Source organism: Glycine soja, chromosome 11, assembly GCF_004193775.1.
Source record: "Glycine soja cultivar W05 chromosome 11, ASM419377v2, whole genome shotgun sequence".
Taxonomy (NCBI): domain Eukaryota; kingdom Viridiplantae; phylum Streptophyta; class Magnoliopsida; order Fabales; family Fabaceae; genus Glycine; species Glycine soja.
Genome location: NC_041012.1, coordinates 14,488,833 through 14,560,921, shown reverse-complemented (window position 1 = coordinate 14,560,921; position 72,089 = coordinate 14,488,833). Strand labels below are relative to the sequence as shown.

Sequence of the window (72,089 nt, the reverse complement as noted above, 5' to 3'; positions counted from 1 at the left end):
ATTCAAAACGTCAGAAACGCAGCCATTCGCGATTTCTTCTCCGCGACGAACCCTTTTCTCCCAAATTTCAAAATCACATAACTTCCTTATTTCTCAACCAAATCACATCCCACAAAGCCCAAAATTCATCATTTTTCATTCTCTTTCATCTCCACCGATCAAAACTTCCAAAAAAATCCTTCAAATGGCAAAACCATCAAAGAAGCGAAAGGGCGTTTCGACTTCATCCGCAATCATCGGAACTCGAAGTCACGGATCATCCGAGGTGCAGACAACCCAAATTCCTCCCTCCATATCATCTCCTACGTTGTTTTCCTCGAAAGAACAACTTATCCGATACAATTCCCTTTTCTCTTCTCGTTCCATTATCGACCCTAAGTTTGTAGACTTATCTTTCTTTGATGATGAAGTGTTTGATTGTTTTTAAGCATTTCAAAATTCTGGTTTAATTCAATTTATCTCCATGAAACTTCCTTTTTATCTTGAATTAGTTAGAGCTTTTTATTCTAACTTGGAAATTCAAGAAGATTCCTTGATTTCCGAAGTATATGGGATTAAGATGGTCATAGACCAGTCCTTTCTCTTTGAACTCACTCAATTATCCAATGACGATATACCGTTTGAGGGTACACTTGATGATGAGTGGAAGTTCGATTTTTTTGTTTCTAATGCCCGCCGGATGGTTTGCACCAACCAAGCGGATATGACCGGAAGGCTTCTTGCCGGTTCATTGGCATTCAAATGCCGCATCATGCACTACTTGATTGTGCGCATCCTACTCCCTAGATCATCCAACCTTGCACATGTTTCTAAGGAAGATTTAATAATTATGTGGGTTTTCTTAACCGGTCGTCAAATCGACTGGGCCCATCTTGTGAGATATCGCATGCATAAGGCATTGCGATAAAATGCTCCACTTCCATATCCTCATTTGATCACCTTGTTCTTACAACATTTTAATGTCCCTCTTGACTCTGAACCTTTTGTTAAAGTCAAGAGATCTTTCTCTATCGGTGCGAATGTGGTCTCCTCTTTTGGATACCGCAAAGAGAGAGATGGTTCTTGGGTGAAGAAAGATGCTCCAGTACAGGCCGTTGAAGACCATTCTCCATCACCGCCTCCTCAGAGAGATGATTCTTCATCTCTTATGCACAACATTCTTGACAGGTTGGATGGACTCCACACCTTCGTCAGTGAACGCTTTGACTCATTGGACAGTCGTATTGATGCTATGGATGCACAGTTTGCAGGAATGGATACACGCATCACCAAGCTTGAGGAGGATGTGAGTTATGTTCGTCGGTGCTTCGACCTTCCACCTCCATCCTCATAGATCTAGTTTATTATTATTATATTTTAATCTTAAGCCTTGTATTTGGCTATGTTTTTATGACATTATTCTATAAACATTTGGGATTGTTTTTAGTATTTACTACTTAGTTAATTATGACTGAACATGGTGATTATTTATTTTCTCTTAGATGTTTATGATTATGTGTTTTAAACTTAGTTATTTTGATGATATATGTCTAGTTGTATGTACTTACATTTGGTATTATGCTTTGTGTATGTTTTAAAATTATTTATGTATGATTTTATTTTATGAACTTTGGCTTTTTGATGTTGCCAAAGGGGGAGAGAAAATGGGTATTTTAGAAATCAAGATATTATATTTTCAAAGCTTTAAAATTAAGCATAAATTCAAAAAGAAATGGGGAGAAAGAGATGAGTGAACGGTAGAACAAAACTTGTATGTATCCTCTTGATTTCAGGATTGTCATCATCAAAAAGGGGGAGATTGTGGAAGCAATGTCTTTCAAGATTATTTTGATGGTGCCAAAGAATCAAGAGTCAAGCAAGTTCCATAGAATCAAGATCAAGATTCAAGTTTTAAGAATCAAGATCAAGATTCAAGAATAATCAAGATCAAGATTCAAGATTCAAGAATCAAGAGAAGACTCAATCAAGATAAGTATTAAAATAGTTTTTCAAAAACTATTGAATAACACAATTTTGTTCAAAAGAATTTTTCAAAAGAAAAATTTTACCAAAGAGTTTTACTCTCTGGTAATCGATTACCAGTAGCCAACATTGTTTTCAAATTGATTTACAAAGCTGTAATTGATTACCATAATCATATAATCGATTACCAATGTTTTAAAATGTTAGATTCCAAATTTCAGGAGTCACAACTTGTGATAAAACATTTTCAAATCATTTCAAACTTGTGTAATCGATTACACAATACTTGTAATCGATTACCAGTATTTCTAAATGTTTTGATTTTCAAATTTAAACATGAACTGTCACATCTGTTGATGTGTAATCGATTACATATGATGATAATCAATTACCAGTGACTTATTTTGAAAATTAAATTACCAAAAGTCACAATTCTTAAAGTGACTAGTTTCTGAATATTTTTTAAAAGTCACAACCTTTAAAGTGACTAGTTTTCAAAAGAGTCACAACTTTTAAAGTGACTAATTTTCAAAAGAGCCACAACTTTTAAAAAGTGACTAGTTTTAAAGAAATTGCCAAGAGTCATAAACTTTTAACTTGAGTCATCAAATGACTATAAATATATGACCATGGCACGAATTTTAAAGACAACTTTTAGATTTCTTTCATTCATTCAAAGCATTCTTCTAAGAGTTTTTGTTCAAAACTTTCTTTATTCAAGAAAAGTTCATTGGTCAAAAACTTGTGCTATTCTTCTTCTTCATTTCTTCTCTCTTGTCAAAAGATTCAAAGGACTAACCGCCTGAGAATTATTTTGTTTCTTCCATTCTCCCTCTTGACAAAAGATTTCAAAGGACTAACTGCCTGAGATATCTTCTGTTTCTTACAAAAGATTTCAAAGGACTAACCGTCTGAGATATCTTTTATTTTCCCTTACAAAGATTCAAGGGACTAACCGCCTAAGAATTCTTTGTCTTAACACACTGGAGCGTACATCCTTTGTGGTACAAGTAGAGGGTACATCTACTTGGGTTGTTATACTGAGAACAAGAGAGGGTACATCTCTTGTGGATCAGTTCAAGTGGAACGTACATCCACTTGGTTATTCAAAGAGAACAAAGGAGGGTACACTCCTTGTGGATCTTTGCTTATAAAGGATTTTACAAGATTATTGGAAATCTCAAGAACTGATGGTTGCTTGGGGACTGGATGTAGGCACGGGTTGTGGCCAAACCAGTATAAATCTTGTGTTTGCCTTCTTCTTCCCTACACTCTTTGTTTTTCCGTTGTGTACTTTTTATTTCTGCTTTACTTTTGTCTAAGTTATTGTTTTTGTTCTTTACTTCCTCATAACTTAATAGTAAAGCTTAATTGAATCTAGTAACATTAAGAAAGATAATTTTTTAATTAGTCAAGACACGTTTATAATTAATTCAACCACCCCTTCTTAATTATTCCAATGTCACTTGATCCAACAAGATTATGTCAAAAAAATTTAACAACTCACGCATTTTGTTCAACCAATTCAATTAGACCCCCTTAACCTACAACTACCATCTACTATACTATATAAGATTATGTTTGATTCTATTAGATGATGATATTGATTTCCTCCCAATAATTCAACTAATTAATGCGGATTTTATATTTATTCTATTTTATTATATTAAATTAATTTAATCATTGAATCAAATCTTAAATTATTAATTGATATGATTAATAAATATATATATGTGTGTGGGGGGGGGGAGAGGGAGAGTGAGTTAGTGGATGGAAATTTTTTATTATTATATATTTTCACTTTTTTTTAACATATCTTCTTTCCTATTGTTCTAATTTCTTATTTGATCATAATTTTTCTCATTTTATTATCTCCTAACATTCTTTGTGTTTCTCTAAGTTTTGATTTGTGTTTTTCCTATAAAATTAGTTTTTTCTCCTAGAATTAATTCTTCTACATATAATCATTATGATCATGTAGTTGACATTCTTTTCTATTTTTATTTTCATCTTTTTGTCCTTTGTTATGGAGGTCATGTTGTTGATTGATATATATATATATATATATATATATATATATATATATTGGTAGGTATGTGATTGTGGATAATTTTCAAGGTATGATAAGAAAGACATTGTCAAAGTCTCTAACATGTTAAACTTATTTTAGTCTGTCCAAATTGATATTTTTATATTTTTACCTTTATTATTTTTGGGCATTTATCATAATTACAATAATAAAGTTTTTAATAAAAAGGGAAAATTAAATATAAAAATTGAGTGGGAAATATTTATTTATTAATTTTAATAAATTTTAATTTCTTATGACATTTATTCACTTAAAAATATTCAATGAATTATTATAAAAAATTACACAAAATTATTTATTAACATTTTTTTTACCGTACTAAAATTTAAACCTTGCAAATGAAATTATACAATATTTTATCATTGATGAAAGTATATTTCTCTATGGATATTTATTTATTTAAATAAATTTTCATTTCTTATGACATTTATTCACTAATTTTTTCAATGAACAAGTTATTTTTGGAACTAATTTAATTTAAAATAAAATTAACCATAATAAAATTAAAAACAAAATTGATGTAGGTAAATGACTTAATTTTTGGAATAATTCAAATTAAAAGGAAAGATATAATAATGCATATATATTTAAAATTAAAATTTTAAAATAATATAACTTGAAATTAATCAAATTTTCAAGTATCAATTCAAATAATTAACATTAATATAATTTATTTTATCCTTCAATTCTAACCAAAATGAGATGATGTTTTTTAATCACAATTTTTTTTAGCATTTAAACATTTTTAGATGAAATTTAAAGCTTAAAAAAGTAATCATATTGTAATTAAAAAACATTCTCAAATTTTTTTATCCCAAAACAAGCTTGCAAACCATAAAATAAATAAACAAATAAAAAAATTAAATTAACCATTTTTAAAAGAAAATCAAAGGAGAGCATGCATACACCACCAAAGTGAAATAAATCATACCTAGGACAACACCCAAATAATAATATTTTTCTAGAGGATGTGTATATAAAAATATATTTAAATATTTATTGACATATTTACTTACATATATTTATTAAAATTTAAACTAAATAATTAATACTTAAAATTTCAAAATAATATAAAAATTACTTTTATAGATTATAAAAGAGGAGGAAGCAAATTATATTAATGTAACTTAAGTAACTATTATAGTATTTTATAATTTGATATAGAATATGATTTTTATCGATCCATCAATTGAATTATATCTATATATTATCAATATTTTTTATGTGAAATTTTTTTAAAATTAAATAATAATAATAATAAGAAAAAAGTAATCAAACGATTCATATTTTAGTATATATTAAAAAATTTATATCATGTCAATTTTAATTTGTATGAATGAGGTAGTAAATAATTTTGTATTAATATAAAAAAATTATATATGATTTAAATGAAAGAAACTTTTAATCTAACAATAGATTTTAAGAAAATATTATCTAATTGAAAGTTATTAAACAATATAATAATTGATTAAAATTATATCAATATAACTTAATCTCTCTCATTATAAAATATGAGTTTAATACCGCATGCAAAACTAGTTTTTAAAATAAAAGTAGGTTGACTCATGACTCCTTTCATAAGAATTTAATTCTTTATTATTTTTTAGAGTCTTACTTACCTGTATGTTTAAAATATTAGTTAATGAACACAATGTTATTTATTCTAATATTTTTTTTTCTATTTTTAATTTTTTAACCGTGCCTACAAACACTAACATTTGTAATTCTTTGAATTTATTAAAAAAACAAAAAGCTATCAAGAAATCGACCAACACTATCCTCTAAAAGGTTAACATGAATTGAATGGAACTTTATTTCCAAGAACTTCCTTGGGGTGTGTTTGGTTTGCATTTTCATTTTCTGTTTTCATTTCCTGAAAACTGTTTTCATTTTCAAAATATTTGAATTCTAAAACATGTTGGATTTGACTTTTTGCTTAAAATTATTTTTCTGAGGTTTTTGTTTTCAACTGAAAAATATTTTCACTGAAAACGTGATTTTATTGTTTCCTTTTTCTGGTTCGATTGGAAAAATATTTTCACTGAAAATGTTTTCAAAAATCCAATCAAATATATTTCCATCACCATTTTCTGTTTTCAGTGAGAATGAAAACAAGAAACAACCAAACCAAACACATCCTTATTGATGGAACCTTATTTTTTTATCGGGGTTATCAAGTGTTTTTAAAAAACAAAAAATATTTTGACTTTCACTACTAGATCACCAAACCATTTTTTTTTGTAAAATCTTTTTGCTTTTTTTAAGCAAAATTCGTTAGATTAAAATTCAAATCTAAAACAAAAATGGTATGAAGATTATCCTAGGTAAGGCTAACATAGATTGAAATCTTACTCGTAAAAGAACATTAATAGTAGTATTTAATATTGTTAAATCTATCTCTTCTAAAATAAAAATGATGTACTTTTAAAAAATAACAATTAATTAAAAAGTCGATCACTAAAATAATATATATATAATTAATTATAAAAATTTGTATATTTCAATCATTATTTTATAATTAATAAAAATAACTGCACTTTATCTTTAAAACTAACACTTTTTTTTTTATTAATATGGTATAATTTACTTTTAGAATTATTAAACATTTTTTAAACAAATTACTAATATGAAATAAATCATATTTTCTATATACACGAATAATTTTGTAACAATATGTATCAACAAGTTCTAAGAATTATAAATGTTTTTTTTTTGCCACAATAACATTTATACAAAGTATTCATTAAACTTTTTGATAACTAATACTTACGTGGAACTCTCCTTACAATCATAATTTTTCATCCATTAAACTCAAATTTGAGACATTGCTTAAGAGAATCTAGTCTAGTTTTACTTGGACCAATAATTTATTTGTAGGATAATAAATATAAAAATTGCAATTGTAAAATATAGAGTAAATAATATATACTAATAATATAATTTTTTAATATCATTATCCTCTGTTCAACAAAACTAGCTGAAAAGTTAGCTAGTAGCTAGTAGTTGAAAATTGAAAAAACTAGTTTATTAAATTAGGAGTGTTCAATAAAACTAGTTAGTGTAGTTAAAAAGTATAAAATTAAATAAAAATAATAAAATATGATTTATTAAAAAAAGATAATAAGGAAAATCAATAAATATATTGAGGATAAAAGTGAAAGAAAATATAAAAAAAACTAAAAGTTAGAAACTAATGTTTTACAAATTATACTCCAATTAGTGTTTCAAACAACATTAGAAGCTATTAAAAAAATTGTTTACTGAACAAACAAATGAACATTTCAACTAATAAAAAAAGTTAAAAATTAACTAAAATATCATATCGAATATAGTTTATATATAAAAAAAATGTTTTGTTCTTTTTATTTGTTTTATTTTTTTTATTAAATGCAATCAATTTTCTTTTTATTTGTTTTATTTTTTTATTAAATATTCGTTTTAATTATTTATTATTCTTCATTAAATGCAATCAATTTGAACATTTGTTCGTATTATTTTATTCTTCTATATTAAAATCAAAATCGTGCATAACAATTACTGAATTGTCTAAAAAGACTGACTGAATTAAAAAAATTATGATTTGAATATTGAACCTAATAATGCAAGCATATATTTTGATTCAAACTAATTTATAGTAGTAAAAATGAGCGAGAGGAAATGAACGAGTTTTGTTTGACAACTTACAAATCAAGACTAATTATTCATTACCAGTAATATATTCCTTTAAGAAACTTGAGCTATGCTTACTTTATCTGGAAACATAAGTGATCAAATCAAAATCAAAGCAGAGGAAATGAACAAGTTTCCCGCAGGTTCTTTTAAAAATAAAAAAATGACTAAAATCAAATTAGAGAAAGTCAGCTATAAACTACATCAGTGTCATTCCTAACCCAGAAAGTCTTGCTACTATTCATGGAAGTTATAATGCTTTTCATGATTTAAGGTAGATAAAGTCAATCATTCACAATAGTATCAATTATATAAAAGCAAAAGGTAGTAAGCCGCAGTTGCATCGCACTAAAGTAACACGAATATGCTGGAAATGAGAAATGGTAACCGAAGTTTATTTTTGTACAGCTTCTGTATAAAAGAAAAGAGACATGAGAAGAAAAGAAAGAAAAGTTTGTGATGAGTGATGCAATAAAGATAAAAGAAAGAGAGGAAAATAAATGTTTTTAACAGTATTGTATGAATAATATAAATTGTGAAAAAATATTCAGCTGAAATTGTGTTAAGTGTGTATTCGAGACAAGAAATAGTTACTTATCTAACCAATATAAGAATAATTAAAACAATCCACAAATAACACAACGTGTTAAGTACATTATTAAGTATGTTCCTTGCTCACAGTGCAGTATAAAAGTATAACTTCTAGTTTTTTTTTTTTTAAAGGAAAAGTATAACCTCTTGAGTTTTTTTTAAAGGAAAAATATACTTTGTTTAAGTTATGAGTGGAGTAATTTATATAGAACAAAAATGAAAAGAAAAAGATTGTTGGATGGATAATTAATGAAAAACAGTCATCGAGTGAAACAATGAAATAGTAATGATACAGTTATTTTGTGCTAAAAGAAAAAGTTATTACATAGCCTTATTGTATAATACATCAAAATCACAAAAATGTTATTATTACAAAATTCCTATAAAGATTAATAGTCTCAAATTCTTCATTCATTACCAGACAACAATTGTATTTTTAGGAAAACTTGTAATTTCCCTGAAAAATGAAAACAATAAAATTTCTAATTAAAGGCAAACAAATTTTTTATTCAATAATATGAAAAATGCTATTAAATTGAAATACTTGTACGATATTTCTCAATTCTTTATTCTTTATAAAACTCATCATCTATATTTTGTCGGCGATTGAAGAACTCCATAAAAATGCATGAAATCATGAGTGACATTAACTCCTTAAACCTCTAATTCAATGGCAAAAAAATATAATAACTAATTACAACTTCAAAAATGCATACTCTATGATGGTGGTCACTTCACACTTCATCATTGATTTTCTTTCTTACCACTTAAAAAAAATAGTTAGAATTATATTAGATACGGAGAAATAATTTTAAAAAAATATTCCGTAGATGATTTATGAAAAAATGAATATTGTTATATTACCTATGCATTTTTTGAGTCAATAGTTTTTTTTTACCATATTCTAGAGTTGAGTACTGTCTCTCACTATAATTAAACATCCAATTGAATATAGTTGTAGATGATGAATTTATAATGATAAAATTTATAAAATTGATAACGTGGGACATGATATAATACCATTTTTTTTAGAATAAACAGGTAAATAATTTTGTTGTCAATTATAATTATTGTTGTGAGATCGTACTCTTCCTTTTAATCACTCGGTCACTCCATAACTTTTGGATTTTTTTCTCTTTTTTTGTTTGAGATAAACTTCTTTCTCTACATTGTGTAAACTAAAATCACCTAAAATATCTCATTAAATTATTTATGAAAAAATCTCCACGTGCATGAATTAAATGGTATGGAATTGTTATTCTAGCTCAATCAAATGTCTCGAGAAATACAACTACATTAAATACTAAAAAGAAAATTTTTATCACTCATAATTATCTTATATTTTCTCAAACATTATTATCTCCAGTGAAAGATTCCTATGTCTAGAAGAAAAAAATACTTATGAAAATTATTGTTACAAATTCATTTTTTACAATGGTTAATTATTTGTTTGCATTAAAAAAATTATCTCTTTAAACTTATGAGTGCATAATACATAATTTTTTCCTTCCGTCTTTTTTTCTCCCATCTCATACCAATTTTCTATATCTTTAATCTTTAATATTTGTGTGAAAAAAATCTATATTTATATTAAAAATTTGATGAGAATTAAATTAAGAGTAAAAAAATATTTATTATTTATTATTATAGTGAAAAATCAAAATTTAAGATTTATTGAAAAAGTAAATCAATGATTAAATGTGTATTTATTATTTATTAATTTTATTTTAATTAATTAACTAATTAACTAGAATTTATTTAATTTCATTTAATTCGAGGATGAGTCGTCAAAGAGTGTCACGTGATAACTTCTAATTGTATAAAATTATTATTTTATATAATATATAGATATTGAGAGTGAGGACATCATTTTACCGTGTGACATATGTGTTCACAAACACATTCAGTAATTATGTTTTATATAATATATAAATAAACATTTATATAATATAATAATAAATTAGATAAGAATGTATATAAAATAATAATAATGAATTATATAATTAAAAATTTGATGTTTGGTTTTTTATACATAATTATCATAAATGCACATTTAAAAGTTTTCTTAACTATTGTTAATTAAATAGATGTTAGTTATTGTAATTTTAAAATTTTAAAAGAAAGTGGGATATCCTTTTATCAAAGCCTGACATATGAGTTGAAGTTAATAATTGTGTTTTATATAATATATAAATAAACACTTGTATAATATCATGATAATATTAATGATATATTAAATTATATAAAATAATAGTAATAAATATAAATTAAATAATTAAATGTAATTAAAAATTTAGTATTTGGTTTCTTTATACATAATTATCATAAATACATATTTAAATCTTGTTACTATTTTTAATTAAATAAATGATATATTAATATAATTTACATGGATTGAAAATATTCTCCTTTCTTATTTATTGTAATTTTAAACTTTGAAAAAAATGTGAAGCATCCTTTCATCATATGTATTGACAAGCACACTCACTTGTCAACCAATTATAAATTATTATTGTCATGATTTTTGAAGAAATTATTATAAAAGTCAATAAAATTATCATAAAATTATGACTTGAGATCATGGACGGATCCAAGATTTAGTAAGGGAGACATGTTTAAAAGTTAAAATTTATTATATAAATATACTAACTATCCTTAAAATTTACATAAAGTATTTATGATTATGTATTTTTCCTAATAATCTAATATTACATAATAGAGAATATATTTGCGTATAATTTAAATTAAACATTTTTTAAAAGATCCAAAATTACAATGAAAATCACTTTCACATGCCATTGATAACCATAATAGATTTATAATAAAATTGATATCTATGCTAAACATTTTTTTTTACGAAAACTCTTATCACGTTCAAAAAGCCTACTCAATTAAAATAAATTATGTTCACAAAAAAATTAGAATAAATTATGGTATTTACTAAATTATATTTGCCTAAGATATTCAAATAAAAAACAAAAATAGTTTCATATTGTAACAGTTATTCAAACCCAACAAAAATTACTAATTTGCAATCCTATTGTGTGTTGTTAAATATCATATTTGTTACCTCTAAATGTATAACAAATACAAATATAATTAATTTTATTCATGTTAACATTATTGAAATTTTATACACACACCAAACACAACTCATTTTTGCCTTCGATTTTCTTAATTAATTTTATCTTATTTGCTGACATTCAAATAGTCACAATATATTACTTAAAATAGTATAGATAACAATTGTTCAAGAATAATCAATTTATTCAGTAAAAAAAGAATAGTCAATTTATTGATCAGTTTTACTTGTTATGTCTCTTCCACATTTGTCTACTCCTTATCCAATGCTTGCATGTCCATATAGACTCCATAACAAATAATAAAATATAACAAATCGTATTCCACCTAATTAATGCATTATTGGCACATGCATAGGTCACTAATCATTAATCTATGTAATTTAGATGATTAGTGGAAATGTTTTACGTTACTCTAAAGAGAAATAGGGAGATAGGTAACTCAAATTAGGTGAATGTTTGGGTGAAGTTGCATGCAAAAGAAGCGGAAAAGATTTTTTTGCAAAACTTCTTCTCTTTAATAATAAATGATAAGGTTTTGATATAGTCTAATATTTTTTATTGGAATGTTATTTTTTCCTCTATACTTTCAATTTTTAAAATAAATCAAAGGCTATTAATATCATAATGCTCACTAAAACTTTTTAAGATTAAGACAATATTTTTGTAATCCATCATCATTTAAAATTTACATATTCAAATAAAAAAAATAGTTTCATATTGTAAAAGTTATTCAAGTCCAACAAAAATTTCAAAATTCCAATCCTATTATAATTTATTAAATATCATATTTGTTACCTCTAAATGTCTAACAAATGCAATTAGTTTTATCCATGTTAACTTTATTGCAATTTTATAGGCACACCAAAATAACTCATTTTGGCTTTGGATTTTCTTAATTAATTTTATCTTAATTTGTTGACATTCAAATAGTCTCAATACATTACTTAAAATAGTATAGATAACAATTCAGTAAAAAAAAATCAATTTATTGATCAATTTTACTTATTATATCCCTTTCACGTATAAATTGATTTTTTTTACTAAATTGTTAATAAGATCTACATTAATTACATAAAATTAATCTAATCTAAGTAATAATGAATAAATCCTTAATTGGGATGTTACATTAGTGGTATCAAAGGAATTCGTCATATCAAGATTGAGATATGGACTTGTTAGTTATTTGTGATGCGTGCTCTTATTCTTGTGAAAACAAGGATACAAGATGAATGATTGTTTGTGTGACTTACTTGGTATTCTAAGTAGTGATTTGCATGAATTGATTGTTTGTGTTGTGTGTAATGATTGTTTGGACACCTCAAATGGTGAGTAGTTTAAGGCTATTTAAGGATTAGTTTGATCAACATCATTGAGAGAAATGTCAAGATCTTGAGATCTGTTAGGGCACAATTGAGTTGCAAATAGCAGGGTGAAATAGCTAGATATTGCCAAGCTGAGAGATAAAGCCATTTCCTTAAACTCTACCTTATCCTGAGAATTTCTCATGATCTTACTATATGTAGAGGGGTAATAGGTTGATTGTGATAAAGGGGTATATGACAGGTGATAGGCTTATTCTTTATTGATCCAAATTTGTCTGAATCTCTTGCTCCCCTTCTTAAATTGTATGGTAAATTGAGGTCTTCCCTATTGATATTTGCCTTGTGAACACGAGTCATTTAAACACATTTCAATAACCTACTTTTGAGTAGCCTACTATTCTTGTGAAAGAAGTGTCTTAGTCCTCATGAGCATCAATAAATTGGCATGAATGAGTAACTTACTTATGATGTCTCCTTTAAAATCATGTGATGATATGGACTTCTTCATGCGCCTATAAACCTAAAGAGAGTAAATTGTTTGAACTTGATTGAGTAGTTGTCGCTATGATGATTCGTTTGATCCCTGTGGATATGTTGTTTCCAATTCTTATGTTAATCATTGATCCATGGGGAAGAGTTGTAATGACCCGCCTCGTCGCTACGATATCACCACTCTAATAACTCAAGAAATTAAATTCTTTTTCTTTTTTTTATGAAAACTCCATTATTTTTGCTTATGAAAATCATAGTAAATTTGAATTTCACACACACACACGCACACACACACACACACACACACACACACACACACACACACACACACACACACACACACACACACACACACACACACACACACACACACACACACACACACACACACACACACACATATATATATATATATATATATATATATGTTCCCAAACGCGCACCAATGTTTAACCGAATACATGAATATTAATATAGTAGTTCGGTACACATCATACACATAATGAACATTAAACCAGTTCGTAGATATAATTAAATCTGTGATTTACATCCTTAATCCAACAAAAGAAATCATGAACCACTATGGAGGAGTTGATTAACAAAACACAACTATCTCTCCAAAATAATCCCAATGTCATCACGTCGGCTTGGCGGATTCTTAACAAAATCTCATCCCTGCACCCTATTGTTGTCATGTTGCTCCCGCGAACAAGGTTTGCGATCATCACAGGTATCAACCACACGATACAAAATTGCAAGGGTGAGTTTATAATAAAAAGAACCAATGTTAAATCCAAATAATCACAATTAGCAAGAAAACATAAGCAAACATCATGAGCTTACACAACATTCATTAATCAACACTCACATCCAACAATTGTTCATTGTCCAAATTCAACAATTACTCATCATCCATATTCAACAATTACTCATCATCCATCCATGGATCCAATCAAGACTGCATATAATGATGCATGCACCTGACCTCAACTCTCAGATGCAATGCGACACGTACCGTATCCAATACCAAGGAAATAGCCCTAAGCGTGTCTACACGACACCTCACTTAGGAAACCATGCAATATTTGTCGAGGCCACCCAGTCGTGCACCGTAACTCCCTCCCTAGGTGAACAACCTGGGGTCATAAGGAATTCCCTACCAAGTGACACACCCCCTAATACAAGGTACATACTGCCATAATTTATACTATTTCCCGTGTCATATGAGGTATGAAACATGGGCACCCCCTCCATGAACATACACTACATATGACGTATGGACGTGGCCAAAAGCAAGTGCCAAAGACCATGGACCAATTAAAGCGCCTAAGCATCCCTTCATAAATGCTTAGATTCTTTAACCATGCTTGTTCCCCACAAATGGGCCATTCGACAAGGTCAGTGCACTCCGCCCCCCACGAACATACACAACATGCACTTGTCAATGCATTTCCAACATCATCAACATTCCATTTCAATGACATCACCAATAACCACAACAACCTCATTCCATATTGACATAACCATCAATAATAACATCAGTTCATGTTGACATGATCACCATTAACAACATCATCTCGAATCAATATCATCGTAAATATCAACATCACCACATATCAATTAAAGTCACCAATAGCAACATCAACAATGGGTCGCATTCCGCATATAAATATATTTTTCATGCCCGAGGTTCACACTCCCCAGGTCTTCAAACAACACAAGTTTAATAAACAATAATGCTATTCATCAACAATAGATATATCGCATCCCATTCGTTAAAAACATAGTTTTCTTGAAATAAAATCAACATGCAACAGGGACAGACAGATATTCTCATAGCTAGGTTCCCTGACCCTAACTATGGTGTCAAAACGGTAAATTTTATAATAACTCCCCTCACCTATCGTGAGCTCTCTGTCAGTTCTTCTTTGCGTTACTTAGAGGTCTCTCTCTCGTTTGCAGTTGTTGGTCCCCCGCAAGTCTCTATTACGCCAAAACGAAAGGAATTTAGTATGGATTTCAAAAACAAGGTCAAAGGTAACATTTAGGGGTCAAATACCCGTGTCAAAACATAAAGGTCTAAGGGGTGTTTCGGATTCTACAAATGGAAACATCATTTTGGAATTCCGATCACGCCAATGTGACTGGGGTTCAGTGAATGCCGCAAAAACAACCTCAAGGTTATAAAAAGATAACTTTTACAATGTCTCATTCTCTAGGGTTTTTCAAAGGAAGAGTAAAAGCACCCTATTACAGTACCCAACACATGAGAGACACTAAGAGGAACTCAAACTAGTTAGGAGAAGGCTTAGAAGTCAAGGTTACCTCAGAGAAACTTTGAAATGGAGGATTGAGGAATTTTCTCCATCAAATCTTCGAGGAGGATTCTGAGGATTCCGCTTTGATTAAAGTGTTCCTCTTGGTGTAGGGGTCCAACGGCAAGTAACGGCAGCTCACGGCGGCCACCGATGGTCTTGGGTGGTGTAAAATAAGGTTTTAGGGTTTGGGAGACGTTTTTGGGAGAAGATGAGAGTGAAAATCATGTTTTTTACGCTGAGGACGTATTTATAACCTTCAATTTTCGCTTAGCGGGCCTGTCGCGCTAAGTCGAAGTTCACTTCTTGCACGTAGCGCAAGAATTTAGGCTTAGTGCAGCCCCCTCTGCACTAGGGCTCTCTTAGGACACCTTTGGGTCGCTCAGTGCAAGTCCCCTCGGTTGGAATTGGGCTTAACGCAGCTTTGGGCCATCCAGCGCAATTCCCCTCTATTGGAATTGCACTTAGCGTGCCTTTCTCGTTTAGCAGGAGACCAAAAGTTATTGTTTTCAAGATCCAGTGGTCAGACTGTAGATGCTAGACAAGTGGCCTCAGATATCTTAAGAAGGGAGGTTGAATTAAGATATTACAAACTATTTCCCCAATTAAAATTCTATTTTAATTTCAATGCAAGTTACAAGTTCCCTTAAAAATGAACTCTTAAATAATGATTCAAATAAAACAATCTGAATATAAATGCAAAACAATAATAAATAAAAGAGTTTAAGGGAAGAGAAAGTGCAAACTCAGATTTATGCTGGTTCGGCCACACCTTTGTGCCTACGTCCAGTCCCCAAGCAACTCGCTTGAGAGTTTCACTATCTTGTAAAATCCCTTTACAAGTTCTGAACACATAAGGACAATCCTTCCTTTGTGTTCAGATTTCTTTACAACAAGAGACCCTCGGTCTCTCAATCCTTTTTGAGAATTTAGAAAGAAGAGAAGAATAAATCTCTCTTGAAAGAGATAGATTGTACAATCTGAGCACTCAATTAATTCCTTATTGAATTCCTTAATAGCTATTGTAAACCATTTTTGGCCACTGGTAATCGATTACCAGAGAGTAAATCTTTTGAAAAAAACTTTTTAACTTAAATTTCTTAGCCAAACCTTTTGCTATTTCAATTAGGAATTCCCTTCCTAAAATACTAGTGATCTTCTTGATGTTGTATCTTGTATTCTTGAATCATTGTCTTGAATTAAACTTGAGAAGCGCATTTTCATCAAATCATCACGATTATCATCAAAACATCAAAGACAAAGGCTTTGCTTCTACAATAGAAATATACCTTAGGGATATCCATACAAAATTTGAATATGATCCAACGGTTAACGAATCCGGTATAGCTATTTTAATGAACTAGGTTTTGTTAAAATCTAAAATCTCATACTTTCAACTTAGCTCAACAAAACTCCACATAATTCAACATCCATATCAAGATATTCACACATGACTAGTTCAAGGCATACTTCAACTCATTCAAGTCTATCATATAGTCAAACAATACAATAAATACTATTAAACATCGATTTATAATTAATAACATTTCAGGGTGTTACAAAAGTTGTTTCTTTTATTTTACTTGCATTCATGCAAGGAAAAAGTTAAGGAAGAAAGAAAATCTGGATAGAGTTGTGAGATGAGCACTCAGGACTCCATCTAGATGATTTTCCCTCCTAACGCTAAATCTTATGAAGCAATGTCTAAAATGCGTTGGCCTTTATTGTTTTCAAATTTGGGGTTTGTGCCTATATCCTTGAGGAAGTTTCAAAGAATAAGGTTCAAAAAGTTGAGTGGCAGTCTGGTGTCGAATGAAGAGGAGAGAGATAAGAAGGATTGAAATTGCCTGATGTTGGGTAAGATATAGAATTAAAGAATAGTAAAGCAGGGATTGGATAGAAAAAAAAGGGAAGGGAAGGGAAGATTTGGAGTATCCTGATCCATGAGGTGTAATAGAGTATTGAGAGCGCAAACATTACCTTATAGTGTTAGTAAATGTTACTTTGTATTTTGGAAATTGGGATGGTGTGTTGTAGTTTAAAATTTTGTGAGGCATCCTGAGTATTTTGACATAGCGAGTAGACTTGTGTTGGATGCCACAATGTGCAAAAAGTGAACACAATGAATCTTGAAGTATAGATTATGAATTGTTAAGTGGAGTAGTGTAAGGACGATAAGGCGAGTTGCCATGATCTTAAGAACCTAATAGATGGAGAATCATTGGTTGGTTGATAAGCTTAGAAGTATGGTTAGATACTAGAAGTTGAAATTCAAGAAGTGAATGACTTGTAGATAGTGGTTTGAAAGAGGTCAATACAATGTAAGAGCTATATTGATAGGAGACTAGTTGAAGTATGGTACTTAATGTGAGTGTAAGTTAGAGTCTTAGATTATGTGGACATACTTTTATGTGATAAAGAGGAGGTAAGAAGTTAGTAAAAAAGTAATAGATTGATTTAAGGATAGACAAAGTAGAGTGTACTGTTGGAACACTTTATGCTAAGTGAATTTCGGGGACACAATTCCTAAAAGGTTGGGATAATTGTAACATTCTAATTTTTCATGTGTGTGTGGTAGACAATGTTATTACTTTGTTGTGTGATTGAGTAATGTTTTATACTATTAAAATGGTAGAAAATGAGATGTTACCATAGGATAGCTAAGCACGATTAAGCTTTTAAGTTTTTAAGCTAAAGTCTATAAAAAATAAGGATAATTCAGAGAAAATTCTCTAGTCAAATAATGGTTGAGTTCATTAATGACCTATATGTTAATAATTGAATTTTGGTCTAGAAATATAAATTAGAAGCTTGAAAGAAGAAAATTAGTAATTAATGTAAGGTTACAAAATAAGTAGGGATAATTAAGGTTGATTAATGACGATCTAGATTTCATGGAATTAGAAAATGGGTAATTAAGTCACAAGAGTTTAAAATGGAGGGCATTTTTGTAAATGACTATACAACAAGTTTAAAAATAGAAATTTAGTTTAATTAGTTGGTGACAAATTAAAGTGCCTGATTATACAATGTAGAATAATTAAAATAAGTTAGAGTTGTAACACCCTGAAAAATTACAATTCAGATTGACAGAGAAAACTCTGTGTTGTGTCATCTGTGCATGTATGAATTTAATTTAAGTATTTATATGCTTTTAATCATAGAATTTTGTGTTATGTATATATGTGTGTGTGTGTGTGTGTGTGGTTAGTTGGTTTAATAAACTTGACAGAGAAATAGAAATTATTTGAGCTAGATTTTCATTTGTGAAAGAATTGCACTGTGCATTGAGTCGCAGTATAATTTGTCTATGTGTGAGTGAAATTTGTGCAAGGTTAACTCTAGGTACACATATCTTAAGGGAGGTTAACAGATTAATATAGGAAGTTAGCATACTAATCTAGATGATTAGAATAAGATTTACCTGTTTTCGCAAACACAATTTTTACCATTTTTGCTTAAGTCTACTTTAGCCATTTCTGTTTAAAAATTCAAAAGGAAAAAATACCCATATATAGTAGCATTTGGCAAGTCCACCATGGCTATCAAATGATCATTCATGTTGTCAATTTGATCTTGTCAACATTAAGCCTAACCAAGTTTCATTTGGACTAAGCTTTAAGCCTTATTTCTTCACTTCTCCAAAAAAATCAAACTTGGAACCTTCGTTCTCCATTGTTATGCATAAGTTCTTCAAGGGAGGGAGAGGAATCTGTTTTCTTCTTATTCTTCCAACATTCATACAAGTGTTCTTGAGGCTTCTTCCCTCAAAGCTTTGGTAAGAGGCCCTTAATCTTCACTCTTTTTTTGTTTCCTCACCATTTTCGTGCAAAACTCTCATTCTTGGTTCCAAATTTCTTTTTTCATCCTTTGAAGCTTGGGAACATCTAGATATGGGTTCTTGGTTCATTTGAGCATTTTCGTGCAAGCTTCATCAAGGTAAGGGGGGTCTTTCCCATTCTTGAACCTTGATCTTGTTATCTTTGGAAGCTAGACTTCATTGCATGTTGTGTTGATGTTCAAAATTTCATAGCTACTGCCCTAGATGGAATTGTGTGATATGTTGTTTTTATTGAATTTTTAAGGTTAAAAATGAGTTCTTTGGGTGTCAAAACTTAGTATGAGCCTTAAATTTCACTTAAATTAGAGTTTTCTAGCAAAAGTTATGAACAAATCCAGTTTAAGAATATTTTGTAGGATTAAATCTGTCACGAATTTAAAGTGGTGGTTATGATTGTATAAACTAATTTTATTAAGGTTTTGACTTCAAAAATGAGTTTGTTAGGTGTGAAAAATATAGGGCAGAATGTAAAATTTATGAAAAATCTATTTCTGGAACACTTAAAAATTTGAAGACAAGTTTAAGAGTGAAATTTGTGAAATAGGGCAACAACGTGATACTAGACATTAGATGATTTAATTTGGTAATTATAAGACTAAAAATGGATTTAGAATGAAGAAAACCATAGGGAAAGTGCAGGGAACCCTAAGGACCACTCTAGGATCCATTGTGAACTTGTAAGTAAGACAAACAAAATTACTAAACCCATGAAGACCAACTTGTATTAATTCTCTATTTTGTAATTTGATGTTGTATGTAATGTCTGCCGATTGTATGATCAAGTTGAAATTAATTACAATTTTTCTCTGATGGTGATTGTTATGCCTCAAAATGTTATGGATATCATTAGTGTGATTATTGAGATATAAGAAGAATGTCATGTTCAATGCTGAGATTGATTGTATGCATGTCCGATGACTATTTTTATGCTTTAAGTGAATATATTGTCTGCTAGTGTGAATGCTAAGATAAGAATGGACGATGAAGTTTTATTATTGCTTATGAATGCCTATGATCGAGAGAGTATGAACTCTGGCACTTGTATCTGTGGCGTGTAATTTATGTTTTTGCAATATATTGATATTCACCTGTACACACTTTGGTCTGAGTCTGGGGGTATCCAACCCTTGACAAATTGCTTGTTATAACTTTTAGGATGTTGTAAATATAGTAATTATGTTGTTGAATTTTGGTAGATTTGGGTGAAAAGTGATTTCTATCACTTGAGGGGCCTAGAATGGTTCCCTGAGAGTAGCACATAGGCTTGAGCCTCGTCTTTATGTGCTCGTGTGTGTGTATAAATGTTTGTTTTGTGTGCTATACCCAGTATGAGGGATACACACGCAATGTGGCGGAAAGATGCAAAAAGATTGAAGGAAGAGTAAGGAATCGTTAGTTATGTTCCATCTGTGAGATGACATGTTTTGTTATTAGGATTCGCCTGCGAAATGGTGTGGTTATGGTTAGATTTCTTCTATGAGATTGTGAGGTATGTGATTATGATATATCTGTGAGACGGTGAGGTATGTGATTATGGTCTATTTGTGAGATGGTGAGGTATGTGATTACGTTCCATCTGTGAGATGATGAGGCTTATGTTGAGAAATGAATGATTTATAGGGTACACTGGGGTATAGTGGGTAGAGAGGTTTGAAGAACCTAAGGGAATTAGCGAGTGGTGACTATCCGAAATTTGGTGCACTCATTTGGCGTGGGGAACTCACAGGCGTGAATTTTCTACTTTTGACGAGCTCTGAGACTATCTTTTTGGATTTGGGAGCTTGGGGATTGGTATACGTTGTACCCATATGTGGTGATCACTCTCAATTGTCATCCATGTGGTTGTGTAAGACCATTAATACTTGGGAGGCTTGGTGGCATTGTTAGGCCCTATTATGTGTCGAGTGTAATAGTAAGTTTTATCTAATGTGATTATCAATGTGGTGACTACCAGACATTCGATGCACTCATTTGGCGTGGGGAACTCACAGGCCTGACTTTGCTACTTTTGACGAGCTCTGAGACTATACTTTTTGGATTTGGGAGCTTGGGATCGGTATACGTTGTACTCGTATTTGGCAATCACTCTCAATTGTCATCCATGTGGTTGTGTAAGACCATCAATACTTGGGAGGCTTGGTGGCATTGTTAGGCCCTATTATGTGTCGAGTGTAATAGTTAGTTGTATCCAAAGTGATTATCAATGATGTCAAGTGTAGTATTTGATCGTGTCAAGAGTGATAATCAATGGTGTTAAGTACTATAGTTGTTTATGTCAAGTGTGATAGTTATGCGCTCTAGGGCATCAAGTGTTGTTTGCCTAGGAAAACGATACACCATGGTTATGTAAGTTGTATGCTTTGTGTGTTGTTTGTGACATTTGAGGAGCAGAGAACTCACCCCTACAACTAATAACTTTTAGGTATCAACGTCCGAGGAGACCATGATGATCTCATGCCTACGAAGATAAAAAAAAGTACATATAGTTGTTGTGGCAGTTAGAGCCTTCATTTAAGGAGGATGAGGATGATTCTTTCGCGGATTCGTCTTAGATACAATTTGATACCTTGGGTTGGATATTTGTCTGCTCAAAGACCTAGGTTTTCTTTTGAATGTATCCATTTTAGAGTTGGGTGTACCTAGGTTCAGATAGTCATATTTGTTACAGATTTACGTGTTACACTTACTTTAAGACATCTACGGGTTGTAATTACATTTTATTTTCTTGTGACATGGTACTTTTTATTATTATGTATGAAGACTATGTTATTTCTCCCTTGTATTTAATTATTCTATTTCAAGGTTCATATCTTTTCGAAGGTTGTGATTAATGTAAATCTGTTACATAAAATTTTTAATTGTATTCGCTTTCAAGAAATGATGTTATTGTCCTTTTATACTTTTTAATGAGATTTATTTACACGAGTTTTACAATGAAGTTTATCCGCATATGTTTTCAAAAAAAAAATATTACTCGAGTTTTGAATAAGGTATTAATTTATTGACACGTATTTCAAGAACAAAAAAATTAACAATAATTTTTCAAACAATATTTTGAACTAGAATCTGGGGTGCTATAATGTGTCTTGGATGACCACACAACCTTTATTTATAATGAGCAAATAGGATCTACATTAATTACATAAAATCAATGTAATCTAAGTAATAATGAGCAAATCCCAAATTACACTCTAATGAAAATTAAGATAATAATATATAATTCTAATAGTGTGTGTATGTTTGTGTGTGTGTATATATATAATACAACTCTTCTAAGAACACTTTTTTTATGTGAAAACATGAAATTAATTAATAATAACCATTAGATCATGATTAAAAATAACAGACGACCAAGATTAAAATATTTAAAAATTAAATTTAAAATAAATATAACCATTAAATCTCTAAAAGATTCACCAAACAAATCACATCCTAAAATATCTCAACTATTGTTAACCTACCACCATTGATATGACTGTCACCACCTCTGCCATCATAATCGTCCTTGTCGTCGCTGCCGTCACCACCACCATCGTTGGCAGAGCTTCTACTTGGGTCTAAAAAGCATAGTCTTCATCCATCATTTTCCTCCCTTGTAAGCATTATTCAGGTGGGGTGATTAACTTCCTCCTTTTTGCTCGGAGTTTAGGTCTCATTGTTTTCTTGGTTGGTGAAACTTGTTTGGCTTGTGATTGTGATGGTGCAGCTTGTTGGGGTTGGGATTGGGTTGGTGTAGGTGGTTGGGTTTGGGTTGATGTAGGTGCTTCAGACTGGTTTGGTACAAGAGGTTGGAATTGGGGTGGTTTAAGTGGTTGGAATTGGGGTGGTGTAGGTGGTTGGGACTGGTTTGGTTTAAAGGGTTTGGGTTGATGTAGGGTCATCCTTACTAACTCTTTTGTTGTGGCCAGTTATTCCACATTTTGATCATTTTTGATTGATTCCTCTCTTGGACACTTTGTTAATTATGGATGTAGTTTCTCCAGTCTCCTTCCTCCTATTTTTCTTGGGTTTACCAAACATTTTCTTCATTGGAGGTGCTTGCACATTTATGTATGGAGGTTTTTTCCACTACTTCTGACCTAATGCTGAGTAGATTATTGGTTAGTTTACTGCTTCATAGTGTTATTTTCTAAAATAATTTTGGATGAACTTTTCAGGGTTAATGTTCATGTGTTTCATAAATGTAATGACATGTACACATGGAATGCATGTAAACATCCATTTCGTCTAGTTCAATGTATATACCATTGCATGTATTATGAATTATCATGCAAAAGACCTTGGTCTATTTTCCCGTGAAAAATATAATCATTCCAATGATTTAATTTGGCAATCTAGTGACGATGATGGTGAGGCCAAAAAAATATTTGTTCTCCCTCTCATATCTATGTCATGGAGTTGATCTAGGTTTGATGGGTCATCTGAAATGATTTGTCGCAGTCCAAATTGTCTTATGACCCTGTCTGTTGGATTCATTCCACAATTGCAAAACATATGAGAGGGACTTTTGCCTGAACAATCATTGATACCTCAACATTATTAATTAATGGCCTTATTTTTTGTGTGTCATAAGGATTCCACAAGAACTGCAAGACATACATTATTATTGTCACATATTTAAGTTTGATTAGGAAACAAAAAAGTACTTAACATGAAAATTAAGAATTGAACCTCATTCATATGTAGTCTATCAAATATGACGCATATCAATATGGTTGAATTAGTAAGAATGTTTCTTTCGGTTGTCGGACAACACCACCTTCGTGCAAGAGGAAATTCAAGTCCTTCTTGTACTTCTTCCACAGATAGGTGATGTATCTTTGTGACAATATATTTAATGCGGTCCCATGCTCATGACTGTAGCAGCAACAAACATCCACCGATTTCCGTTTATTTAGGCTTCACAGCCTAATCTAGAGCTCAAAAAAAGGGATGCTAATACTATTGCACTCCAACTGTAATGACCTGCCTCAGTCAAATTTGATAATAAAAGGAGATACATAAAATGAACTCTTGCACTTGATGTATCTAGCATCAAACAACCGCCTATCAGTATCATGATATGAGCTCTAGTATGTTGTGCAATGACAACATCATCAACATCAATTGGAAGTTGTTGAAAATTTTGCTGCAACTAGCTTAGACAAACCTTTTTACCCTTTATATACTTATCAGATGGAGTGTCCCCTAGTAATGTCTGACAAGCAACACGTACATCATCGGTGATGATATCAATTACTGATAATCCATCAATCTTCAGGTTCAACTGTAGGGTCATATCTTGTAAAGTTATGGTTGGCTCTCCATGTGGAAAATGAAATGTGTGAGTTTTGGTTCTCCAACGTTCAACCAATGCACTAACCAAATGTTGGTTAATATCAATTTTTCCGACATTGATAACATGACAAAAACCAGCTAAAGTGATTAGGTTTTTGACATGATTATCTATCTGATCCAAGTGTGTAAAAGCCCAAACAGAATTATACGTCAAACGAATCATTCTCTTTTTGTCTTCCCACACTTGATTTGAAATATGGTTGTCTTGTAAGCGCAACAACGAGCCATCAATATGTCTAGGTTGTGCATGTGTCATTGGTTCACAGTGAAGGAAAGAACAAATGGATGAAAGGATGAAAAAAGTGGGGATGTAGACAAACAAAAAGAAGCTTCGTGAGGAAACTTAGTTTGGATGAAAATAAGATTGGAGAAGAATTAAAGTGCAAGTGAATAAATGCACACTATATTTATATAAGTTGGTTTCATGTGGAATGCATCACACATTTAATGAGTATTACTTTTTTACCAAAGTATAGGCTTCAAATAACTTAACTTGTATAAAGCCTATATGCATCACGTGAAATGCAGTATACACAACACCAAGGCTGGCTTAAGGCCCAATCAAGGACTTTAGGCCCAAAAAAAAGGCCCCGATTTTTTTTATAGTACTAATATACCTCAAAAAAATTATTGTAAAACTATATTTGAAAATAAATTTTAATTAAAATATTATAAGTAACTATTAATCTTTTTATTGGTACCATAAGTAATAATTAATGAACAATAATGTCTCAACAAAGATTGAACGGATTGACATTATTGTCTATTGAAAAGGAAATGTTAAATGAAATTAATTACGATAATTTAATCGATAATTTTGCAACACAAAAAGCCCAAAAAATTAATTTTAAATAAAACAATGATAATTTTAATAAACTATTTTATGAGTAAATAAAAGTCTTCATTCTTAAATTTGTTTTAGGCCTCTCAAGTCCTTGTGTCGTCCCTGCACAACATGATACTATTCATGGGTTTGATGTTTCGAGAGGCATGCAATAACCTCACACACTTAATGGTTTTAGTTTGCGTGAAGACAAAGTGACATGCATTTGAGTTAATATTGAACTTAGTACAACCATCAAAACTTTAAACCAACTAAGATTTGGAACACGTAGTCTTAGTGTCTTCAACTTATTCACCAGCTGTAAAACATGCATCAAAACTTTCAACCAATTATTTTTCTGCCATGCTTCACGAGTATGATACTTCCTTTAATGTAAGCTACCCTTTGCAATATTCAACAGCCTAATGTTTACTAGCATGATGCATTGAATGACCATCCATCCATCCATTAATGAGATAACTTTACTATTATACTATTCATGCATGTGCCATGCTTCACGAGACAATTGAATTGCTGCATTTTTTTTTGCACTTTGATTCAACAATTCACTGCATGAAAATGGCCAAAATGGTGTAGTTTTTCTGCATTTTTCCTACACTTTGACTCACCTATTCATTGCGTGCAAATGACCAAAGTGGTGCAATATTTTTCTGTATTTTTCTTGCACTTTGATTCACCAGCAAATGGCCAAAACGATGCAATCTTTTTGCATTTTTCCTACAATTTGCTTCACGAATTCACGGTCAAAATGGTACAGTTTGGAAGTCGTTTACTTGGCCACGACTTCAAAGTGGTGAAGGATGACATGACTTCATTATTTCAAAGGACGGTTTGGATTCGGTTTCATGCAAAATGGATGGTGGGATGGAGGGCTGGTCCAATGATTTCAAAGTCATGAAACATGTCATGACTTCACTATTTGCTTTTTAAATATTATATTGTAATTTAAAAATATTATATGTTATTATATATTATAATATTATAACTGTTAACTCTTTTTTAATAATTATAAGTGTTAAAGCTAATATTATTTTAGGATTTTAGAAATTTAAATAAGTTATTAGATAATAATATTTTAGAGTTTAGTCTTTTAATAAGTTATAAAATTTAAGTTATTATTATTATAGGGTTTAGTCTTTTAATAAATTATAAGTGTTAAGTTAATATTATTTTAGGGTTTTAGATATTTAAATAAGTTATTAGATAATAATATTTTAGAGTTGTGTCTTTTAATAAGTTATAAGATTTAAGTTATTATTATTTTAGGGTTTAGTATTTTAATAAGTTTTGAGTTATTATTATTTTAGGGTTTAACTTTTAATAAATTATAAGTGTTAAGTTAATATTATTTTAGTTTTTTAGAAATTTAAATAAGTTATTAGATAATAATATTTTAGAGTTGTGTCTTTTAATAAGTTATAAGATTTAAGTTATTATTATTTTAGGGTTTAATATTTTAATAAGTTTTAAGATATTATTATTTTAGGATTTAGTCTTTCAATAAATTATAAGTGTTAAGTTAATATTATTTTAAAGTTTTAGAAATTTAAATAAGTTATTATATAATAATATTTTAGAGTTGTTACTATTATTTATACAAAAATGTTATTTTTATACAAAAATGTTATTAGTTGATTATATGCACATTATACATGAAATGAAAAGTCTAACTGCGAAAATAATTTTCATTGATACAAATGTATGATGCACTATTCACTATTCATTGTTCATGTTTATTATAAAAGGGAGGTCTAATTCACACTTCATTTCATGAAGTAACAATCTTGTAATATTTTTCAGAATACAAAAGAGTATTTCATTTTCACATTTTTCTTATCATCTTCTCGGTATATTTTTTATTTAACAATAGATACACTAAATTAGGGAGTTTTACCAGAATGGTGTATTTTTTTTTTCAATTTTCTCGGCATAGGGTTTTTTTATTTAGCGTTAAATAAACTAAATTATTTTCATTTTCACTGATCAGTTACATTTGTATTTTTTTACATATGGCTAGTGAAGAACCCATAATATGAGATAATGTTAGCAACTTTAGTGATGACGAGCAACAACACGATGTTCACAAACATGGAGAACCAAGTAATCAAAGTGAAGTCATCTTCATATTTTGAAACTATTAGTAGCCAACTTCTAGAGAATCAATAGTACTCAAATCCTTATAAGAACAAAGGGAGTTCTAGTACAAATGACCTTTATGAAGGCTTGATATTTGAATCAAAACAAGGAGTTATGGATGTCATTAAGCAATTTTATTTTGTGCATTCATTTAATTTTTATGTGGTAGAGAACAAGAGTGACAAGTATGTTCTCATGTGTAATCAATATGATAATGGATGTTACTGGAGGGCGAGAGTATCGTTCAACAAATACACAAGAGATGAGAGTTGAAGAAAATAAATGGTATTCACACTTGCACAACTTTTGTCATATCACAAGATCATGCTAAGTTAGACTTATCAGTAATTGCTCATAATATTGTTCATTTAGTGATAACAAACCCTGATATCAAAATCAAAACATTGATTGCAGACATGCTACAATAGTTTAGTTGTACTGTTTCATACAAAAAAGCATGGACAACTAAACAAAAAGTCCTTGAAATGACATTTGGAAGTTAGGAACAATCATACAATTATCTGCCTGTATGGATGACAACTGCTCAATACTTTGTACCAGGTACAATAGTAAGATACAAAACTTCCTCTTCAATGGAGGATGGTGAAGATGAGTCTCCTAGGGTGATTCTTGATCATGTATTTTGGGCTTTTAAGTCATGTATTGAAGGCTTTCAATATTGCAAGTCAATTGTGCAAGTAGATGAGACATTTTTAACTGAAAAATATCATGGTACTTTATTGACTGCCATTGAACAAGATGGTAGTAGGAACAATTTTTCACTTGCTTTTACAATTGTTGAAAGCGAGACCAAAGAAGTTTGGATGTGGTTCTTGCATTATTTGAAGAGATATGTTACACCTCAACCAAATTTGTGTATTATATCAAAAGGGGAACCAGTTTGCTAGCAGTTTTGCAATCAAAACGAGTTGGATGAACTGGACCAGATGTTTTATCTGTGTATTGCATTTGCCACATTGCATCAAATTTCAACAAACAGTTTTAAAATGTTAACTTAAAAAAACAAGTCATTAGTATGGGTATGCTTCTAACCATTTCATACATCAAATTCTTGCTTTATTACGTCTTCACTATATTAATTACTCATTGTTTTATCTTTTGCCATATGATTTGAGGCAAAGTTGCTCACAATGTGAGCAGAGTTTTCACATGTAGCAGATTGGTTGGACCAAATTCCCAAGAGTAAATGGACTCAGGCCTACGATGAAGGAAAACAATATGACCATATGACTACCAACCTTGTTGAATGTATGAATTATGTTTTGAAAGGAGCTCGAGCATTACCTATTATTGCCTTAGTTAATGAAACATTTAATAAAATAAATGATTCATTTGTTACTAATGACATGAAAATCATGAATATGATAAAGGCAAGACATAGGTACCCTGAATGTATGTCATGATGCAAGAAAATCAACACATTGCTACCTCGCATTATGTTCGCATGTATGTTCGAGAAACAAGGGAGTTTGAGGTTCAAAAAATTGCAAATATGTGGCTTAGTCAACAAGCAATGGCATGCACTGTCAAATTGAACGAATAGTGATGCAATTGTGGACAATCTCAAGCAATTCAAATTCCTTACTCGTATGCAATTGTAATGTGTGCTTTTTGCAATTTAAGTTACGGTGACTTTGTTGACCCTATATACAAGTTGGAAAATATTTTCAAAGTTTATCAACATCATTTTCATTCCCTTGGAAGTGAAGACAAATGACCTCAATATTTAGGTCCATATTTTATGTCTGATCCTTCAAAACAACGACATGCATCAGTAAGGTCAACCACTACTTGTATACATAATGAGATGGATGGACCAAATTCAAATAGGCCTAAGAAATTCTCATTGTGTAGAAGTAAAGGACATAATCGTAGTAGCTATCCATATAAACAAGTAGATGACTAATATAGTTTCTACTTTTTTTGTTTCTCTTTAATTTGTATTGTTCATTTATATTAATGAATTATGTTCCTTTTAATTTGACAACTACTTTTATTACTAAATTGTTAGATGTTGTTAATAGTAAATTCCTTTACACAAAATAAACAATATTACAAATACACGGATTGGTCAATAAGCAATGGCATGCACTGTCAAATTGAATGAATAGTCATATGATTGTGGACAATTTCAAGCAATTTGAATTTCTTGCTCGCATGCAATTGTAACTTATGATGACTTTGTTGACCCTATATACAAGTTGGAAAATATTTTTAAAGTTTATTAGCATCATTTTCATTCCCTTGGAAGTGAAGACAAATGATCTCAATATTTAGGTCCATATTTTATGTTTGATGCTTCGAAATGATGACAAACATCAGTAAGGTCAACCACTACTTGTATGCATAATGAGATCGATGAACCAATTTCAAATAGGCCTAAGAAATGTTCATCGTATAGAAGTAAATGACATAATTTTAGTAACTGTCCATACAAACAAGTAGATGACTAATATAATTTTTACTTTTTATGTTTCTTTTTAATTTGTATTGTTAATTTTATATTAATGTATCATGTTCTTTTTAATTTAACAACTATTTTTATTACTAAATTTTTAGATGTTGTTAATAGTAAATTCCTTTACACAAAATAAATAATATTATTTCATAAATTATAAGTTAATATTAGTAACAAAATATTTTAATATTTGGTTTCAAATTTAAGTTTTTAAAATTTAAGTATTTGAAATAAAATAAATATTTAAAAAATATATATTAAATATCATTAAGTTTATTTTTTATTTCATTTAAAAAAATTCAAATTCAATAACATTATTAAAATATTATCTAAATTTTAAATATACAAAATATATTAAATAAAATAATATTAAAAAATATAAAATACTTTAAATAAAAAACATTAAAAAATATATAACATATTAAATAAAACCATAAAAAATATACAACATATTAAATAAAACTAATAACAAGTAAAATTAAAATATTTATTTAATAATTGAATAAATAAAATTATTTATACTTTTTAGAAAATTGAAAATAAAATACATTAAAGTGTGAAAAAAACATTACGACTTCATAGTCATAAAATGTATATAAAAAATTACTTACGACTTTAAAGTTGTAAAATAAAAAAAAAAACTAACGACTTTGAAGTCATAAATAAAAAACTGAAGTCATAAAACTATTTATGAGTTGAGTTAAAAAAAAATATAACTCATAATAGATATTACAACTTTTAACTTAGTTGTTATGACTTATCCCCTTTTCGAAAATAATTTGAAAACGACTCCCATTTGAAAAAATCGAAAAAATACCCCTAACTGGTAAAACTCCCGGGCGAGGGCAAGGGCAGGGGAAATGGGGAGTCAGGAGCGAGGGTGGGGTAAACAAAAATCAACCTTGATTCGCACCCGTTACCATGCATACAATCAAATAACCCAAAGTATAGAGAGAACGGAGAACAACACAACACAATGAACTCAAAAAGGCCAAAACAAAAATCTTGTTTTGCATTACATACCCAATGAACTCAAAAAGGTGTAAATGAAAATATACAAAAACACACACAAAATAACAGTAACACCATGAACAACATACCTCTAATGACAGTGCTGATATCGACAAAAGACAACATCGACAACAATCTAATGACAATCATGTGCCCTAGGTCTTGCTCTTGCTCGTAAGAACTCTTGGTTTCCCTCTACTTTTCCATCACATTAGAATGTCACTTCTCTTTCTAATGATTTCTTATTTGGAAAAATTGCAAAATTGGTCCCCCACTTTATTTCCAATTACATATTTGGCCTCCCTATAATTTAATTCACAAATTTGATCCCCCAGTTTTATAAATTCCTGCAAAATTGGTCCTGGAAGTCCGATTTGGACGTTGACCGTTAACCTCAGATGTGTGACTGCCACATGTCAATGCCACGTGTGACTGCCACATGTCAATGACACATGTCAACATCTGAGTGGTTCCTTGTAAATGCTTCATTTTTTTAGGTAAAATTACACTTTTGATCCCTCAATTTTACTCCAATTTCGATTTTGGTCCCCTTATAGTTTAATTCACACATTTAGTCCCCCAGTTTTATAAATTCCTTTATAAATTGTTCCTGCAAAATTGGTCTTTTGAATGGTTTTGCTACTGGTGCTAGAGACATAATAGGTCTTGATAAATTTCACACTTCTTTTTCATCGCAAGTTTTACACTCACATGAAACCCAGAGAAAAATCACTCTTTATCTCTCTCCCACTTCCGGGGTTGTTCAACTTGGAAAAGTGGTGCATGAATTCCAACCTGGGTCAGAAATTTTCAGATCTCTTACTTTAACAGGTTTTGTAATAATCCCCTATTTTTTTTTTCTTTTTTTGCTCCCCCATGCAATATTATGTATATGCTTAAGTGGCCTATGTATGACAATAGTATTTTTGTTTGAAATTTGAAATACAACTTCTCTAGTAATAAAATTTGGCTGAATTTATAAAGGGAATTATAAAACTGATGGACCAAATGTGTGAATTAAATTATAAGGAGGCCAAAATCGAAATTGGAGTAAAACTGGGGGACCAAAAGTACAACTTTACCTACAAAAAATGAAGCCTTTACAGGAAACCACTCAGACATTGACACGTGACAGTCAATGTTTGAGGTTAACAGTCAATGTCCAAATCGGGTTTCCTGGACCAATTTTGCAGGGATTTATAAAATCGGGGGATCAAATTTGTGAATTAAATTATAGGGGATCAAATCCGAAATTGAAGATAAATTGAGGAAACAAAAATGTAATTTTACCTTCTTATTTTGTCAACAAAAAAACATTGTTTAAAATGATGTGGTTTTGAAAATCTCACTGTATCGACATCTTACTCAACAACCAACAGATACATCATACAACTCTATTAATTTTTTAGATGTTTCTCATCAGAAGGATTAAATTGAGACATTTTAAAAATTTAATGTAACAAAGTGAAAATTTTTAAACTTAATATACATGAGTAAAACAATTGAGAGATATAATAAAACAAAAATTATATTAAACTAATTTATTATTATTTGCACAAAACCCATCAAAGATAATCTAAAGGGCCTTAGAGTGTAACATCCCTGTGGTCATCATTTGAGAACCAAAAAAATGGTTAGCTCTTAGTGGACTCAAAGAAAGAAAAAAAGAAAAAAAACATTTTGAAAGAGAAAAAAAAGTTAAAAAAACTCAGAAAAGGAAACTCTGGCATTTCCTAGAGCTTGCCTCGAAGGATCTAGAACAAAATTAAACGTCAACCCACACATCCAACGGTCCACGCATCCAACCTAAACACGCGAACAAAAATTCTAGACCCTTCTCCCGTGGGACCTACTTGACGAGCCTCCATCGCAACCGTCCATTATTAAACCCTCTCTCAATGTCCACCCTCCAAAAATAAAAGAACAAAAACAAAAAACACAGTAAATAGTAAATATAAATACCAACGCTGGAGTGATGGTAGTTTAGGGCGGTGTTACTCCTTCTCTCGTTGATTCGGATCTAGAGTCTTTTTTCACTCTTCAGTTCTCGTTGTTGTTCTTCGCTTTCCTGAAACTAGGGTTTTCAATTTCGATTCATTCGTTAATAATTAAAGATGTTTGGGAGGGCACCGAAGAAGAGCGATAATACGAGGTACTACGAAATCCTCGGCGTCTCGAAGAACGCTTCGCAGGATGATCTGAAGAAGGCTTACAAGAAAGCCGCCATCAAGAATCACCCTGACAAGGGCGGTGATCCCGAGAAGGTAATTTTTGTTGTGCTAATTCTTATTCACTCAATTCGCGATTCAATTAGGAGTTTCATTCAGTTAAATTAGGGTTCAATTAAGAATTTATTGATAGAATTAGGGTTAACGTAACGTTGATTGTATTGTGGTGGTGAAATTGTTGCAAGCATGTTTGTTTGGTGAGGCTTATAGTGTGTGTTTTTTGTTTGTTTGTTTGGTGTAGTTTAAAGAGCTGGCACAAGCATATGAGGTTCTGAGTGACCCTGAGAAGCGTGAGATATATGATCAGTATGGTGAAGATGCGCTTAAGGAAGGAATGGGTGGTGGCGGTGGCCATGATCCGTTTGATATCTTTTCATCTTTCTTTGGAGGTGGGAGTCCCTTTGGATCAGGTTGATTATTTTTATGATTGATTACTTTGATTCGTATCTTTGATGATTAATGATAGTTTGTTTGTGCTAAATGGGTTATGGCTTTGTGAACAGGTGGAAGTAGTCGAGGTAGGAGGCAGAGGCGCGGAGAAGATGTGGTTCACCCTCTCAAGGTCTCTCTGGAGGACCTTTATCTCGGGACTTCTAAGAAGCTCTCCCTCTCCAGAAATGTCATATGCTCCAAGTGCACTGGGTGAGTGAATTCAGAGTTTGCTTGGTGATTAGATTTTAGGAAAAAATTACTTTTTGTTTGGTTTAAAATTATGATGTTTATTAATACGACGTAGCATGGTCTTAAATTGTGGTTGCGGGCAATCCTTGATTATTATTGGGAATTGCAGACAAATGCCGCGTGTTTAAATTGTGGTTGTGGTCGCGGACCACAATTTTGAACCATAGAACATATACGGATTTTTATTGTTTGTGGGTATTTCGAGTGTTTGGTTTTCGACAATAATTAATCTTTAGGGAATTTTTTTTTGGGGCTTAAATGTATGAATTTGATTATATATGATATGTCTTTTGTCTATGTAGATTGGGCATTGTTCATTTTTAGTCTCTCAAGTAAATTTTCTCCTTTATGAAAATGTGTCAAATATAATCAAAAGAAGGCAATTCAAGGGCTACATCTGACATATTTTTATCAAGGAGGCAATTATTTTGAGATATTAATAACTGTTTATATTTGTAGATATATTTAACCCATTTCATTAATTCAAACATTGACTAGATTTTATTGTTCACGTAATTGTTGCTTGTTTCACAAATGGGATTTCCATTGATTGTTGTCTGTGAATTCTCAGTAAGGGTTCTAAGTCTGGTGCTTCGATGAAGTGTGCTGGTTGTCAAGGAACTGGTATGAAGGTTTCTATAAGACATCTTGGCCCGTCCATGATTCAGCAGATGCAGCATGCTTGCAATGAATGCAAGGGTACTGGAGAAACCATCAACGACAGAGATCGCTGCCCACAGTGCAAGGGAGAAAAGGTTGTGCAGGAGAAAAAAGTCCTTGAAGTTATTGTGGAAAAGGGAATGCAGAACGGGCAGAAGATTACATTCCCTGGCGAAGCTGATGAAGCGGTATGCTGATATGAGAATTGTAATGTCATTTGCATTGTGTCTCATGGATCACAGAATTTATAATGATCTGAGTTGTTTGTATTTTGCAGCCAGACACAATTACTGGGGATATTGTCTTTGTCCTTCAGCAGAAGGAACATCCCAAATTCAAAAGAAAGGCTGAAGATCTTTTTGTAGAGCACATTTTGTCCCTTACTGAAGCCTTATGTGGCTTCCAATTTGTGCTGACTCACTTGGATGGCCGTCAGCTTCTTATTAAATCAAATCCTGGGGAAGTTGTCAAGCCTGGTATGTAAATGATTCACACCTGCCCCAATTTTGCTGTGATTAAATTGGTTATTTTATTATGTGCCAAGAAAATTCTAACTTTGCTGGTTATACATGCAGATTCATACAAGGCTATAAATGATGAGGGAATGCCCATGTATCAGAGGTCATTCATGAAGGGGAAGCTTTACATTCACTTCACTGTGGAGTTCCCAGATTCCCTAAACCCTGACCAGGTTAAGGCCTTGGAAGCTGTTCTGCCACCAAAGCCTTCTTCACAATTGACAGACATGGAGCTGGATGAATGTGAGGAAACAACACTCCATGATGTCAACATGGAGGAGGAGACTAGGAGGAAGCAACAACAAGCTCAGGAGGCATATGATGAGGATGATGACATGCCTGGTGGTGCACAGAGGGTACAGTGTGCCCAGCAGTAATGACTTGTGTGGAAGCTAGAATCAGAATTGATGAAAATGATGATGATACTGTTGATGTTTCCGTAACCGTAGTGTGTGTGGACTAAAGATAAGTAGTGTTTGATCAAATGATTGTGAGAAAGTGAACAGTGTATTGCTTGCTTTCTTATGATTGTCGAAGGGATAATTTCCGATCTGACGTCCTAAATAGTAGTACTTTACTATATTTGTTTGTTCTTTTTAAACTCTACGATTTGGTTTATCTCATTCCGTTGTTTGTGTGCATCGCGTTTGCTACTGAGTGAAAAACTTCTCAGAAACTTGTAAGGCAAAAAATGGGAAATATCCGAGTATTCTCCCTCAAAAAATGTCTTGGTTTTTCATGGAAAAGCCAAGGCGGATATAACTGTAACCTGTAGGGGTATATTTTCCCAAGAAATTGGATAGCTTTTAATAAAAGCAGAACATGCAACTAGCTGGAGGAATACAATAAATGGTTTCTAATGCATGCAATTATTAGATTTTCAAGCTCTTCACCTCCTAACGAGTAAAGAGTAATTTTTTCTAATGTAATTGGAATTAGTTTGAATTTGTTACATGATATACAGATTAGACTATCTAGGTATTCATTTTCAGGATACAAAATCCTCCTAAACATATTGGCCTAACTGAAAAAATAGTTGACCTTAGTTTAGTTATTAAACTTGATTTGGTCTGTATGATATATATGGCTAGTTTTACTTCAATTATTAGGTCATTCGAATACCATTCGTGAAATTTATAATGAGTTTCCTCTATCTAGTTGGAATTGAGCTGGTTCAATTTGAATTTTTAGAGAGACGAGGGGGATATTTACAAGTTTTGATTTTTAAAAAGAACATATAAAAATAAGCTGAAACTAGATAAATTTATAAATCATTGTTACGAGTATTTTTTATCTCAATATAATTTATTTTATTTAATTTATATTCAATGGTTAATTAAAATTTAAATTTGAACTATTCAATTATTAAATATAAGTTGTTATTATTTGTGCCAATAATTATTATTGGTCATCTAAATATAGTATTTAGTTAGCTGAACTGGGCCCAAATTCTAAACGTGAAATTTATGTAGTTGGACCCTTTTGTATTTATTAAAAAATTAGTGGATGCACGGGTTGGTATTTTAAAGTATTTTACTATAAATGAAATAAATACTATTTGTCAAGGTGTTGTTTGTATTATTCGCCTGTAAGTGACATAAATAATATTTGTCATTGCTGTTTGTATAATTTTAATGTAAGTGAAATAAATATTATTTGTCAGGGTGTTGTTTGTATATAACATAAGGATAATTTGTATAGAGTTGATTGTGTTAAAACATTTTAAAATTAATTTAAATTATATAAAAGAAACATAGGAAATAAATTAAAAAATATTGTGGTTTTGCAAGAAAATTTTTATTTTAGATGTATTTTATTGTGAAGAGAAACTAAATTTTCATAATTAATGGACATATGAAAGTAATATTTTCATTATAAAAGATAATTGACACTTAAAAAAAATAAGTTTTTTTGTAAAATAATTTTGTAGTGTTTGTTTTAAAAAATGTTTAGTGGGCATATGAAAGTAATATTTTTATTATAAAAGATAATTTACACTTATAAAAAAATAATGTTTTAGTCTTTGTTTTAAAAAATGTTTCTGTCTATAAAAATAATTTTTTGTTATGTTAAATAATTTTGTAATCTCTATAAATAATATTATTTAAAAATAACCTTTTCTTATCCTAAATAAATTTTAATCTAATTCAGCAAAAAAAAAATATAATCATGTATAAAAGATAATGTTTTAGAACAATTTTAGTTATGTATATGATTACGGGACACAAAGTTAATGCTCTTTGTAATTTAAAGTTAAAAAACTATTCTAGCAATTTGAATGTAAAAAAATATGCAGCTTAAATTAATTTAAACATATAGCATTTTAATAGTTAAAAATTGCTAAACTTAAATGCAATTTTGTTTTTTTAATTTTATTTAATTTACAATTTGATCTCTTTATTTTATAATTAAAACATTTGATTATTCTATTTTTAAAAATTCACAACTATGATCTCTTTATTGGAAAATATAAATATTTGGTTTTTATATCTTTAAAAATCCACAATTTTTGTTTAATCTTTAATTTTTTGTATATTTTATTTCTTTTTTTTTTACTTTGTGCTGTTGTTTTCCAAATGCAGGACGAGAATGAGAAAATTCATTACTTATGTTATTGGCTTTCTTATTTAGTGAAGAAGGGTAATTTTGTGGGAAACGAAAATGCAAAACACAAAGGATAGGAAAAAACAAAAAACTTTTCCACGTAACTTTAAAAAACTAAAATGTTCAATAATTAGAAGCAAAAATATCGAAAGGTCACAGCATGGTGGGATAAGTTTTTTTACTGATCAAGTAAATCTGAAAACAGAACATGGATATTACATGGTCTATAAAACATAAGCACTGGAATAAGCAGCAAATAAATATGAGATGAGCATAGCAGGGAATGTGTAAGATGAGCATAGTAGACAACAATATCCCTCCATCAACAATGTTCAGTTTACTAAACAATAAATTTGTAGTACAACAGTTATAAATTACTAATATAGCAAATTAAATAAAACAGACTCATTTCATTCAAATTCAAACCATGAAAACTCAAAACTCACTGGTACATTCCTTAACAATGTCATATGACAAAACAAAATTTGAAAGCCAAAATTTATGTGGAATACATCTCAACTGCATCAGAAATATACTCCATGCGTAGGATGTTTAACTTTGGCAGAAAACAAAATAAAAATGTTTTTACGAACCAATACTGATGTGTAAAAGAGAAATAAAATTTAAGCTAATGTGCAAAATAAAAAAAGATTAAAAATTTATAATATATCTGATGTTCAAAGTCAAATAGGTAAATAAGAAAGAGACCATGTAATTGACAAAATGTTCATAAAAGACAAAAAGATAGAAAAATCAAAGTACATAAGCTAACTCTAATACTCCCAATTCTTTCTTCGACGGATGACAATTTCCCATATTTTATCAATGATTCTATAATAGAAGGAGACTTCATCATCGTGGGAGAAATCATTATCTGCAAGGAATTGATACCATGGTTGGACAACATATCTGCGCCTAACTCCACCATCAACCACCACACACATTCCGCCAGTTCTGATTTCGATTTTGATGAGCATACGCAGTATCAGTTATCAACTAACAAACATATCAAAGCTGAGTAATTAGGACTTTCACAATCCTGTGGCTTCAGCTTCTATGTTTTGTTTAACATCAATTTGATTGTATTGAATCTGCTCACTGAGTAGATATGACAATATATTTTGTGCGGTGCACCATCATTTCATAGCAAATGATGTATAAACAATCGAATATCAAATATGTATGATATATGATAATATTTGATTAAACTTTAACTTTTCATTGGTATTCATCCGTCTCATACTCTTTACTATCGTGAATACCATTACAATTATTAATTAAATGAATAACATACAACCATATCAATTAACTATTCAAATTGCAATACGATAACATATAAATCGATTGGGTTTGCTTTGTTTGCATGTTACTAAGTCAAGTTTGACTGTATGACGAACAGAATACTTGGTTTCATGCAATAAACTGTTGTTGTATTTTATCAATTAGCTTTAAATCATCTATGAGGAGCAATCAACTTTAAATTCTTACAATCAATTAATTTTCAGATTTTAAAGATGAAACAAAAAATTTTAACTTATGTCATTTAATGGTTTAATTTATTTATTCTTATATTCATATTTATTTATGTTTCTATATAAAATTATATATAACAAACAAGGGATAACACATAACAGTGTTTCGTTCCTTTTTCAAGTATATAACATGATTTGTTTTTTTGCTTTCAAATATGTTGGCTTATTACACTGGAATCAGTATTATTATATATTTATATATGGTTTTAAATTTGAATTCAATTAGTATTAGTATTACTATTAATATTATTATTATTACTATTTTAATAATTATAATAAATAATACTAATTATATTATAATAATAATAATAATTTTTTAAAACATAGAACAATCATACCATATATTTTTATAGCTGCACACATTAAATGCATTTGCAGATAATGAGGTCAGTAACAAAATAATAATAATTGTAAAGTATTCAAAAAATCAGTATATTGAATATTGTATATATGAATAATAATAAATTATGGAAGTCTGGGATACGTTAAGCATGTGTTAATTTTTAAAAAATTATTATTATTATAATATAATTAGTCCATAATTTATTATTATACAACAAAATACAACGAAACTAAATGACAATCAAAATGAGACAAAGCTCAAGTATTTTTTTTTTCAGTACAAAGCAAATATACACAAAAAAAAACCAACTACAAAGGCAAAGCTTTAAACATGAAGGAAAATGAAGAGTCCAAAGAAATACACATAAAAAACAAACACAAAGGTAAATGTTTTTTAACACATGCATGCAAACGAACATAAAGGCCAAAACGAACACATGCATGCAAACGTGTAAAAAAAAAAACAAAATAGAAACAGTTGTAGGCATCAAAACGAACAGAAAGGCATAAACAGTAGCAATGTAAATCAGAATCAGGCAAAGCTCACGCATGTTTTCAGCACTTCAGTCCAAAGGAAACCGAAAAAGGTAAACTAACAATGAACACATAACCGAAAAAAATAAGCAAATGCAACACAAACCAAAAGTTCAAAAAGCAAGCGCAAAGAAGAGAAATAGTGAACGGAGTGAGCACACGAGAGATGGAGGTACAGGATGGCAATGGCAAAACAATGACAATATTGGGAAATGTGAAAAGAAGAAATGGGAAAAAAAATGGAAAGCAGAAAAATGAAGAAGCAAAAACGGGCAGGACGAACATAAACAAAGGGACAGGACACGTGGACTGAAGTGAGAAATCAACAAAGAAGCATAAAAGAGGGTTTTTTATTGGACAGGTGGCAACACATGGACTGAAGAGCAAAGAAGCATAAAAGAGGGTTTATTATTGGACAGGTGACAACACACAGGCTAAAGAGCAAAGAAGCATAAAAGAGGGTTTATTATTGGACAGGTGGCAACACACGGGAATGAGGAAAGTAGAAGCATAAAACACGACAATGAGCAAAGAAGAAGCATAAAAGAAGGCCTATAACTGGACAGGTGTCAACAGGACAGAGAATAGGCAGTGGCACAATTGGGGAGTCTCTGCATGGGAAAAAATAGCATGATATATAAGCATGAATTAATAAGCAACATTGAAGAAGTTTTCATTGTTACCAGTGGTCCTGATGTACCAAGAATTGATTGTGTGATTTCAAGTGTCCAAATATGTTGTCTTGACATAACTTCTGGCCTTCCATAAGTCTGACATTCCAGTGAGGAAACGAAATAAAGATCAAACATGGATTTGCTGTTGCATGCCAAGAACTTAATGATCACAGATTCGTAAATTGATAAATCTTTTCTGAATTCTTTCAGCCCTTCCGCAAAGTAGACTTTTGCCCGATGCTGCCTTAGCCTGATTTGGTATATTGTTCCATCATATCTAAAGTTGACAAACTCAGGGTATTCTGGTGTCCATTGTTGGTGGTAAAAATTGGGCACTTCTATAATGTCCTGCAAATAATTATTGCAAGAAAGCAAATATGAAACAACATGAAGAATAAAACAATTAGTATGTAACATTGCCATATCATTGTGGAATACTATAGTGAACTGTAGGATTAATGGATTAGTGTGAGTTGGATATTCAATCTGCAGTGAGAGGAAATGCGAAAATGAAAATCAAGTATGGCACTGAAATAGGAACGTCTAAAATATGTGGAGAATGACAACAACATATTAAAATGAAAAAAAGTTGTATGTACATTGTTTGTGACATAAAGGTTTCATTTTGCAGCATTCTTACTGCTGTAAATGTGCCTTTAATCTTTTGGATCAAACTTTTAGGCTGATACTCATGCCAAACTTAACAGGATGCTGACATAAAGTATCTTTCGACTGGAATGTAGATTAAAAATCAAATAACAAAGGAAATTGTGTATTCGTTGTCTGCTGGTAAAAAATAAACAAAACAATCTTTATAACAGTTGACACTAGTAATGAGTCAAAATATATCCGTGCATGCATTCAAAACATAAAGGAAGAAAGAAGGCTTGGTTCCATAGCTAGATCAAAATAGCAGGAGACAAAGAAAAGGTAGGTATGACAAAGGTCACGCATTTTTTCAGGCTGAACAGTCTTTCAGTCGAAAGCAATATACATAAAAACCAAATAAAAAATTTAAATAACCAAAAAAAAAACAATTACATGCAAGGGGCCGAGAATGAAAAGGAAGTAAAATACAAAACAAAAAGCTAAGCCAGTAGGAAGCAAAACAAAAACCCATGTGAATGGAGTGAAAGAGTGAATGGAGTGAGAACGGGAAAAAAAGAGAATAAGAAATGGAAAAAACGCAGGAGAGAAAGAGTGGACGGAGCAGAAATGGAAAAAATCCAGGAAAACAGAGAATGAACAATGTTCAAAATATTTTGAGAGAGTAAGCGAGTAATTGGTTTCACATGCACCTTGCTTGTAGCTGTTGATGAATCAGAACTGGTGTTTGTCTTGGTTGAGTCAGTCGATAACTCTGAAGGCATTCTCTAAACTGTTTTAGTATTTTTTGTTCAAGGAATGAACATTGAATATTTGCTGAAGAAGTGGCCTGTGAAGAATAAATGTTGAAGTGACACAGTGGTTGGTGAAAATATGTAAGGGGTGGAATACGAAGAGGTTTGAGAATTATGGAGCATTCAATGGAGTATGGCAAGATTGGAGGTGGAGAGTCATCTGAATCATTGTGACTATTTTTTTTATTACTGAATGTCCACAACCAATATTGATATTTATAAAAATGCAGTAAAACAAATATATGAGCAAAAAATAATCAACATGTATTTAATATGACAGGTGTTAACAAAGTAATTATGTTATATATTATATATTATATTATATATCATATATATAATAAAATAAAATAATTTGAGAAGACTAATTTTTTGGTATGAAGCAAATATTTTTTACCAAATTAGATGGTTTTTAATAACTAATTCAAATAAATAATAATGTAATGTAATGGTGGAAGCAGACATAAAAATCATAGATTTGGTTTTAAAAATCGTAACCTTAGATGTTTAAAAAGCGTAGAAGACAGGCCCAAGATTCTGGGCTGTAAAAAACCATTTTTTAAAAATTAACCAATGATACAGATATAAACCGAAAATGCAAGGCAAGGTGTAGAAGTTCCAACAACATTTCCTTTTTGTAATTAATTAATAATTCATTTATTTCCCAAAAAAATCCTTCCTCAGTGCCAGGTGTTGCAACTACGTTTTCTCTTGTCTCCTCTTTATCTCTCTCATGAAATTATGTTACCACTTTTTTTTTTTCTGATCTTTCTCTTCTTTCTTTGTGTCTGTCACAACCTTTTCTCTCTTTAGAAAAAATGAGGAGTGAGAGAAAGGATGGAATGACAATGGGAAAAGAAGAGATGGAAAAACCCGAGCAGGACACGTGGAGGGAGGGGCAGAATAATGGGAAGAGGAAAAGAAATAAAAGCAAACACGGGCATAACACGTGGATTGAAGCGAGAAAAATCATAAAACCCAAAAAAAGACAAAAGCCAAAACTTTTTGATGAATATGAAAAATTTTAATCATGAACCAAAAAATCAAACCTGCACTCGTGGAGTTTCCAGATAAAAACTGCACCTGTAGTGTGTTATTCTACCAGATGTGCATGCAATAGAGGCAAACTAAAAACATTTAAGCTTTTTGCACTGTAAAAAATAAAGAAACAAAGAAAACACAGATAACAAAAACAAATCAAAATTAGACAAAAAGAAATGGGAAAAAATAGATAAAAATGGAACCTTTAATAATTAAATGTTAATGTTAATAAATTGACAATGATTACGACAAAAATAAATAGAAAATTAAAGCTGATTTGAATAATATGGTAAAATTGATAGTGTAATATTTGGAAAAAACCTTTCCATTAATAGGTACTTGCCAATTAATTTTTGCCAATTAATTTTGTCCAATAAAAAAAATAAACTCTCCAATCTTTCTTTGCTCACTTCAATCCACGTGTAATTTTATTTATTATTTTTTTATTTTGCTCAGTACTTACACCTCCTCACATGCTGATGTTTTTTTCAAGTACCACCAAGCCACACGTATCGCTTTCTAATTGTCAGATTTCACTACATCATTTAATTCCCCTTAATTCCATAACTTTCTTCTCTCCCCTCCATCTCTTTTGCCTCCGTCAAGATTTTCTTATCAATCAGATTTAAATATTATATTGTCCATTTGGTAAAATTGATAGTGTAATATCTGAAAAGAAGTTGCATATAAAAATAGAGTGATGATGACCCCATTTTGATTGATGGAGAAATTTTTATGTTACTTTGTTTTGACAATTTAAAGTTGTAATTTAATCATTATGATTTCCAGATAATGCATTTTATTGTTTACAATTTGCTGAAAAACGTAAATTGAAAACACATCTTTTATATTAGTTACACTGATTTATTTAATATTAGTAATTTTATTCATTTCACTTTTGTATGAAATTTTTTTTTTCCATTAAAAGTATGATATGATCTTTTTGTTTTGATAATAACGAAGTTACGAAAATTGATTTCACTATTATAAACTCGATTTATGAAGGAAAGACACATATAGTGAAGAGTATTTTGTTTATCACCCGATTTATAGTGAAACATAAAAGAGAGTTTTTTATTGGACAGGTGGCAACACACGGACCGAAGAGCAAAGAAGTATAGAAGAGAGTTTATTATTGGACAGGTGACAACACACAACAATGAGCAAACAAGCATAAAAGAAGGTTTCTAATTGGACAGGTGTCAACATGACAAAGTCCGATAGTGGGACAGGTGGCAAAAGGACATAGATTCGTTAGTCAGGGCCTTCCTTGTATAATAGATAGAAGATGCCATGCACTACACGCAGTGCTTGATTTATTTATTGAATTTAATTTAAATTTAGAAATTAAATTCTGCTTTTTTTATTTTATATTTAATATTTTATGAAGAATAAATAAAAATATTCAAAAAATGAAATAAAAGTAAAATAATATTTTATAAACGTTAATGAAAATTTATGAACTGAAAATAAAAAGTAAATATCCTTATTTTAAAAAATATTTTTATATTATTAATATTTCTTATACTGGTTCTTGTTGGGACTTTACAAATATCAACCATTAGAATGATGTTAAAGAAACTTTAAGTGTATATTTAGAAAACATTCCTGTTTCACAAAAAAAAGGAGAACACATTAATGTCATAAAAATAATTATTTGTAATTTTATAAAAAATTTATGGTAAAAATTAAATCAAAATGTAATTTCTTACATCAATAAGTGGTTATTATGTATAGCAAATTTATTGAGTTTTATTATGATTATTTAAAAATTTATATCTAATACAATTTTTATAGAATGGTAATGCCTTTTTTTATGAATAGTTAATGAAAATTAAACTAAAAAAATGCCTGAAATATTAAAAATATCTTGTATAAAAATTCTTAGAAATAAATACATACATATATTCTATGTGGGTAGGAGTGTTAGTTTGTCTCTGTTTATTATTCTTTTGGGGTACAGTGGGTCTATTTATTATAATGTAACACCTAAGCAAAATGTTGTGTTGTGTGTCTCTTCTCTTTCCAAACTCTCTTCTTCCCTTCCAAGACCCTTTTGAAGCAACCGATGGAATTTCAGTTTCTTCCCAGATTCTACCTTCTTGTTTCCTTATCCATTCTGTTCCTTGCACCCTTTCACGCTCAAGCTAAAATTAAAGTGACTTACTGCGGTACTTCAACTCTCTCTCTCTCTCTCTCTCTCTCTCTCTCTCTCTCTCTCTCTCTCTCTCTCTCTCTGTTTTTGACTTTTTATTATTATCATAATTTTGATTAGGAGTTAATCTCGATCAGTGCAAGATAAGATTTGAAATTTAGAATTACTTCTCTATGTTTTGATGTTTAACTAGTTCTGTTTGTTGATAATAATTGTTTTTCTGCACAGTGAGTTTTCTAGTCCTTTTTCCACCCTCGCAAGTGCTTGGTTCTGCAACTTTCATGGATTTATGTGAAAAAAAAATATTTTTTTTATTTGGGTTCAGATTCGATTTCTGTTTGACATTGGAATCTGTTATTTTAGATAAAGTGGAACGGTAGGAACACATTTTTTTTAACATACTGATTGATTAAAATTTATTTAAAACTACGAAATATGAAATGATGATATAAGATGTGAGACTCCCAAAGAGTGTTTCTGAAAGAGGGTGTTAGAGTGAGAGTGTTTTTGAAAGAGTGATAGAGTGAGAGTGTCACTGTGTGATGTCATGTAGTGCTGGCAGCTGTTATATATATGTTTATTGTTTGTTCATATTTGTTTTAGGTTATGGTTATCTTTCTGTCTTTTTATTTTTTATGCCAAAAATTTTTTGTAGATAAGAAGGCAGACTATGCTGTGAAGGTGTCTGGAGTTGAAATATCACCAAACCCTGTGGTGAGTGGCCAGGCGGCTACCTTTAAGATCTCAGCAACTTCTGGTAATCTCTCTCTCTCTCTCTCTCTCTCCTTATTTATCTGGTTTTGCTGCTTTTCAAATTTCCATCAAATTTTATTTTATTTGCATGGTACTACTTATTACATACATTTCAATATTGTTTTTAATTTTAAGTATGTGTAAACATAATATTAATAATCATTCATCTAAACGCCTGTTGTTTGCAAATGATTCGGGGGACTTATATAAACTATCATTTTATATTATTACTCACTTCATTTGTTCCTTATCATGCGCCACTTGTCTATTTTAACAAATTATAAGTGGATTTTCTGTCAATCCTTCATGCAGGTAAAGCTATTTATGGTGGAGAGGTGGTAATTGGAGTTTCATACGTTGGGGTGCCAGTCCATACTGAAAGAATTGATCTTTGTGAAGAAGTAACCTGTCCTGTTGCTAATGGCAATTTTCTGATTTCTCACACCCAAACATTGCCTGCAATTACTCCACCGGTTAGTTTCATTTTATCAAACAAACTCTCCTAGCAAAGTTGAAGAATGAACATATTCTAAAAATATTACCCTATCATGATATACAGCTTCCTTTGACATCTTTTAAGGGTCCCTTGAGCCTTGACACTTAAATGTTTCTGGCATTGTGAAATTAATCTATATAACTTTGATTTTGGTGCTAATTTTCTCATTATTGGGCATTTGCAAATATGCACTCGGTGTGTATTGCACCATCTTCCTTTTTTGGGCTTGTAACTTGAAAAATTACTACAATGTAAAGTTTGCTTTAATCAAGAGTGATTAAATTAATTCCTTTAGAGTGTCAAATGTCTTGAGGTGTACCGTCTAGGTAGGGATGGAAATGGGCCAGGCCACCTATGAGGGGCCTTCGGCCTGACCTATTTAAGGCCTGACCTGACTTGTTTATTATAAAGGTCTCAGGCTCTTTGAAAAGCCTATTTAAATAAAAAGGCCAGGCCCAAGCTTTAAAAAAAGTCTGTTTGACCTGTCAGGCTAGCCTGTTTAATATATATATATATATATATATATATATATATATATATATTAAAACTTAAAAGACATAAATCAATCTTTAAAAAAATGAAATAAGACAAAATCTAAACAGCCTAGTCTACGTAAAAGATAGAAAACCAAATAAGGGATTTGAAACGATTGTAGTTTATAAAAGAGCAAAATAAGGAAAACACATAACCCTCCTCTCTCTTTCAATGCTGGTTCGTTGCTTCATGTTTGGGAGATGGCTTGGGAATTAAAAATTTTCTACTTCTTTGTATTTAACCTGCCTTAGTTCTTATTTCTTATTTATTTTAGTATTTGACATAAGACTAGATTATCGAATGGAACTTATGGTATTTTACTTAGCATGCTTATTTTGTTTACAATATTTTGTTGAATACTTAAAGTACTCTGATTATAATTCTTACTTGAATTGTGTTGATTAGTGAATTTTAATCTCATATTAGAGTGCTCTAATTAATTTTAACTCGTTTTTTTTCCACGCACAAATTAAAAGGGAAGTATGTGTTTTTCTTTATATTAAATTTTAAAAAGTACTCTACGAATTCTCAAAGTTTCACTGTATTGTCATTAGATTCCCTTCGTATATAATATTTATTGTAAAATAGGCTTTTTAATAGGCTCATAGGCCAAGCCTAAAAAAAAGCCTATAACAGGTAAATAAGCTAAGCCAAACTTTATATTTTTAATTCAGGCCAAGACCAAGCCTAGCCAAGCCTGGCTTGTTTCCACCCCTACTTCTGGGAGATCCTCACATGTAATTCTTTGACACAAATGAATTTTACCTTTTGAAAAGTAGGTTTGTTGTAGGAGATTGAAACTGACCTTGCTTTCAAATAACTGATTTTCCATAATACAAATATACTTAAAAAAGTTTTCTTGTTCTCTCTCTCTCTCTCTCTCTGTGACATCATGCATCACCTAAGTGTAAAGTCACAAGTCATTTAACCACCAGTGAACATGCAAAAAAGTGATATGTTGGAATGCTATTTTTATTAATGATGGTCATAGAGATAGAGTTAACTACACCAATGCAATAGATTGGATTTGAATCAATTGGTCATTCTGTTTGTCTAAATCAGTAGTCTCTGTTGACTAAAAAAGTAATTTTCTTTTTGGGGGATGACTCAAAAATTAATTTGACGGTGGTTAGTTTGTGTGCCATTCTTGAGTGGGTTTTCTGGCTGTATATTTCGTAGTTCGTACTACATCTATTTTCTGTTAAACTGGCTCTCTGAATCCTTTTGAATAATAACATATTTTTCACATTCCCTCTTCAAGGCATGATATTGTGGTTATGTTTGACATTCAGTTGGTCAATTTTTTATTTAAATAGTTCATAGTTGAGCCATATCCTTCATATTGTTACTTGTTTTCTTGTGCTTACTAAATTCTTTGCGGTTGTTCACTTTTTACTTTACTATGATTTTGGGTTTATGTGATGTTAGATGCCAAATCAAGTGGCAAGATACACCCAGTTTTTCTTTAGAACATGATATTTAGGTGCTCCCTCTTCCACATACATCACTGACTCTTTAATGGAGCAAAATATGTTTTAAGTGTTCAGCTATGAAGGTTGATAGCTTGAAAAGATTGTGGTTTCTCTCTTCTCCTTTCATCTTTTTAAGCAGTTTGCATTAATTATTCACTTTTTCAGTTTTCCTTAATTGAGGATCACCAATCATATTATACTACAAGTCGCATAGTTTCGGTATCTTGGATCTCTTATCAAAGTGATTTGGATGTCATACAGAGTTCAAGCTAGATGGATAAGATGAAGAAAATGTTTAAAGCATGACTCATGATACCAAATGCCAGTGAAACACAAGGGAAAACTCTACCATACAACTATTAAATGACCAATGCTTAATGGTAGATAATATTAGGCAGTGAAATGTCATCTGCAGCAGAGATGAGATGATTAGACATACAAGAAAAGATAAGATTAGAAACAAGTGTATTTGGGAGAAAGTTGAAGTAGCCCCTATTGAGAAGATTATGGTGACTCACATAAGGTGATTTGGACATATGAGAAGAACAATATAAGCTTTAGCAAGAAATGTTGATCAAGTGGAAGATAATTCAATTAAAAGTGGTAAAGGAATGCTGAATAAAACTTCAGAAAAAACCATTAGAAAATACTTTTGCTCTAAAGGTTTTTACTGAAAATTTGGCTTTTGACTTTTTGGTAGAGTAGGCTTGGTGGTGGTTGTTGATTCAGTTTTACCTTGTTTTTTACTTTAAAGTTAAGTTTTACTATTTTCCCCCTCAAATCTTTAATCAATGTTCAATTCTTGAACACATGATTTTGATTTGGATACCTTTACAAATATTGCACTTGAATGACTGACCTTATTAAGTTTTTGGATATTCATGCTTCCATCTAAACTTCCTTTTAAAGTTCTAGATCTTTTTTAAATTTATGAAAATTTTTTAAGCTAGTCTAGAAGTGTGATTCTTATCAAGAGCAATGTTGTTAATGGCGGATGGCGGTTCATGGCGGAAAGTAAAAAATCCTCCATAAAAATATGGCGGATGGCGTAGCGGAAAATGGCGGATGCCATGGCGGACCAAAAAAAAAAAACATATATATAAACTCATTGAAATTGAAAAAAACAAAGGATTGCATTCAAATAAACTAAAAAAGTTTCATGAGTTCATACAATAATCAAGTACCAACACTAAATAAACTCATTACAGAGTTCAAATAAACTCAGCCATTTAAAAGAGGACTGAACAGAAAAAAAAAATCGTGGTGTCAAATACGAAAAAAAAATGGGACTGTTAAAAGTAAAAAGGGGTGTCAAATAGCAAAAGGAAAAAAAAGCTGCAGACAGAAAACATGGGGTGTCAAACAGAAAAAATAAAACTAATAAAACCTGCGTCTTCTTCTTCTTCGCGACAGCTTCGTCTTCTCCGCGAGAACTTCTCGCTGCAGGCCGCCGCTCGTGACAGGTGCGTCGCTGCCGGAGCTCGTCGCCGCCGTTTGTGCCGGTGCGTCGCTGCTGGAGGTCGTCGCGGCTGCGTGTGCGTGCGGCTGCGGGTGTCGCGGCTGGGTGTGCGTGTGGGGTGCGGGAGGGACGCGGCTGGTGCAGGGGAGGCTCGCGGTTGGGTTCTCTCTTAGATGGAAGGTTGTTCTGAATCACAGAGCTGTGCTGGAGGGTCTTTTAGCTGAATGAATAACCGGGTAGGGTTGGGTCGGGTCAGCCCAACTCCTACCTCGGACAAAAAGCAAAAAAAAAACGCCATTTTCCGCCACTCCGCCATAACCGCCACGACCGCCATGGCTATGGCGGCCGCCATCCCAAACCCGCCACGCCACCGCTATTCGGTGGCGTTTTTTCGAAAAACCGCCATGAAAATCCGCCATGGCACCGCCATGGCCGCCATTTAACAGCACTGATCAAGAGGCATTTAAACTCTAATAAGCAAGAACAATCCTGCAATATATGCTACTTGAACTGAATTTATTTATTTATTTTATATGATAGCCTGTAGTTGTGTCCTAGTTTGCCTTAGAGTTAGATTTGCCTCAATTGTTTGTCTTATACATGCATAAACTAAAACTTTCTATTTTTTATTTTATTTTAAGGAGTCAAACCGTAGTCTTCTGCGCACAATATCCACGCATCCAGACACTTGAGAGCTAAACCAAAACTTTCTATAGGGCCTTGTTAGGCAGAAGGTAAATACTGAAGGTACAAGGATGGATGGGCACATTTGTGCATTAATGTATGGATGTGATAGAATATAAGGGAGGGAGTTTCCTGCAAAAGTAAGCTAGAAGGAGGTAGGTGATGTAAATGGTAAAGTTAGAGCGGGTGTTGGAATGTGTACTTTTGCTAAATGCTGACTATTGTGGTTTCAACATAACTATATGATAGCATTACGATCCAGAGCAGGCCCAAGAGAACCCACAAGATACCTGCATGATACCGTGACCCTGCGTGAAGGATACCTGCTGATAGCCTGAGGAATACTTGCTGATATGATATTAGGATATTAATAGAAAAGTGCATGTTTGTTATTTGCCTTGTTAACCAAATTCTGTTATTATTTGAAAGTTTGTTGGGATAGCTGACCCAATTTCAGCACGTGCTCAGACTCACTTGTTATAAATATATGAAAGATGAATAAAATCAGCAAGGAGAAAATCATTTCTATTACCTGATATCCATAGATAGCATAGCTTAGTTATCTGTTTCATACCACTATACCTATCTTGCTTAAGGGACTTTGGGATGAAATAGACAAATATGCATTCCACATGGTGTGTCACTCTATCTAAAGCTTTAGAAAAAATCACTGCTGAATGCATGTTTTCGATTAAGAAAAATGGCACTGTCAGTGCCATCTCTGTGTTGTGAATTGCAAGTATCCCTTCCCCCAAATTCATGTTTTGTTTGATGCTTGATCTCAGCACTCAAGGTAATACACATGGATAAGGTGGCAATCAACACTACTTATTGTTGCATAGAGAAATACTAGCAATATACTCTCTAACACACTCTTTGGAACACACTTTCTACTATTGGCTGAAATTTATTAACAATTGTAAACTTTGGTAGGTCCCACATCTCATTTGATGAGTCTCCCCCTGAATTGGTACTTTTCAAAAAATTTAAGTAATAATAGAGTATGTGTTAGAAAGAGTGTGCTGCTAACCTCTTGTCACATACTATACTGAAGTCTTGATTGGACTCGGGGCCCAGAATGACGATGTAAAATTTTCTTGAACTCTATTTTCTTGGTTTAATCATCCTTGTCTTAGATAACAAATTTCTGCTGGGCAAAACTTTTCTGTTTTATTGAACCGTTACATTACTGGCTTCATTTCCTTGTCTGTGTTCATTTTTGCAGGGACCCTACTCTCTGAAGATGACATTGAAGGATGATCGGGAGGAGGTGTTAACTTGCGTTAAGTTTAATTTTAAAATTGTTTTTGGATCTTTTGTGTCTGATATGTAAAGTGTCCTTTGCATGCCTGATCTGGGGAACTTTTTTGCTTTGTTGTGAAGTGTTTTATTGTATTTTGCACTGTATATCACCTTTCAATTCAAGAGTCGTATCGTATAAGGCCAATATTCTCTAATGTCAGAGTCATTAGACTCACGATGTTGTATAAGGTCCATGACTGAATTTCTCTTTCTGTATTTGCATAGTGCAATCCATAGTTCTGAATTGCGGTCGCGGCTGCTATGATGCAGATTGCGGCATGAAATTATTATATGATTGCACCGAATGCAAAAAAGAGTTCTACAGTTATTTTAATTATTGATATATCTTTTGTTTACATGGTTATTTAGAGTTTTATTCATTTTAAGATTTTGCATTGTTTGCCACCTGCCTCCCGCACCTCTCCAACACCCCACACATCCATATCCATTCGACTAGAAGATTGAAGTTGGAATCTATTTTTTTTTTTTTTTTTATAAAAAGTGGTATATAACTGTTGAGATTCTGTTGTGGTTGCTTTGTGGCAATTCATGTGATAAAAAAAGTGGTATATAACAGTGTATGGATGTCAGCGAACCAAAGAAACAGAAACGTGGTGGGAGAAGAAGGTAAATAAACTTCAGCAAATCAGGGGTGAATGGGTGATAGAGGCATATGAGAAAAATAAAATCTTCATGTATCTTCACTTTTCCATAGATTGAATTTTTAGTTAAGGCCTGTGAGAAACGGGTTAATTTTTACTTCTAGTTTGAATAATTGTGTATAACAGGACCTTTTATTTGTTAACACTAGAGAGACACCCGTGCTAATGCACGGATTCTTACTCCTATTTGTGTATTGATAAATGCAAATTATGACTATATGTATACACTTTGATAATTTTGTTTATTGACATGATAATAATGTTGAAGTATTGGTAGAAAAAAGAAAACATTAATTTAAGTATGTATTTCAAACTAACCTGATCGTATTGTAGAATGGTTTGGATACTGTTGGTGAGATTATGATTAGTATCATATTGTTGTAGTGAATGAGAAGTTGTACAATGAACAAAAATAAATGAATTGATTGTCTATGTAGATAAGATCAGTGAATATTTAAAAATCCCAAGTAGGAGTTTGTTATTATATACAAAAAATACTAACTTGAAAAGGGGTAAATTGATATGAATATGCATTAGTGGGTGTGATGTAATATTAAATTTTCATCATTTGTGTTGTTGATGTTCTGCTGCAATAGTAAAGAAATAAAAGTATTATATCAAATTTATTTGAGAATTGATGATAATGAAATTGCAATAGAGTATTGATGTTGACGGCGGTATAAGTAACGGTAAAGTAAAAAATATAGTATATTGTAGTTATATGATTAAAAATAGAAACAAATAATGTTTTGATAGAAAATGAATTTGATTAATGATAATGCATATGTAGAAATAAGAATTTGAGAAGCATACTATGTTTATAAGTTTGTGAATACTTTTTTGTATACTACATTAATGATAGTATTTTTGGGAGTGCCTTGATTATCATGAATAAGAATATAGAGTCTTTTTTTGCTTTGAACTCGTGAGAGTGCAACATATAGCTGGCCATGAGAAAAAATTGGGTTTGGCAAATACAATACAACATGTGTCAACGACTGTCCGTGAGATTTGTTAATGATCATTGCAAATGAAACCATGAATGAAAACTGTCTTCTAATTAGCTTGAATGGCCATGGAGAATCAAAAGAAGACAAATTCATTCTTGGTATGTATGTCCTATGACCTATATTGGGTCTAGTAATAATCTCTGCTTCAACCACATTTGAACCAAGCCTTGTAATAATAAGTCTAGTTCCGTTGCATAACCTATTAGCCTGGTCCAAATTTCGTAGTAGTATGATGAGAGTACCAACCTTGATTTTGAGCTTGTGATTAGGTATTCCTAATGTTTTCAATGAGTTTAGAAATTCAGGTGTTAGTACTCTGAAAGCATGACTGAGTAGTTCATTAGATTTATCAACACTATCAACACTACAATATTCTTTCTCCTCACCAAGAATCAAAGATAGGACATTTATAGAGGCTGAGTTCGTTTCTTGTTTTGAGGCTACCTCACATGGTGTATGGTTGAAGTCATTTATTTTGTCAACAACTTCTTTCGTAGAGGCTAGAACAACTCTTTTTTGCAAGAAATCTCCATTGCTATAGTTATGTAATAAGTCTGGATATGTTGCTTCAACAATTTCCTGGATAGGATCTTGAAAGTTCTTGATAAGAAACTCATCTAGGATGGTGATTTCGCCATAACCATCGTTAGGTTCTCCAAGTTTATTATCACCTATGTCTAGGAGCCAATCAAAAAATAGTTTGAGGTCATCACAGTTGGTATGGACAGCAAAATTCAATTGCAATCGCATGTTTTTTGTCAGCTTAAGAATTTGACAATGGTCCCAAATGTATGATGCATTTAGAGTTGCGTGGACAATGTCAGAGCGATTACCTCTTGGCACAACAAGTAGTATTTGACGGAAATCACCACAAAAAACAATGACCTTACCTCCAAAAGGTTTATCGTTGTGCATGATGTCTTTTAAGCCTTTGTCAAGTGCCTCAATACTGTACCTGTGACACATTGGAGCTTCATCCCAAATTATGAGTTTTGTCATCTGCAACAATTCAGCCAAGTCACTCCCCTGATGAATATTGCATGTAGAATTTTGTGTTGCAGGCATTGGTATAGCAAACTTAGAATGTGTTGTTCTACCCCCAGGCAGTAGGATTGAGGCAATCCTACTTGAAGCCACTATCAAAACAATGCCGCCATTAGAGCGTATAGCAGATGATAAAGTTTTCTAGACCAAGGTCTTGCTTGTGCCACCATATCCATCGAGAAAATAAACTCCGTTTGATTGAGTTGCAACCACATGCATAATCTTATCAAAAATAGAAGCATGCTCATATGGATTTAGTAATGTATGCATAATGTATTAGTAGTATGGATTGTTAGGAATGAATATTGTTTTAAGAAAAACTAAAATATGATGTAAATGCCTGTTAGTGAGTGATAGCATCTGTTAAATTCAACAGCCAAAATGTCCTTGTCATAAGCCAGCTCATTGTAGATGAGCTTATTTCTGTGCGGGTTGGCAGCATATCCTATTGGGTATGACATTGAAGGGAAATCTCGTAGGCTTTTTCTGTTGGCTTGTAGGAGGTTTCAATTTCAGTCAAACAAAGATGCATTGTTTCTTTGTCTGTGAGATGAATGCCATGAATAGTATAACAAAGACATTGTTAGCAAGTGGGTTGTTTGCTATGATTGATATGTATTTATTTAGGATTGATGAAATTACCTTGTCTTCTATGATTAAATACAATATCATCTGCCATCCATTATCAAGTTTATTCCCACACATATTTTGGTCTATCCATGGTATTCATAAATAGAAGCTTCACAAATAACTTCCTAAGAAAGTGTGGAGTTCCTCAAGTGTTTGCTTCTCGTAAAACACAAACAAATTCTTGATCACTTCCTAGAAAACCTTTTGCAAAGCATGTTTCTCTGAATGTTTGGTAGACAACATTTTCTACTGTTCTAATATCTTTGTAAGATTGTGACCCTTTAGCGGAGGAAAGCATCATCCTCATGTAAAACAACTCTCCACTGGAAGGAGATACCCATATGAGCCTGCCAATTGTATTTCCTTGTTTTCTTGGTTTCTAGCATCTTTTGCGTGCATCATAAACGAATTTGGACACATATTCAACATAAGTAAGATCCCGTCCATGATGACATATTTTATTAGAATCCATTCAAGTTGTAAACATTGATTCTTTGATTGTACTCTTAGATAGTACTATGCCAATTGGTTGACTATCTTTCCAGTAAACAAACTGTTGATTTTTTAGGAGGATCAAACGTTGTAGTACAGTAGGGACAACTATCATAATTCCATGGTGTATCAATCATCACTTCATCCACCATAGCAACGATCAAACAATAACAGTCCTAAATGAGTAAAATCATATGAACATGGTGATTAAATTGTAATGATCATTAATCATATCCAAATAACAGTAACATTACCTGTCTCAGTCTGCTTATTTCACCTAACCTCAACATCTGAGCATTATGCAAAAACTTTTCCCCTGAGTTTTGTTGTGAAAGTTGGGTATACTGGGACTAAGATACACATCCTTCATCTGTTACTCCGCCAACATAAAATGACACACGTAAACTGCATTATGAAACAACGTGAAATTTGAGTTGCATAAACAGTATTTATAAAAAAATGAAGTAAATTAAATTCTTGCATCGTACTTATCACAAAATTGTTGGATTTTTGCAATGTCAGTGTTGACATACAACTTGGACCCATGCTTAATATTTTGGACACTGAGCAGATACTTCTCTGCAAAAAAATAAGAGTTACATGTATAAATACATTGATAAATTCAAATGAAGCAAATATGTAACAAATAGAAATTGACATAACACCGGCCTTTCGGATCTTTGATCTTAGCAAAAGTTAACATAATGATAAATGACTTCTGAACAAAATGGTTTTTCTCGATAGCATCATCAAGCTGAAGAGCATATTCCTCCTACACAGTCATGATGATCTCAGCATCACTACAACAGAACAAAACATAAAATGATAGCACTTGTAATGGTTTAAATATTAATAGCCCTTACAACTTAATGGAAGGAAAAATACTTGTTATCTCTCAACTTCACAGTAACTTTGCACACAGGATTAACTGTCTTACATTCAATAACTTCAGCAACAACATCGACAACATCTATTTAAAAAATATAATGAAACACAATTTTCAGTTATGTTGAATATACATACTATTTTGTTTACAAAAAGGATAAACGACATACCAACTAACGTATCACGCGACGCAATGCTGGAAATAATATTAGCAAATTCATTTATGACATGGATGTTATCAGGAATCTCAGATCTGTTAACCTCCTTCACAGACGTATTTTTGACGAAATAAACCAAAAATTTAATTGTACTCACTTTGTATTCAGAATTATTGTCAACAACCTTGATGTTTTGAATCAAATATGCACCACCACATCACAACTTGGGCTCAAATTCAGGGAACAATTCTTGCCATAGAGTTGCGCCAATCTTTGCACCCTGGAACAATTACAAATGAAAATTGTAAAAAAAACTAAATTAGGTAAACCAATGAAACCGAACAACATGACAATTACCGTATGGTCCATCAACACCATGTTAATGGCTAGTCTACCATTGTGCTTGTTCACATGCCACATATCAGTGATTCGCACAACTATTTTCCAAGTATCTTTCTTTGTTTGCAATTCAGATAACATGTTTTCCTTCCGAGACATAACTTGAAATAAATGACAATATTCTGGTTCATGAAGCATTAAAAAAATTTATGCAACACAACAATACAATATGGACAATGAAACATTGAAGCAGACAATATTGAACACCAAAAACAAACAAAACACCATATCGGTGGAGCAGACAAATAGAATAAACATTGATAACTAAACTATGGAACCAACCACAGTAAAATATATACGACCATTTATGTTTCACAAACTCATGAAATATGGAAACCAATTAGCCAATGATACCAACTGAGCTCAAGATGACATGAGAACAACAATACCAAATGTTGACAACAAAGAAAATACGAAATCACCAAGTAGGGTACAGAAATGAACCTGCACTAACGGTTGGGGGATACGTATGAGGCGACTACTTTGTGGTTGTCCTTCTCAGCTTCTTTGTTGTTCTCGGACAAAAAAAATAGCAATTGCAGTTAGGGTATATAAAAGAAAGGCATGACAACAAAAACTAGTAATAGATAACATGTGTCCAAACATGGCCAATGGAAGTGAAAATGGATTCAAAACTAAACGAAGGCAAGGCACCAAAAACCTAATAAACACCTTCAACTACACAAACCCAGGCAACACAACAAATACATGTAACCTATTGTGAAAAAATAAACTAGAAACGACGACAAAACATAAACAACGCTCCATTACAACAAAAGAAAGACGAAATCAACAACATCATGGTATAAAAAAGAAACCTTTACGTAATGATCAACCTCTAGCCTATTAAGGAACCATTAAAAGAAACAAATGACTAAATGAACAAAATGTTGGTAAACGAAAAGACAAACACCATAAAGTAATAATGAAAGGAACGGAGCACACCAAAAGAAATTCAACCATTTATGTTTAGAAAACTCATACAACCAAAAATAAAGGTACCCAATCAAGGCAACACAACAAATACATGTAGCCTATAAGCTGGAAACGACGAAAAAAAACAGAAACAATGCTCCATCACAACCAAAAAAAGATGAAATCAACAACATCATGGTATAAAAAAAAACTTGTTAGTAGAGGAGGGGATACGTAATTGTCGGCCTCTAGCTCCAGTGTCGTTCACGACCAAGATGAAAATGAAAGTGCATTTGTTTTTGTCGTCATGGGAGCAAAATGGAGTTGGTGCACAACTCAATAGGGATACTCCAAACAGAAGGAAAATGAAGCAAAATGAAGCAAAGAAAACGTAAAAGACATAAAACAATAAATGCACATTGACAGTGACCTTTTAGGGCGGGAATGAGGTCGCTTCTCATCGTGACACGTTAGTCCTATCACGATCAGGTAAGCATCGGGGCCTTATTTATATGATATAGATAGATAAGAATTATATGCTTGAATTTTATAATCTTTTAATTCACCAAAAAATGGAATTTTCTAATATGGTGGTCAAAGTGCTTGAAAACTTCATCCATGATCGTAAAAACTTCATATTTAATGGCCTGAAAAATTATGAAAAAAAATTTGTTTCGAATTTTTTATTACGAGAGATATGATTGGTTTGATGGGTAGAAGGTGGGTTGTTTTATCAGCAAAAACTTTTTCATATTTATAAAGAGTACCAAGAATACCCAGCTCAATTACAAGATGTATACATATCATGACTATTATTAAATTTCCCAGCAATTGGTTACCGGATATTAAATATTATAATTCTATTTTTTTTATCAATAATATTAATTTATTAATTTTATTAGAAATATGAAAATTCGAGCCTGTGATATCTTCTTTCTCCATTTTTTCTTTCTCAACAACTACTAGATCATTTTTTTTTTGAATGGGTTTAGAAAAACCCCAACCCCCAAACCTCAATAAGTCTCAACGATAAGTTCTCTGACGTGATGAAAGGGTCAATGTAGAAAATAATTAAATAATTTTCTATCCGTCTCAAAAAATAAGAAAGCAAAAAAATAGTGAAAATCAAGTTTAAGTTGTGTTTTTTCATTAATATAATTTAATTATTTTATATTAATAGAATGCAAAATATTTCACTATCTAAAAGAAACATAAGAAATTCTTTGCATTATATTAATATAAAAACAAATATTTATATAAAATAGAAACCAAAACTTTAGAGATGAAACTTATTTTCACTTAAACTAATATAATGTAATGCTGATTATTTTTGACATTTAAAATCTATTATAGTTATTTACTAAATTAAATTTAAATGAAAAATCATTAAAAAATACGTACTTAAATAACTATAAAAAATATGAAATAGTATATATTAAAAAAAATAAAGTAAAATTAAAATTAACACACATCAATATATAATAAAAAATATTATAAAATGTCAAATTTATATCTTATCTAAAAAATATAACTCGCGAATCAGTTAAGTAAATTAATATTAAAATAATATTTTATTAACTAAATTAATTTAACATTTTTAAGAAATAAAAATTCAAACGTGTGGTTCTTTACATTTTAATTTTTATATATTCTTGCTAAAAAATATATATTATTTTATTTTATTTTTCTGTGTATTTTGCAAGCCGTGATGCAATGCCTCATGTAGAATATTCTTCTTCCTCCACCGCGATTAGGGTTTTCGGATTTTCACTTTACTCTCACTTCTTCCACCCTCTTCACCTGCAATTGATTTTTTTTTCTTCCAATCGATAATTGAAGAACACGACATTCCAATTCCTCTCTCGATTCGTTTCGCTAGCTCGATAATCAAAAGTGCCTGGTGATTCGGTACGTTATAGAGCTCCATTAAAGTTTTTTTTTTTTTGTCTTTTTTGTTTTTTATTTTCCCCATTAAATTGCACTTTCTGTACATTTGCAAAAGTTTGCTATCTTTGATATACTTAATCTTAGTTTGATTTCTCTAACCCTAGGTTCTATTTCAATCAAAGAATGAATTATGATGGGATTTATTTGGGCCTCAGTTCCCAAATTTTGTATGAAACTGTGAATTATATTGTTATATCTGTTTCAATTTGTTAGTGGAGTATTTCATATGAAACTAAGATATGGGTACATGCATGGTGACATACAATTGTAGTTTGGGTTGTGTGGTTAAGTGATTGGTTTGGGTTTTTGTGGCTTTGATGTCTCAGAGGTTGTGTTTACATAGGAGTTGTTTGTGAAAATGAGAAGGCAGGGGCACTATGGGGATCCATCTGCCAACACTTGTGTTGGTGGTGGCCAGATGCATCATATGGCTGGTCAAAGGGGGGAGGCCAAGTCGGGTAATTTTGAAGGACGGCTAGAGGCCTTTACTCCAGAAAGAGAGAATCCGTATGGAAATTCCAAGCCGGAGGGTCAGTGGAGATGGGAGATGGATGAATCGAAGATGTCCAATTCAATGGCATCTCGAATGTTTAATGAAGGCAAGTGTTATTCGTTGCCTTTTTCTGCTTACTTTACTTATCCTTCTATTAACCTAGGTTTACACTGCATCTGGATTTCCTAAAACAATCATTGTTTTTGAAATATGTCACGAGATGGAAATAAATGCTGTGAAGTTGTAATTAGATATTGTTTTTACAAGTTTTCATGATTAAAAGTAGTGAGTAGTTAGCGTATTGTATATTTTCATTTTTGCCAAGGTTAATATATATTCAATATTTTTTTTTCATGAAATTGACAAAAATGTTTTCTTTAATGGTTGGTTTTCACTAAAACAAGGGTAGGACCTATGATGCAGACTTAAAGGAGCATAGCGTGTATGTATGATGGCCACTTTTTATGTTGTTGCTAGAATTAAACCACCTGATAAATGCCATCATGACATATGAACTCACTCTGCACTTGTGTATAGAAGTTTATAAAAAAATTCAGAAAAGTTAAAGTGATGAAGTTTGGAGAGGAAGTACAAGAAGATAAGAAAATAAAGAGATAATATATGGTATAGTTATAGTTATATGAAATTATTGTGGTTTAAATATATTTTTGATCCCTAAAAGTATGGCATATTTTGGTTTTAATTCCTATAAAAGTTTATTTGTTTTTAGTACCTACATTTAACAAAAGCAATGTGGTTTTAGTCTCTTATGAGGGACTTAGAGCACTTGATTTTTGTAACTTTTTAAAGGACTAAAAATGAATAAATTTAAATAAAAAGTGTTTATTTTTAAAAAATGTCAATGTTTTCAAGGACCAAAAATATATTTAAGCCAACAATATGCTGTTTTTAGTTACTCAATTATACGTATAAGTGTATAACTTCAAGCCTATGACCTCATGTTTTGTTAATGTATAAAACAATGGGAATGATAAGGTAAAATAAAGCCTTAATTTTGAAAATGATTGGACAAAAGGTAAAGGTTGAACCTGTTCTCTTTTGAAAAGTATAGACAGGGATAAGAAACTTAATCCATTGGTTTCTGTCTCTTTTTGAAATGTAGGTTTATGTTGATGTGTCATAAGTATAGGGAAGAACATTTAACCATTTACTTCTTGATTTTGCTTGTGTCAAGTGACTGAGGTGAGGCATGTTGTTTTAAGATCATGATGCTAGTAGTGTGTTTTTTCCCACTAAAAGAAAAATGTACCTTTTAATTTTGTATATCTTCATTGATGACACATGATTAAGATAATGTTGCTCATTCTTGCTTTGTAATTAAGTGAGGTAATAACCCAATACTTTTGACCGTCCTTTGTGAACAGATTAACGATGATATCATGTAACTAAATTGGGCAGCATAATCCTTCTAAATGTTGTCATTTCCAGTTTGTTGCTAAATGCATGTTTTATTCACATTCCTGACATTCTTCTGTAAAATTTGCTTCTTTTTCAATGAACACGGTTTAAAGAAGTTCTTCATGTATAGGAGATGAATTTAATTATTGATGTCTGATCTTAAGTTTATTGTAATAGTATTCTAGTTCAGCTAACATGACACATTTTCAGAACCTATCTTATTTTTGAATTGTTAAAACATTAGCTTCCCTCTCTAGAATGCCTGGTTACAGGTTTGCCATTTATATCATGGAAATAGTTTTCAAACTCCTAAACTTAGGTGAGCCATATCTTGTTCTAGTGTAGGTCAAGGGGTTGATGCTTCAAAGCCCTATTTTCAAGGGCAGAGCCGGAACAATAGTGATTCCAGATCTCAGGCTCATGAAGAAGATATGGATGTTAGATATGAAGGAGAACATTTATCACAATCTTTTGAAGGTCTTGAGCAGAATTTTCATGATGACATCATTAAACTCACCAAAGAACAGAATGATGCTGAAGATGCAGAATATGCCAGACACAGAGAGGTTTGTGTTCAACATAAAAAAACTATTAATTTGTTACTGTGTTCTTGAAATACGCTAAATCTTCTACGCATTTTGCAACTTTTTTGTCTTTTTTTCCTTTTTTTTTCTTAATAGATGAACCCATAATCATGCAACACCCTTGATGGACTGGATCCAGTTTTGCAGACCTCACTAGGTTTAAATTACTTATTGGGCATCAGCACACTGAAAACGGGACAAATAATGAGCCACCTGGAAAGACAGCTTCATGGGTATTTAGATTTTATAAACTAATTATCATAATAATAATAATAAAATCAAATAGATTTTTTTTCAAGTGTTCCAGCTTTCCCAGGGTGGTGTGAAACTTATTCCTAATATTCAATTTTAAAAACTTGCCCTACTCCCATTTCTTAGTTATGACTTGCATGTGTGTTTACCTTGTTGAGTTTTGGACAATTTTGTTTTGTTAGAGGGCTTGTTATACATGTTTTATGCTACTGTATAGTCAACAAAGTCCACTCAGTTTAAGTCAGTTTCCCTTTTTATAGCTGAAATGTGATGATCTAAACAAAAAGGTGTCAAAAAGAAGAATTGCATTTATGCTCAATCCTGTAGTCTTCCTCTGTAAGAGTAAGAATAAGAATTGGGTTTCACTTTGGTTTAAGACCTTATGGGATTTGTTCAACAGTTTGTTTGTTTTTGAAGATGTTAAACATACTTTTGAAGCTGTAAAACTTTTTATAGATGTTACAGTAAGAAACATATTAAAGAGATATAGTTTCTCTTCTAGAATAATCTGTTTGCATGGATTGAACTGCATCCCAGCAATGCAAGCTTATCAATGGGTTGCTAAATGCCTTTTCAGAATAACTTCTGGATAGAAAAAAATTGTTTGTAATGGCTAGTTTGTTATATACTTTGCCTTTTTCCATTTGTTGTATACTATTGGGAAAAATCCAAGTCCCACATCGGCTAAAGATAAAGTCAAGTAGTAGTATATTAGTGAGGGGCAACTCTCACCCCTTGAGCTAACTTTTGGGGTTGAGTTAGACCTAAACTCACATTCTAAGAATCTAAGATGGTATCAGAGCATATTCAAGATTAATCCAAAGGACCACTCACCATTGTTATCCACGCACCAAGCCCAAGAAGTATTGGACGTGAGGGGATGTATTGGGAAAAATCCAAGTCCCACATCGGCTAAAGATCTATGTGAGGGACAACTCTCACCCCTTGAACTAGTTTTTGGGGTTGAGTTAGGCTTAAATTCACATTCTAAGAATCTAACATATACTTTGGCTTTTTCCATCACATTTGATAAACTTGAAGTCATTATAAAGTTGCAAATACTGCAGTTATATACTGCTTTTTTGCATCTTCGTTGATAAACTTGATGTGATGATGCAAGACTACAAATACTGCAGTTATGTGTACTTTTTTGCATCTTCAAACTATGAACTTACCCAGTGTTGTCTGATCTTTGTTGTGTGGTTCTGACCCATTTTTAGAATACTTCATAAATATTATATGGATGTAAAAAAAATCACTTTTGCAAGAGTGGTTTGTTATTCTGGAGTTAGGTTCTTCTGTCAGCTAACCGTGAGCACTGGGTCTAGTTTTGTCACCTGCATCTTTGTATTTTAAAAAATCTACACCGCTATGTTTTGAAGCTGGATATTTGCAGCACACTGGGTGTGACGAAGATAATCTTATTCATGTTAAAATCTGTAGATTTTATATATATATATATATTCTCTAAAACTATATGTCTCAATTGAGCTTTAACCAAGTTGTACGTATATCTTTTCAGAAAATAAATGCAATCAATGCTCAGTATGAAGAAAAACTAGCAGCACTCCGAGCTCAGCATAGCAGCCGCAGAGCTGAATTTCTTCAAAGGGAATCACATGCTAGGCAACAGCAGTACCAGCAAATCATAAGGGATCCTTACCCCGGTGGTGGCATGGCACCCCGAGACCCTCATGCACCCCGAGATCCTCATGGTTACAACAATGTGAATGATTCAGGTGCAGGTGGAGAAGTGCAACTAGGCTATTCTGCCGATCACTTTGATCCTTACCGAGAGAGAGCTCGATTTCTTGGGGGTGGTAGAGATCAAGGATTTGAACCTAGAGGCCCATATCCTGGTGGCCGTGTCTATGACACTGGTTCACGCTACTACAATTGAGTTTTGACCCAAAGGTTTATCTCCATTTTGGGTTTCTACTGCAGGTGAAAATGCTTAAATTGACATAATTTATGCTTTGTCATCTTACCATCTTTTTACTACCCTGTTTATGGAAATTAACGTTTCTTAGCGGCTGTTATTTATATAGATCAACATTGGAGTTGCACACCGTTATATTGGTGTTGTGCATTAAAACGTAGGATATTTGTTGTTTGTGTTTATGAAAACCAATAACATTCAACACCATGTAATACAATCTTCTATTTAATTCAACTGCATAAGGAGAGGATGATATTGCTCGGATAACATGCTGCGAGCATCTATACCTACCACGGAAGAAGCATAGCTTAGCACCAATCCTTATGCTTCAGTCCGATCAGAGTTAAAAACATTAAATTAAACAACCAAAATTAAAAACAAATGCAGTGTTTTTGCATGTTTACCTCTAAACTCGAAACTACGAATTGCCTCTAAAATCCCAATGTCTTGCTATAGGATGGAGAAAGTTTTGATAAATTTGACTGGCGACGGAGATAATGAAGAAACTGTAGCGGGTTTTCCTGATGTTGATGAAAGAAATTCTAGGATGTATTTATCATACTAGTTTGCAAAATTTCGCTGATTGTATAATCCATAGTCTTCTGAAAAATTTTGATTTTTAACTTTGACGAATATTGACGATGTAAGATTAATGTAGTCAATCTCACCTAGCAAGATAAGATTATTATTGTTGTCAGTCTTACAAAGTATACTATCAAAAGTAGCAGCATTCTTTTGTTATTCACATCGTTAACATTAGAAGATGCATGCATGAGAAGGATTAAATATTAAAGCTCTTGGACAAAATTTAACCATAGCTTTGTTTTTTATTTTTTCAAAACAAAATAAGTTAGTTGAAACACTTGTTGAAGGGGTGAAAAGAACAAATCACATTTTGCTGTAATTACAGAAGCACGGGATTTTAGAAGTAACTAACAACGTAACCGTCTGACATTTGTTAGTTTTCAGCATCATGGACCCGTGGACCACATTTCCATATCCGTGTTAAGATGTGCCACCAGAACTCTTGGTCTCTTCTTTGATGGTTGTAGTACCAAAGTACTTTAGACAGCCTTAAGCGAGTCCAGGACAACTGATTTTTTTACATTCTGTGGCTCTAAGTTGTTAACATTCAATGGGTTGAGATATGGTTATTTTGACATCAACCGGGTAACATTCACTATAACTGCTTCTATTGATGTATCTGTCTTTGCGCAGTTCACTTATATATGACTTATCTTATCCATAGACATAATTAAAATATAAGATTAAATATTTTTTTTTTCCTTCACTTGAACCAATGTCATCAAATTCGGACTGGTTATCAAGTCGATCTGAGTATTGAGTCACTTGGTTGGGATACTGGCTTAAAATTTGAATTTTATCAACATATTTAGAAGTATAATTATGAATTTGTTCAAATGCAACGAATTTATAATATATATCATTGTTGTACAATGAAAGACAATTTAATACACACAAAATTTTCCCTCAAAAAATAATACACACAAATTAATCAAGAGAAAATAAAAAATGACAATAATTTTATCATCTCAAATTTAAAGATGCAATTATGCTTGATAAAAAAAATAAGCAAATATATAAATAATAAAATGTAAGGAATAAATTAAATTTTCTAATATGACCATGATGTTCAACTGTTAGACAAAAAAACTAAAAAATGCATGACTCACCAAGTTAATTGGGTAATCGATTTGAGGTTAGATCACACTGAAACGGATCGGGTCACACCATGTTCACACCATGTTGCATGTGTAACCAGTGTAACCAATCCAACATGTGGTGTTCAGACGGACGGGTTCCCAAGACAATGGGTCAATCTGGTCAATTTGAGCTGGGTCAAATAACTATGACTATAATATTGAATTTTTGCGTTTATTCATTAATAATTTTATATTTTATCTTTTTTTTTTTAAATTTAATTTAAAATAATTATAGTAATTAATTATATAAATTTGTAATATGTGCAAAAGCCTAATTCTTAAAATATTTTAATCTGATTTTTTCCAATACAATAAAAAATTAACCTACACATATTAAACTACACTAGCAAACGGTGAAGGATTTTAAAAAATGTTAATGAAAATTTAATATAACATAAAAAAATTTGTGAATAGAGGTTGAGACGGCATATGTCAACGTGACTATGGATGGGAGGGGAGTTCCTTCAAAGCCACCAGACAAATAAGGAAAAAAATGATACATCACATACTTCTTTCATAGATAATCTATTGGGTCGTGCCACTGATTAACCATTTCGATAATTGCCGTCCATATTCTGGAATAGATAGTTTGGACTATAACAATTTTCAGAATAGCTATTCCATAAGTGTTTTGTTTCTATTCACGATAAGTTGTTCCAGAACGATGTTTCAAAATATAAAGGCTTTTGGAATAGTTGTTCTGTAACAATGTAACAAGGTTTTCAATGCTTACTTTGGAATGTCCCTATTAGTGTTCCAGATTCGCTGTTATGCAAACGTTGCAAAAGGTTTCCGGATACCCTATTATGGAAAGATGTTTCAAAAACAAATGATCTGGAATGTTCATTTCGAAATGTTTTTCTATGTGTTACGGATAATGTTTTGTCCGCCCAAGCTAGAGAAAGAACAGAGGGAGAGAAAGGAATGAGCGAGATTGAAACTACGGAAGGAAAAAAGGTGCAACAGTTCATTCTAGAGGTGAAGGTGTATGTATGAATTCAATCAATCAACCTAATTTAATTCTAACAGTCGATCATCAATCCTAATCACATGCTTTTTGTCCATGTAGAAAAAAATTACTGCATAAAGAAGGATGAAATCCCATTGTGTTCCCATACTCAAAATCATGATGAAAACTAAATGTGGAAGCGTATCTGGATTAGCCATAATAACATGATGAAAGGTTGATCAGGATCAAGATTGATTTTATGATCTTCTAAATGTAGAGAACTTTAAGTTCTCTGAATTTTCTCTTCTGACGAGATAAAGAGAAAAAGAATTCAAGTTGTACATGTTGTTACTTTTTTCTACAGATGAGGACCATAACCTCTTGTATTGGTAATTGATATCGATTATTCCAAATTTAATGATTATAATTTGGTCCCTCATCAAACTATAATATCACTAGTGGTATCTACACAATTAGCCTTTCACAACATATATGCCCTTAGCCATTATTTTATATTGATTAGACCACTTTAATATTTTGACTAATATAATAATAGCCTTAACTCGTTCAATCATGTAGTATATATATGTATGACCCAAAATTGCTAATAATCTCCCAATGGTCACAAATATATATATCCTTACAATCCTTATAAATGTGTTAGACTTTATGAGCTCAAAATTTGCCTTTACATGCTTTGAGCATATTCCAAAAATCTTGTCCGTTGATTATATCTGCACATAGAATCAAAGCAGTTTTCATTGTATCAATCACAACTAAACCCATCAATGATCACTAATGCTGACAAAATCAAATGACATAGACTCATCATGAAATGTGTAGCATGAAAATTACATGAAGATGGTCTGTATTGGTTGAGCTCCTATTGTTGTTAGAATACAATACAATTGATTTTTTTTGTCACAATATAACTTAATGGTCTTTCAATTCCTTCCACAATTTACAGCCCTATGACAAAATTTCTCAGCCATATTCCATGATTTGATGCCTCATAGCATGCCACAAATTCTGCCGTCATAGTGGATGTAGTAAGGATTTGCTTGGCACTGCGCCAAGAAACCGCACCACCAACTAACATGAAAATGTAACCTGAAGTGGATCTCAAACTATCTAGGCCTCCTGTAAAATCCGAGTCAGAATATCCAATGATCTCCAACTGATCTGACCTTTTGTATGTGAACGTGTAATACTTTGTTCTCTTCAAATACCTCATAACTCTTTTGGCTGCTTTCCAATGATCCATTCCTGAATTGCTTAAATACCTGCCTAATACCCCAACTATATATGCTATATTTGGACGCGTACATACTTGGGCATACATCAAACTCCCTATAGCTGATGCATAGGAAATCTTTTGCATTTCTTGAATTTCCAAATTTCCTTTTGGGCACTATTTGAGACTGAACTTGTCTTCCTTAGCAACTGGAGTATCCCCGGATTTACATTCCTGCATGCCAAACCTTTTAAGTACCTTTTCGATATAGCTCCTTTGTGATAATCCTAGAATACCCCGAGATCGATCTTGGTGTATCTAAATTCCTAATACAAATGAGGCATCACCAAGATCTTTCATTTAGAAGTTTCTTGATAGAAATCTCTTGGTTTCGTGCAACATGCGTATATCATTAGTGGTAAGCAATATGTCAGCAACATATAAGACCAGGAAAATGTACTTGCTCCCACTGAATTTGTGATACACACAATCATCAACAAGATTCATCTCGAAACCAAATGAGAGAATTACTTGATGAAATTTGTGGTACCATTGACGAGATGCTTGTTTTAGCCCGTAAATGGATTTTGTCAGTTTGCAAACCATATTCTTTGGGTCTCCTGACACAAAGTTTTCTGGTTGCACCATATAAATTATCTCATCAATGTTGCCATTGAGAAATGCCGTCTCGACATCCATTTGATGAAGCTCCAAATCATAATGTGCAACAAGAGTCATGATTGTCCTAAAAGAATCTTTCGATGAAACTGGAGAGAATGTCTCTTTAAAGTCAATCCATTCCTTTTGCGTACAACCCTTTGCCACAAGACGAGCCTTATACCTCTCCACATTACCATTGGAATCCCGCTTGGTCTTAAATATCCATATGCAACCAATGGGTTTCACACCTTCTGGTAATGGGACAAGTTCCCAAACCTTGTTGTCTTGCATGGACTTATACTCCTCATTCATTGCTTCAATCCACTTGTTTGAGTTGGAATCTTGCATGGCTTGATGGAAGTTGACTGGGTCATCTTCCATTATACCATTATTTTCCTCATGTTCCTGGAGAAATATCACATAATCATCTGGAATAACACTTCTCCTTTCTCTTGTAGATCCCCACAAAGGTACTGGCTCATGAAGCATATGTTCTTGAGGATCTTGAGTTTGTTCTTCATGAACGACCAAATTGTCTAGAGTGAGAAATTCAATAACAATATCTTGTAAAGGTTCCGAATTTGCTTTATCAAAAGCAACTATATGAATCGGTTCTGAAATTGTTACTGATTCTTCCTCTAAGACAAGGTCTCTAACCTCTTCCCCTAAACTCAATATCCTCAAAGAATGTGGCAGTTCCCGTCTCAAAAATTATCTTTAATTTGGGATCATAAAATTTATAGCCCCTGGATCTTTCAGAATAACCAATAAAGTAGATGCTCACTGTTCAGGAATCCAATTTCCTTTCATTTGACTTATAAGGTCTTGCCTCAACTGGACATCCCCATACATGAAAATGTTTCAGGCTAGGCTTTCGCCCAACCCAAAGCTCATAAGGTGTTTTGGCAGTTGCCTTGGTTGACACTTTATTAAGAATGTAAGTTGTAGTCTTTAGTGCCTTTCCCTAGAGTGGCTTTGGTAAGTTAGAATGACAAATCATACTTCTTACCATATCCTTAAGAGTTCTGTTTCATCTTTCAGCCACACCATTCATGCTAGGTGACCCCAGCATGGTGTATTGTGGAAGCAATTTCTTCCAAGGTTATTTTGATGATGCCAAAGAATCAAGAGTTAAGCAAAGGTTCAAGCAAAGATTCAAGAATCAAGATTCAAGAATAATCAAGATCAAGATTCAAGAATCAAGAAAAGACTCAATCAAGATAAGTATTAAAAAGTTTTTCAAAACATTGAGTAGCACAAGAAGTTTTCACAAAATCATTACCTAAGAGTTTTACTCTCTGATAATCGATTACCAGAAGGTAGTAATCGATTACCAGTAGCCAACATTATTTTCAAAACTGATTTACAAAGCTGTAATCGATTACCATAATCATGTAATCGATTACCAGTGTTTTAAAATGTTAAGATTTCAAATTTCAAGACTTACAACTTATGTTTAAACAGTTTTAAAGTATTTTAAACTTGTGTAATCGATTACACAATACTTGTAATCGATTACCAGAGCTTCTAAACGTTTTAATTTTCAAAATTCAAAATGAAGAGTCACATCTGTTGATGTGTAATCAATTACACCTTAATGGTAATCGATTACCAATGACTGATTTCGAAAAATACATTTCCAAAAGTCACAATTCTTCAAGTGACTTGTTTCTGATGATTTTTTCAAATGTCACAACTTTTTTTAAATTGACTAGTTTTAAAGAAATTGCCAAGAGTCACAAGCTTTGACTTGAGTCATCAAGAGATTATAAATATGTGACCATGACATGAATTTCAACAATCATCAATCAGCTTTGAATCATCTATCTTTCAATCTATCTTTCAATATCTTCTTTCATCTCTTTAAACTCTTTCTAGAAAATTTTCTGATTCATTTTTCCTCATCTATCTAAAAGTTTTTGTTCAAATACTTTCTCTTTCAAGAAAAGTTCTTTGATCAAAAACTTGTGCTAGTCATCTTTTTCATTCTCTTCTCCCTTTGCCAAAAGAACGAATGACTAACCGCCTGAATTCATTAGTGTCTCCCTTCTCCCTTTCCAAGAGAATTCAAAGGACCCCACCTGAGAATTCTTTTAATTCTTCCATTTCTCTTAAGCAAAAGATTTCAAAGGACTAACAACCTGAGATATCTTTTGTTTCCCCTTACAAAGATTCAAAGGACTAACCGCCTGAGAATTCTTTGTCCCAACACATTGGAGGGTACATCCTTTGTGGTACAAGTAGAGGGTACATCTACTTGGGGATTGTTATACTGAGAACAAGTGAGGGTACATCTTTTGTGGATCAGTTCAAGTGGAGGGTACATCCACTTGGATTTTCAAAGAGAACAAGGGAGGGTACATCCCTTGTGGATCTTTGGCTTGTAAAGGATTTTACAAGGTTGAAAGAAATCTCAAGAATCACAGGTTGCTTGGGGACTGAATGTAGGCACGGGT

General features: G+C 31.7%; 4 protein-coding genes across 8 annotated transcripts; 3 read left to right on the top strand and 1 right to left on the bottom strand.

Moving 5' to 3' along the window:
* Positions 1 to 33,138: 33,138 nt before the first annotated feature.
* Positions 33,139 to 35,899, top strand: LOC114375520 (dnaJ protein homolog). 2 transcript variants are annotated; one of them, XM_028333315.1, is made up of 6 exons: positions 33,139 to 33,435; positions 33,641 to 33,788; positions 33,903 to 34,041; positions 34,652 to 34,928; positions 35,018 to 35,216; positions 35,316 to 35,899. In XM_028333315.1, exons 1-6 carry the CDS (start codon positions 33,286 to 33,288, stop codon positions 35,633 to 35,635), a joined length of 1,233 nt encoding a protein of 410 aa, XP_028189116.1. In that variant the 5' UTR covers positions 33,139 to 33,285; the 3' UTR covers positions 35,636 to 35,899. The 2 variants fall into 2 exon arrangements, with proteins under 2 accessions (XP_028189116.1, XP_028189115.1); XM_028333314.1 differs by having other exon boundaries at positions 33,641 to 33,809.
* Positions 35,900 to 45,342: 9,443 nt separating this feature from the next.
* On the top strand, positions 45,343 to 52,599 carry LOC114377199 (putative phosphatidylglycerol/phosphatidylinositol transfer protein DDB_G0282179). Its single transcript, XM_028335616.1, has 4 exons — positions 45,343 to 45,553; positions 46,193 to 46,294; positions 46,603 to 46,763; positions 52,161 to 52,599. Exons 1-4 carry the CDS (start codon positions 45,451 to 45,453, stop codon positions 52,266 to 52,268), a joined length of 474 nt encoding a protein of 157 aa, XP_028191417.1. The 5' UTR covers positions 45,343 to 45,450; the 3' UTR covers positions 52,269 to 52,599.
* A 1,118-nt stretch (positions 52,600 to 53,717) lies between these two features.
* LOC114372949 lies at positions 53,718 to 58,734 on the bottom strand. Its single transcript, XM_028330517.1, has 6 exons — positions 57,962 to 58,734; positions 57,476 to 57,639; positions 57,276 to 57,398; positions 56,564 to 57,045; positions 56,330 to 56,480; positions 53,718 to 56,251 (listed from the first exon to the last, which is right to left on the bottom strand). The coding sequence occupies exon 6, from the start codon at positions 54,972 to 54,974 to the stop codon at positions 53,718 to 53,720; it is 1,257 nt and encodes a 418-aa protein (XP_028186318.1). The 5' UTR covers positions 54,975 to 56,251; positions 56,330 to 56,480; positions 56,564 to 57,045; positions 57,276 to 57,398; positions 57,476 to 57,639; positions 57,962 to 58,734.
* Positions 58,735 to 60,124: 1,390 nt separating this feature from the next.
* LOC114377496 lies at positions 60,125 to 65,807 on the top strand. 4 transcript variants are annotated; one of them, XM_028336031.1, is made up of 5 exons: positions 60,125 to 60,340; positions 60,706 to 60,978; positions 62,637 to 62,857; positions 64,650 to 65,071; positions 65,523 to 65,807. In XM_028336031.1, the coding sequence occupies exons 2-4, from the start codon at positions 60,738 to 60,740 to the stop codon at positions 65,025 to 65,027; spliced, it is 840 nt and encodes a 279-aa protein (XP_028191832.1). In that variant the 5' UTR covers positions 60,125 to 60,340; positions 60,706 to 60,737; the 3' UTR covers positions 65,028 to 65,071; positions 65,523 to 65,807. The 4 variants fall into 4 exon arrangements, with proteins under 4 accessions (XP_028191832.1, XP_028191834.1, XP_028191833.1 ...); XM_028336033.1 differs by lacking the exon at positions 65,523 to 65,807 and having other exon boundaries at positions 60,746 to 60,978; positions 64,650 to 65,333; XM_028336032.1 differs by lacking the exon at positions 65,523 to 65,807 and having other exon boundaries at positions 60,723 to 60,978; positions 64,650 to 65,333.
* The last annotated feature ends 6,282 nt before the right edge of the window (positions 65,808 to 72,089 follow it).

What these genes read in the sequence shown, in the direction of transcription:
- LOC114377199 (XM_028335616.1), top strand. Translation starts at nt 45,451, where the DNA reads ATGGAATTTCAGTTTCTTCCCAGATTCTACCTTCTTGTTTCCTTATCC. An exon ending in AATTAAAGTGACTTACTGCG is followed by an intron (nt 45,554 to 46,192) that starts GTACTTCAACTC and finishes AATTTTTTGTAG; the next exon opens with ATAAGAAGGCAGACTATGCT. An exon ending in TGCCTGCAATTACTCCACCG is followed by an intron (nt 46,764 to 52,160) that starts GTTAGTTTCATT and finishes TCATTTTTGCAG; the next exon opens with GGACCCTACTCTCTGAAGAT.
- LOC114372949 (XM_028330517.1), bottom strand. Translation starts at nt 54,974, where the DNA reads ATGCCTGCAACACAAAATTCTACATGCAATATTCATCAGGGGAGTGAC.
- LOC114375520 (XM_028333314.1), top strand. Translation starts at nt 33,286, where the DNA reads ATGTTTGGGAGGGCACCGAAGAAGAGCGATAATACGAGGTACTACGAA. An exon ending in ATATGCTCCAAGTGCACTGG is followed by an intron (nt 34,042 to 34,651) that starts GTGAGTGAATTC and finishes GTGAATTCTCAG; the next exon opens with TAAGGGTTCTAAGTCTGGTG. An exon ending in CTGGCGAAGCTGATGAAGCG is followed by an intron (nt 34,929 to 35,017) that starts GTATGCTGATAT and finishes TGTATTTTGCAG; the next exon opens with CCAGACACAATTACTGGGGA.
- LOC114377496 (XM_028336031.1), top strand. Translation starts at nt 60,738, where the DNA reads ATGAGAAGGCAGGGGCACTATGGGGATCCATCTGCCAACACTTGTGTT. An exon ending in ATCTCGAATGTTTAATGAAG is followed by an intron (nt 60,979 to 62,636) that starts GCAAGTGTTATT and finishes GTTCTAGTGTAG; the next exon opens with GTCAAGGGGTTGATGCTTCA. An exon ending in AATATGCCAGACACAGAGAG is followed by an intron (nt 62,858 to 64,649) that starts GTTTGTGTTCAA and finishes ATATCTTTTCAG; the next exon opens with AAAATAAATGCAATCAATGC.